Below are 72,089 nucleotides of genomic sequence, written 5' to 3' on the forward strand. Positions count from 1 at the left end.
TATGTCCATTATGGTATGTCTAATATCTGCTGTCTTGGTTGGACCAGGTCTCTCGTGAAAAATATAACTAACCTGGATAAATAAATGTTAAATAAAAATATACATGTCAAACAAACTTGCACATGTATTCATCTCATATAGCTTTTTGTCTGTTGTCTGCCACATGTACTAAAATTGACCATCTAAAAATAGGACTCTCAAGGGGGAGACACTCTAGACCCAAACTGTTACAGACCTATACCCATCCTGCCCTTCCTTTCTCAAATCTTCGAAAGCCAAGTTAATAAACAGATCACCGACCATTTCGAATCCCACCGTACCTTCTCCACTATGCAATCTGGTTTCCGAGCTGGTTATGGGTGCACCTCAGCCACGCTCAAGGTTCAAAACAATATCATAAGCGTCATCGATAAAAGACAGTACTGTGCAGCCGTCTTCATCGACCTGGCAGACTCAATAGCCTTGGCTTCTCAAATGACTGCCTCGCCTGGTTCACCAACTACTTCTCAAATAGAGTTCAGTGTGTCAAATTGGAGGGCCTGTTGTCCGGACCTCTAGCAGTCTCTATGGGGGTGCCACAGGGTTCAGTTCTCGGGCCGACTCTTTTCTCTATATACACTGCTCAAAAAAATAAAGGGAACACTTAAACAACACATCCTAGATCTGAATGAAATAAATAATCTTATTAAATACTTTTTTAATTACATAGTTGAATGTGCTGACAACAAAATCACACAGAAATAATCAATGGAAATCCAATTTATCAACCCATGGAGGACTGGATTTGGAGTCACACTCAAAACTAAAGTGGAAAACCACACTACAGGCTGATCCAACTTTGATGTAATGTCCTTAAAACAAGTCAAAATGAGGCTCAGTAGTGTGTGTGGCCTCCACGTGCCTGTATGACCTCCCTACAACGCCTGGGCATGCTCCTGATGAGGTGGCGGATGGTCTCCTGAGGGATCTCCTCCCAGACCTGGACTAAAGCATCCGCCAACTCCTGGACAGTCTGTGGTGCAACGTGGCGTTGGTGGATGGAGCGAGACATGATGTCCCAGATGTGCTCAATTGGATTCAGGTCTGGGGAACGGGCGGGCCAGTCCATAGCATCAATGCCTTCCTCTTGCAGGAACTGCTGACACACTCCAGCCACATGAGGTCTAGCATTGTCTTGCATTAGGAGGAACCCAGGGCCAACCGCACCAGCATATGGTCTCACAAGGGGTCTGAGGATCTCATCTCGGTACCTAATGGCAGTCAGGCTACCACTAGCGAGCACATGGAGGGCTGTGCGGCCCCCCAAAGAAATACCACCCCACACCATGACTGACCCACCGCCAAACCGGTCATGCTGGAGGATGTTGCAGGCAGCAAAACGTTCTCCACGGCGTCTCCAGACTCTGTCACGTCTGTCACGTGCTCAGTGTGAACCTGCTTTCATCTGTGAAGGGCACAGGGCGCCAGTGGCGAATTTGCCAATCTTGGTGTTCTCTGGCAAATGCCAAACGTCCTGCACGGTGTTGGGCTGTAAGCACAACCCCCACCTTTGGACGTCGGGCCCTCATACCACCCTCATGGAGTCTGTTTCTGACCGTTTGAGCAGACACATGCACATTTGTGGCCTGCTGGAGGTAATTTTGCAGGGCTCTGGCAGTGCTCCTCCTGCTCCTCCTTGCACAAATGCGGAGGTAGCGGTCCTGCTGCTGGGTTGTTGCCCTCCTACGGTCTCCTCCACGTCTCCTGATGTACTGGCCTGTCTCCTGGTAGCGCCTCCATGCTCTGGACACTACGCTGACAGACACAGCAAACCTTCTTGCCACAGCTCACATTGATGTGCCATCCTGAATGACTTGCACTACCTGAGCCACTTGTGTGGGTTGTAGACTCCGTCTCATGCTACCACTAGAGTGAAAGCACCGCCAGCATTCAAAAGTGACCAAAACATCAGCCAGGAAGCATAGGGACTGAGAAGTGGTCTGTGGTCTCCACCTGCAGAACCACTCCTTTATTGGGCGTGTCTTGCTTATTGCCTATAATTTCCACCTGTTGTCTATTCCATTTGCACAACAGCATGTGAAATGTATTGTCAATCAGTGTTGCTTCCTAAGTGGACAGTTTGATTTCACAGAAGTGTGATTGACTTGGAGTTACATTGTGTTGTTTAAGTGTTCCCTTTATTTTTTTGAGCAGTATATATATCAATGATGTCGCTCTTGCTGCTGGTGATTCTCTGATCCACCTCTACGCAGACGACACCCTTCTGTATATATCTGGCCCTTATTTGGACACTGTGCTAACAAGCATCCAAACGAGCTTCAACACCATACAATACTCCTTCCGTGGCCTCCAACTGCTTTTAAAAGTGTATGCTCTTCAACTGATTGTTTCCCTCACCCTCCCGCCCGGTGTCTGGTTAGACTGTGAACTCTCCTTCCAGCCTTCTTCACTCATGCCGCTAAACATACCCTCGTAAAACTGACTATCCTACTGATCCTCGACTTCGGCGATGTCATTTACAAAATAGCCCCCAACACTCTACTCAGCAACCTGGATGTAGTCTATCACAGTGCCATCCGTTTTATCACCAAAGCCCCATATACTACCCACCACTGGAACCTGTATGCTCTCGTTGGCTGGCCCTCACTACATATCAGTCGCCAAACCCACTGGCTCCAGGTCATCTATAAGTCTTTGCTAGGTAAAGCCCCGCCTTATCTCAGCTCACTGGTCACCATAGCAACACCCACCTGTAGCACGCGCTCCAGTTGGTATATTGCACTGGTCATCCCCAAAGCCAACACTTCCTTTGGCTGCCTTTCCTTCCAGTTCTCTGTTGCCAATGACTGGAACGAATTGCAATAATCTCTGAAGCTGGTCTTATATCTCCCTCTCTAACTTTAAGCATCAGCTGTCTGAGCAGCTGTTGTTTTTGTCACACTGCTTTGCTTAATCTTGGCCAGGTCGCAGTTGTAAATGAGAACTTGTTCACAACTGGCCTACCTTGTTAAATAAAGGTGAAATAAATAAATAAATAAAAAATGTTCTGCAAGTACACAAACTTCTGCCAGGCTAACCAACAACGCCAATGCAGACACAACAGCACATCTTGCTCAATTCTATAGCAGTGGAGGCTATAGAATGTCATTACCATGAGCACCTCCTCCCCAATTAAGGTGCCATCAACCTCCTGTGTTCTATAGCTAGAGGACTCCTGATGTCTCCAGGAGTGATAAGTATATATATATAAAAAATCTGTTGTCTAGTACTGTCTTTTTGCTAGCTAAGGCCATCTACTTTATGTGCTGCCTGTGTTCCCAGAAGCTTACTTGGTGTGTGAACTGCTGACTGCTCATAACTTGTAGATGTTTGTTGACACATCAACCAGGATTAAGGGGCAGGGCAATTCTTTGTCATCAGTGTCTGTACTGGAGGGGGAGTGGTTTCACCTCTCCTAGGCAATCAGCAATTACTTCCGGGAGGTGTGCTCTTCACCTCTGCAAGGCAATTATCAATTAGTATTAGCGCTTCAGTCTCTCCCCACTCTCTCACTTCAGTATCTTACCTTGTTATTTTCAGATGATCTAATTTAGCTCTTTTGTAGCTTTGGCAACTGTGTGTGTTTTTTCTATACCTGTTTTCTCCCTCCCTGTAGGTGTTAGAGACACTCCCACCCCTTGGATGCAGCAACCCTTCTAATTTAGTGTACCCTACGCACACAACCCATATGGAATTGCTGGTCTGCCGATTTCATCTCAGCCTACGCTGCCCTTCAGTCTGGTCGTCGCTGCTCATTTCTTCTAAGTGGAGATTTTGTATTTTCTCCCTCATTCGCCTGTCCATCTTCATCTCCTCATTTGTATTCCATGCTGTCACTGTCATTTTTCCACTCAAGCTTAACATTGTTGTCATCTATCACCCACCAGGTTCCCTTAAAGAGATCCTCAATGAGCTTGACACCTTGATAAGATCATTTCCTGATGATGGCTCACCGCTCTTCATTATTCGACTTAAACTTCCCGACGTCTGTCTTTGATTAATTTCTTTCCAACTCTTTTGACCTCACCCTTTCCCAATCCTCTTCCACTCACAAGGAAGGCAATACGCTTGACCTCATCTTTACTAGAGGCTGTTCGCCTACTAATCAAACTGTAACCCCCCCCTCCCTCCAGCTCTCTGATCACTACTTTGTTTATTTTTCTGTCTTCCTCTCCTCCAACCCTAGCTACTCCTCTAACCCTAGCTAAATCTTCTCCAGCCTGTCTCCTGATTCTGCCTCTTCGACCCTACTCTCCTCTTTCAACAATTTATGTTTTGCACTGTCCCCTTTCCTCCCGGCTGGGTCAGCCCTCCCCTCCTGCTCTGCGGCTGAGTGACTCATTGAGCTTACAGAACAGGGCTGCGTGCAGCTGAGCGAAAATGTCGGAAAACTAAACCTATCATCCTTTCACTCCCTCCTCTACCATCCTGTGTATCCGCTGCTAAAGCCACTTTTTATAACTATCAAGCTTCTGTTTCTAACCCTAGGAAACTATTTTCCACCTCCTCCGTCCTTAATACTCCTCCCTCTTGTGGACAACTTTGTCAACCACTTTGAAAAGAAGGTTGACGACATCCGCTCCTCATTCGCTCAGCCCATTGAGTCCACTGGTCCCACTCACACAGAACTACCCTACATTTGACCTCTTTCTCCCCTCTCGCTCCAGATTAAATCCTGCAACTAGTGAGGTCCAGCCGCCCGATAACCTGTCCACTTGATCCAATCCCTTTCTCAGCCAACAGCAAGTGGGAGCCAGCTAGCTGGCTACTGTAGCTATATCACATCTCTTCCATTGAGCTCTCTTCTAGAACAAAAACAATGCGCCCATGTTCATTAGCTTCTTCTCTTCTATGGTATAAGAAGGTGCTCAAAAGCAACTGGGTACTCACGAGCGCCAAACTGTGTTCATATTAATGACTACACTACAGTGAGAATCCTCAAGAGTGCCACCCTGTCAGTACACGTCAATTAACTGAGAACTCACTAGCGCGCCTATGACAGGAAACATTTTTAACACGTCAGCTAGGTAATCAGCTCACTAGCGCCCCTTTGACAGGAATAGTCACCTGACAATTACTAGACAGTAGGAACGGAATGACCTCAGCGAGACTGCTATTATCTTTGACTGCAAAACAAACAAACAAAAAATCTCTCTCTCTCTCTCTCTCTCTATATATATATATATATATATATATATATATATTATGTTTAGTTGTAGTTTTTTTCTTCTAAACTTTGACCAAAAATCAAATGGGCTTTTCAAGCTTTTTTTTCTAATGGGGTTTTCAAGCTTCTGAATTTGGCGGGTAGATGCTGCCAGTAGTTGCTGATGTTTCAAATAGGCCTAGCTTGTGCATCACTATCACTAGCTATCACTAGCTAACAGGGAAGAAATCTGAGGACAAGCGTGGAGCGTGACTGGGCCAAAATAGAGCAACTTTTGAAATTGCTGGAGCCATTCGCAAACCACGCTAGAAACTTTAAACTGACAGCCAGTCGCTGTCTGATGTGGTGCCATGCCTTCTCAACCTTGAGGCACACTTGCAGTCAACTTCTGCTGCAAAACAGTTGGCACAAGTCCTCCTGACATCACTGCGTGAGTGCGTCATATGCATACTCTAGCAGCCAACTTCGATCCACTTTTTAATCTGATGATTATCTCTAGTGCCGTCCCCAGGGGTTTGAAGGCGGCCCATGTGCTTCCTCTCCACAAAGGTGGTGACCCCTGTGACCTAAAGAATTATCGCCCTATCTCAAAATTGTCTTCCCTATCAAACATTTTAGAACCATTAATCAACTGTCAGCTTAGATCCTTCCTCACTACAAGATGTGTTCACCAGTCTTGTTTCAGGCAGGGTCATAGCACCATATCTGCTGCAAACTTGGTGTTAACTGATGCGGCAAAGGGCATGGATAGGAGGAAGCACTGTGCTGCCCTCTTTATTGACATATCAAAGGCTTTCGATACTGTTGATCGGTCTTTATTAATTCAAAGATTGTCTGCAATCGGTATGGATCAGTTGTCATGTAATTATTTCTAATATTACTTGACAGACAGGACACAATGTGTTTTTTCTGATGGTGTTAAGTCAGGTTTCCTTGATATTACAAAAGGTGTCCCACATGGATCAATTTTAGGTCCTGTACTTTTTACTGTCTATATAAACAATGTTGGTCTATCTGTAAAAAAATGTATCATACACCTGTATGCAGATGACACTTGTGTACACCATAGAAGGTTGGTAGCACCTTAATTGTGGAGGATGGGTTCGTGGTAATGGCTGGAGCAGAATGGGTGGAATGGTATCAAATACATCAAACCCATGGTTTCCATGTGTTTGAAGCCATTCATTTGCTCCCTTCCAGCCATTATTATGAGCCGTCCTCCCCTCAACAGCCTCTATGGTGTACACTATTGACCCAATGGTTGACCAGGCTATTTCAAAGCTTCAATCTGCCTTCATTGCTTTGCAGAAAGCCTTTGTTGAACTGAAATTGTTACTTAATGCAGGTAAAACCAAGTATATGTTATTCTCCAAATCATGTAATAATGTATCTGATTTATGCATACACTACATGACCAAAAAATGTGGACACCTTCTCGTTGAACGTGTCATTCCAAAATCATGGGCATTAATATGGAGTTGGTCCCCCCTTTGCTGATATAACAGCATCCACTATTCTGGGAAGTATTTCCACTAGATGTGGGAATATTGCTGTGGGGACTTGCTTCCATTCAGCCACAAGAGCATTTGTGAGGTTGGGCACTGATGTTGGGTGATTAGGCCTGGCTAGCAGTCGGTGTTCCAATTCATCCCAAAAGGTGTTTGATTGGGTGGAGGTCAGGGCTCTGTGCATGCCGGTCAAGTTATTCCACACCGATCTCGCCAAACCATTTCTGTAGAGACCTCTCTTTGTTCACGGGGGCATTGTCACACTGAAACAGGAAAGGGTCTTCCTCAAACTGTTGCCACAAAGTTGGAAGCACAGAATCGTCAAGAATGTCATTGTATGCTGTAGCGTTGACTTCCCTTCAATGGAACTAAGGGGCCTAGCCTGAGTCATAAAAACAGCCCCAGGCCATTATTCCTCCTCCTCCAAACTCCTCCAAACAACTCTATGCATTCGGGCAGGTAGTGTTCACCTGGTAGCCGCCAAACCCAGATTCGTCTGTCAGACTGCCAGATGGTGAAGCGTGATTCATCACTCCAGAGAACGCATTTCCACTGCTCCAGAGTCCAATGGCGGCGAGCTTTACACCACTCCAACCGACGCTTGGCATTGCAAATGGTGATCTTAGGCTTGTGTGCGGCTAAGTTTTTGTGCTGACTTTGCTTCCAGAGGCAGTTTGGAAGTCGGTAGTGAGTATTGCAACTGAGGACAGACGCTGAACATTTCAGCACTTGGTGGTCCCATTCTGTGAGCTTGTGGCTGAGCCGTTGTTCCTAGACGTTTCCATTAAACAATAACAGCACTTACAGTTGACGGGGCCAGCTCTAGCAGGGCAGAAATGTGGCCACATACTTTTGTATATACAGTTGAAGTCGGAAGTTTACACACACCTTAGCCAAATACATTTAAACTCAGTTTTTCACAATTCCTGACATTTAATCCTAGTAAATATTCCCTGTCTTAGGTCAGTTAGGATCACCACTTTATTTTAAGAATGTGAAATGTCACAATAATAGTAGAGAGAATGATTTATTTCAGCTTTTATTTCTTTCATCACATTCCCAGTGGTCAGAAGTTTACATACACTCAATTAGTATTTGGTAGCATTACCTTTAAATTGTTTAACTTGGGTCAAACGTTTCAGGTAGCCTTCCACAAGCTTCCCACAATAAGTTGGGTGAATTTGGGCTCCTTCCTCCTGACAGAGCTGGTGTAACTGAGTCTGGTTTGTAGGCCTCCTTGCTTGCACACAGTTTTCAGTTCTGCCCACAAATTTTGTATGGGATTGAGGTCAGGGCTTTGTGATGGCCACTCCAATACCTTGACTTTGTGTCCTTAAGCCATTTTGCCACAACTTTGGAAGCATGTTTGGGGTCCTTGTCCATTTGGAAGACCCATTTGCGACCAAGCTTTAACATTCCTGACTGATGTCTTGAGATGTTGCTTCAATATATCCACATAATTTTCCTTCCCTCCTGATGCCATCTCTTTTGTGAAGTGCACCAGTCCCTCCTGCAGCAAAGCACCCCCACAACATGATGCTGCCACCCCCGTGCTTCGCTGTTGGGATGGCTTGCAAGCCTCCACCCTTTTTCCTCCAAACATAACGATGGTCATTATGGCCAAACAGTTCTATTTTTGTTTCATCAGACCAGAGGACATTTCTCCAAAAAGTACGATCTTTGTCCCAATGTGCAGTTGACAAACGTAGTCTGGCTTTTTTATGGTGGTTTTGGAGCAGTGGCTTCTTCCTTGCTGAGCGGCCTTTCAGGTTATGTTGATATAGGACTCATTTTACTGTGGATTCCTTTTGATTTTCCCACAATGTCAAGCAAAGAGGCATTGAGTTTGACGGTAGGCCTTGAAATACATCCACAGGTACACCTCCAATTGACTCAAATTATGTCAATTAGCCTATCAGAAGCTTCTATAGCCATGACATAATTTTCTGGAATTTTCCAAGCTTGTCAACGTAGTATATGTAAACTTCTGACCCACTGGAATTGTGATACAGTGAATTATAAGTTAAATAATCTGTCTGTAAACAATTCTTAGAAAAATTACTTGTGTCATGCACAAAGTAGATGTCCTAACCGACTTGCTAAAACTATAGTTTGTTAACAAGACATTTGTGGAGTGATTGAAAACGAGTTTTAATGACTCCAACCTAGGTGTATGTAAACTTCCGACTCCAACTGTATAGTGTGTGTACATTGGATGGTGCCCTCATTGATCATGTCCCCGCTTAAAAGTATCTGGCTATCTGGATTGACTGAAAAGAATGATTGAGGATCTTTTTACTGAAGAATGTGTTTGTTTTCTATGATTGGGTTTTGCTTTTCGTATATTGATGTGAATATTGATGTGTGCTCGTGTGTAATGGTGTGTGGACAGGGCTCATCTGTGAAATAGACCTCGGTCTCAGCATGACTCCCTGTCAAAATAAGGGTGAAAAAGGGGAAGATATTTTCTCTCAACCGAATGTTCTTTCCACAGGGTACAACAATCAAACTCCCTAAGGGACAATACCTGCAATAAGCAAATACATTTTCTAAGGTTTGCCTGATGTTGGGCCTTAATAGCTTCATGACGATAACAGCATTGTGTTAGGATATTTTCATAATCTCATGTTGAGTTGGGTTAATAAACCGGGAATTCGTTAACTCGTTCCTCTGTCTGGACAATTGTTCATTTATGAACTAGCCAGGTCATTACAATGGTGTCAGAAGTAAAAACGTGGATAAAAGTTAGCTAGCTAGCTAGCTGACTACCGTGGCTAGCTAATGCTTTGTGGAGAACAGGGGTCGAAAATGCTTTGAGGGAATCCGAAAGGGAAGGTGGAGGATGATTATGGCCAAGGAAGTGCGTGTATGTCTGAGGAGATCACCAGGGCCAATTGTGTGCTACCCTATGGGACTCCCGATTGCAGCCAGTTGTGATACAACCCGGGATCAAACTAGGGTCTGTAGTGACGCCTCTAGCACTGCGATGCAGTGCCTTAGACCGCTGCGCCACTCGGGAGCAATCTACTGTGCCTTATGTATCTGTTTTCTGTCTGTCCATCCGTTCGTCTTTTAATCTACTATATTCAGTCCCTCAACACATATTATTTTTTACTCTACTGTATTTGTTTCAAGGTCAAGAAGGACCTGTGCCTGTGGCCTGACCAGCATGCGACAGCCAGATGCTGAGCCCCATGTCTGGAAGCTCTTCCAGTGCTCCACATGCTTTGTCTTTCTGTCTCCAGACAGAGTATTTTCAGAATCGCACACCAAGCAACAGAACAACAGATGAGAGCGTCTGCTAAATGACTCAAATGTAAATAAGAAACAGATAAGATTAGCATTCCTGCAACATTATTCTGTTGAAATGTAATTTGATCTCTGAAAATGTAAGCTAATTGATTACTCACTTGATATGTACATGCATATTGTACTCTCGACATAACTCACCCTATATAACAACTGTTGTACACTACATGGCTCGTCGAACATCTCATTCCAAAATCATGGGCATTAATATGGAGTACAGTACAGTTACACTGATTTGAAGGGGTGTCCACATACTTTTGGCCATGCGGTGTACCTTATTCCTACTTATATATTGTCTGTACTGTCTATACACACCACATATGCATATCCCAGACTCTGATATTGCTCCTTCTGATATTTCTTAATCTCTTGTTTCTTCTTCTCTTTTTTTAATCTTTTTTTTCTTGGGATTACTTGTGTATTTTTAGACATTATACTGCACTGCTGGAGCTAGAAACAAAAGCCTTTCGCTGCACCTGCTTTAACATCTGCTAATCTCTGCACGCGACAAATACACTTTGAGTTGATTTGATTTGTACAAGGTTAATCAATGCATTATGAGTTACAGGCCTTCAACAGAGGAATTTATCCATAAATATCAGCGTGATTACAGGAGCGTGACTAGACATTAACGACACGGCCAGCATGAGCATAAATCCTTCACTAACAGGGTCTGGTGGTGGCAAGGACACAGGAAGACGCACCGCACCGTACCACTTCTCCTTCACTGCCAAGTTGGTAAATTGGAAGACGCTCAGAGCTGTTTCACATTGTCAGGAAAGAGACTATCGACTTAGTGGAGAAGGATGATGATGAGGTGATGAATATGATGGTGATGGTGGTAATGACGATGATGAAGCACTGCACTACTTCTCCTTGACTGCCATTTTGATAAATGGGAAGATGCTAGGAGCTGCCTTACTTATATGCTGTTTATACACACCACGTATTTCTATTCTGACACATGCTCACTCTAATATATCTACTCTGGGTTGTTGATTAGACCCATTCTGTCATTTCTTCAGTTAATCTTTTTATTATTTGTGTATTTGTATTCTATTGTGAGACATTATACTGCACTGTTGGAGCTAGTAACATAAGCATTTCGCTGCACCTGCTGTAACACCTTCAAATCTGTGTACGTGACCAATAAACGTTGATTTGATTATTTTTACGTCGCCAGGGAAGATCGTTTGGTGAAGGATATTGATGTGGTGGTGATGATGGTAGTGGTGATGGTGGTGGTGGTGATGATGGTGGTGATGGTTATGAAGAAGAACAAGACGAACAAGAAGATATTATTAAAGCAATAAGACATGAGAGGAGGAGCGTCTGTAACGTGGCAAAGCTGTGCTGTACAAAAGTCTGAGTACCATCGACCAGCATGGATGTGTCTAATGAAAACTATAGTACATTTTGCAGCCTGTGAAAAGGTGTTCGCTATACGTTTGAACTCGGTCATATAACTAGTTAGTGTGCTAACATGTGATAACATGTAAAAGCAACACGTGATAACATGAATCTATCTACACATGTGAAATAAATGTGACAACATGGGGATGCAACATTTGAATGTGATATCATGAAACTACACCTGACAACTTTTGAACGTTTTTCACATGTATAACTGCAAATTCGATTGTCATGTGAATGTTTTTCACATGTGAAAATGCAATTCCACATGTGAGAGTTAGATTTTCCCATGTGAAAATTTTTTTACATGTGAAAGTGGAAATTACATTTTTACATGTGAAAATGCAATTCGACATGCGAGTTATGTTTTCACATGTGAAAGTTTTTCACGTGTAAAACTGCAAATTTCAAATGTGAATCTAAAATTCACGTGAGGTGAAAACATGTTATTATCCTTCATGTGAAAGGTGGTGTTAAGATGTGAACTCTAAATGTAATACAGGTGAACATATGGTTTGAACAACTGACCTCACGTGTCTCTTGTTTTCATGTGAAAATTTCAGCTCAACATGAAAACTGCACATTTCACATGTGTTTTTTTGTAAGGGAAGTAGTAAAATGGCATGGGGGGGTTAAAGGTAAGTGTTTACCCACCATAAAATAAGCTACCAGGGGCTTCGACTTGTTTGCGTGATAGATCTCAGAAATGACTCACCTATCAGGGAATGGGTGAGTTATAACAACACACAAGGGGGAGGCTACAATGCTTTTTCTCTTTGCTTGATAGCTTTTTTATTGCGTCAAAATGTTACACTCTAGTCGCCTTCACGACAGATAAGCGCAACCCGTTGGCGCTACTAAAGGGAGGCCAGCCAAGTAAGCGCGCTCAGTCTATGCATTCTAATCTGAATGTGGTGGAGATATGAGAAGAGAAGTGCCATTGGATTGCATTCGTCTGTGCCATAGCTTTTGTAGAGAGACAGGCCAACTAAATTCACCTTATAATAATAGTCGTATTATAAGGCTTCGAACAGTTTTATTTTACGCAAGTTTGGATTAATCTGGATTGATCGGATATTAGTGACTATTATTGTTGATTGTTATCCTTTTATCATTATTATTTCTATTTGCATTATACATTATTTTCAACTCCAAATTGCCACACCATAATTGTCTACTACAGTTTCCAAGCGGAATGAGCCTGTTTTGCACCTCCTGAGGATACAAGGCTTGAGTCTGGATTCATGTTCGGAAAAATGAAGTTTAAGTTTTTTTTACGGTGGGCTCTATACGACCACCTCTATCCTACAACTCCGTCGGCAGTTGATATTTCCAATTGAAAACGTGATGCTGTAGCCTATTGTAGTTAATTGACGGTAGAAATATTATAATTGTATCTCCATGTGAGACATTCTCGAATGTGGATCACTGAAAACGATGTATACCGAGGTGGCTAATTTAAACTTCAGCTCTAACGGAAGCATCGACGATCCACTGAGCTCACTGGATCAAGAATGGAACGAGCCCCCAGCGAAAAGACTGTCTCGGACGGGACACCATGTGATGTCCGTCTTCCTTGGATCTATTATGGTTTTTGGTTTCATCAATAACCTGGTGGTATTGATCCTATTTATTAAGTTCAAAACTCTGCGGACTCCGGTGAACATGCTTTTGCTGAACATCAGCGTGAGTGACATGCTGGTGTGCCTCTGTGGCACCACGCTCAGCTTCGCCTCCAGTCTACACGCGCGCTGGTTGTACGGGAAGCACGGGTGCATGTGGTACGGCTTCGCCAACTCTTGTTTCGGTGAGTTTAGTAAACTGTTACGTAACAAAATATTCACCAAAGTAACTATATGTGTTTCTCACAATTACACCATCAAAGCCTCGATGCCTCACCAATGCGTTTAAAGAAATCATTGTGCCAAATAGTAGATTCATTTTATCAACCTGCTAATAATCAGAATCAGCTGCGCTAGGACGTTTAACTCTCCAGGAACCGGGTTGGAGAGTCCAGAACTAGGGACTGTCTGTCTATAGGTCATTTTATCAGATAATGTTGCCGATGAAAGGTGTAGTGTGGGGTACATAGATTACATTATTGGAGCGAAGTGATGGACTTCCACTTTCAGATCTCCCACGTGCCACCATGACTGGGTTAGCCCACTATTGTTCCTGATGTCACACACAGCAGAATTGTTTTATGGATAGTGTGTTGTCAGCAGTTACATCTGTGCCCCACAGACAGTTTAATTGTGACTCATCTGACGTGTGAAATCATTGCTTCTGTACTCTCACTGCCAAGCAGAACAGAAAGAGAGGGAGAGAAATATAGAGACCCATTCTGTCAGCGTGATGATGTTAGTTATCTCACTGTACTTTAGAGATATCTTCAATGAATCTGTCTAGACCCAGATATTGGACGCGTTAGGTCTGTTTTGCTATGCAGTGTGTGTGAAATTGTTTAGTGGAATGGAAGTGGATTCAGGGGGCGGCTATAGGCTACAGATGTAGGATCTTAATTTGATCACCCTTTTGTAGCAGGACATTTTCTTAAAATTCAGGTTTTAAAAATGCTTCTAAAGTTTGTCATTTCCACTATACATTTTGAGACTTGATTTGCCCCTACAAAAAAAGTATATTATTTATAATCCAAATCAAATGCATTGTATAGGTTGTGTACACATATTTTGCAGACGTTAGGGTGCAGTGAAATGTTTATGTTTCTAGCTCTGACAGTGCAGTAATACCTAACAATACATACAGTTGAAGTCGGAAGTTTACATACACCTTAGCCAAATACATTTAAACCCAGTTTTTCACAATTCCTGACATTTAACCCTAGTAAAAATCCCCTGTTTTAGGTCAGTTAGGATCCCCACTTTATTTTAAGAATGTGAAATGCCAGAATAATAGTAGAGCAAATGATTTATTTCAGCTTTTATTTCTTTCATCACATTCCCAGTGGGTCAGAAGTTTACATGCACTCAATTAGTATTTGGTAGCATTGCCTTTAAATTGTTTAACTTGGGTCAAACGTTTCAGGTAGCCTTCCACAAGCTTCCCACAATAAGTTGGGTGAATTTTGGCCCATTCCTCCTGACAGAGCTGGTGTAACTGAGTCAGGTTTGTAGGCCTCCTTGCACTCACACGCTTTTTCAGTTCTGCCCAGAAATGTTCTATAGGATTGAGGTCAGGGCTTTGTGATGGCCACTCCAATACCTTGACTTTGTGTCCTTAAGCCATTTTGCCACAACTTTGAAGTATGCTTGGGGTCATCGTCCATTTGGAAGACCCATTTGCGACCAAGCTTCAACTTCCTGACTGATGTCTTGAGATGTTGCTTCAATATATCCACGTAATTTTCCCTCCCTCATGATGCCATCTATTTTGTGAAGTGCACCAGTCCCTCCTGCAGCAAAGCACCCCTGCAACATGATGCTTCCACCCCCGTGCTTCACGGTTGGGATGGTGTTCTTCGGCTTGCAAGCCTCCCCCCTTTTCCTCCAAACATAACAATGGTCATTATGGCCAAACAGTTCTATTTTTGTTTCATCAGACCAGAGGACATTTCTCCAAAAAGCACGATCTTTGTCCCAATGTGCAGTTGCAAAATGTAGTCTGGCTTTTTTATGGCGGTTTTGGAGCAGTGGCTTCTTCCTTGCTGAGCGACCTTTCAGGTTATGTCGATATAGGACTCGTTTTACTGTGGATATAGATACTTTTGCACCCGTTTCCTCCAGTATCTTCACAAGGTCCTTTGCCGTTGTTCTGGGATTGATTTTCACTTTTCGCACCAAAGTACGTTCATCTCTAGAAGACAGAATGTGTCTCCTCCCTGAGCGGTATGACGGCAGCATGGTTCCATGCTGTTTATACTTGCGTACTATGGTTTGTACAGATGAACGTGGTACCTTCAGGCGTTTGGAAATTGCTCCCAAGGATGAACCAAACTTGTGGAGGTCTACAATTGTTTTTCTGAGGTCTTGGCTGATTTCTTTTGATTTTCCCATGATGTCAAGCAAAGAGGCACTGCGTTTGAAGGAAGGCCTTGAAATACATCCACAGGTACACCTCCAATTGACTCAAATTATGTCAATTAGCCTATCCGAAGCTTCCAAAGCCATGACATGATTTTCTGGAATTTTCCAAGCTGTTTAAAGGCACAGTCAACTAGTGTATGTAAACTTCTGACCCACTGGAATTGTGATACAGTGAATTATAAGTGAAATAATCTGTCTGTAAACAATTGTGGGAAAAATTACTTGTCATGCACAAAGTAGATGTCCTAACCAACTTGACAAAACTATAGTTTGTTAACAAGAAATTTTATGGAGTGGTTGAAAAATGTGTTTTAACGACTTCAACCTAAGTGTATGTAAACTTCCAACTTCAACTGTACATAATCCACAAAAAATCGAAATAAAGAAATTAAGAAAGAACTATCAGAACGAGCAATGTCCATGTCCGGAACATAAATATATATATGTATATAATGGTGTGTATGGACAGTATATGAGTAGAAAAGGTGTGTACAGCAGTAGTTATATGATGAGCCTTGACTAGAATACAGTATATACATATGAAGTGGGGCTCACTGTAAATCAAATGGAGATGAAAGATCAGCAGGAGGAATGGGGATTCACACACTTTCAAAAGGTGGGCTTTGAATATCGTTATTATCATTCAATATAATTGAATATCAAAAAGGACAAATGCATAAGGTTGCCCTGTTGCTTCAAATGCCATTCTGTTACTTCTCCTAATTGCCCCAAGAGGTTTTTCCACCAAAGCTTTCCACAAAAGGTGCACTCATGAGTGGGAATTGAGGAGTGCAGGCCAGGATTTTAATATCATTATCATTTAATTATCATTGAATAACAAAACAGGAGAATGCATAACCATGTCCTGTTCCTTAAAATGCCAATCTGTTATATCTTCTAACGACCCTAAGATTATATTATTCCACCACTGTTCTACAACCTGCTATATTGCCCTTTACCACAAAAACGTTGAACAAATTGTCTCAGCAATAAGTCTGCCAAGGCCTCTTTGCAGCTGTAGTCAAGAGTACAACACTGAGGCGACATGTGTGCCCATGCACACGAGGCTAATTCAGGAGACAGTTTGTAGTTTTTATCCCCTCTTATATCAGGAACTGGTGGCGAAAAGTTTGATTAAACGATTCAGAGACTAAAACCAATAAATCATAATTTTAAAAAGAGCTAATCGATATACAATCCCAAACTCAGCGGCTCTTCTTGCACGCTATATTTCCCTATGTCGGAGCATTGCGAACTGTAGGTTGTGATTTTTGACCTGTTTACTTGTACATTGAACAATACAGCAACTTTTCAGCATGTTTTGTTATTTCTGTACAACATAACATCTACTACGAATTTGGCTCTTTTACAACTGGGGGGGGGGGGGCGATGGATGTGGTCAAGGAGAACTCCTTCAATATCTTCAATATCTACTCGGAGTATCTCTGCCTTCTAGAATACCTCTCCTCCTCTGTTTATGGTTGGTAAGAAGGTCAGTCTGTTCATGGGATAGCAGAGCACTGAGCCCAGCACCAACTATGCCATAGCCCTGCCTGGCTGTTGGCTTGCTAGGCTACCCTCTGCAGTTGTTAGATAGAGAAGAAGTCTTCTGTGCCTTTGTGTCAACATGATAGTGTTGCACCAATTCTTTTCAGTAATATCAACTGTTGGAGTAATTGTGTCTTATTTTCTGAGCTGATTATTTAGCAAGCAGCTAATGAGCACACCATTTCAAACAATGTGTTAACTGTTTATGACAACCGTTTATTACAGATCTACAAACTAGAAATGAACAGTTTATAAAATACTTCTAAACCCTTATAAATAACCCCTGGTGGGAAGGGTGGGCAACAACACATCCACCACCCTGACCCTCAACCTGGGGGCCCCTCGGGGGTGCATGCTTAGTCCCCTCCTGTACTCCCTGTTCACCCATGACTGCGTGGCCACACACAACTCCAACACCATTATTAAGTTTGCAGTCAACATGATAGTGGTAGACCTGATCACCGACGACAATGAGCCAGCCTATTTGGAGGAGGTCAGAGAGCTGGCAGTGTGGTGCCAGGACTACAACCTCTCCCTCAACGTCAGCAAGACAAAGCAGCTGATTGTGGACTACAGGACTACAGAAATGGAGGGGAGAGCACACCCAATTCACATCAACGGGGCTGAAGTGGAGTGGGTCGAGTGCTTCAAGTTCCTTGGTGTCCACATCACAAAGGACCTATCGTGGTCCAAACACACCAGCACAGTTGTGAAGACGGTACGACAATGCCTCTTCCCTCTCAGGATGCTGAAAAGATTTAGCATGGGTCTTCAGATCCTCAAAAAGTTCTACAGCTGCACCATTGAGAGCATATTGACTGGCTGAATCACCGCTTGCTATGGCAACTGCTTGGCATCCGACCGTAAGGCGCTACAGAGTGTACATCACTGGGGCAGATCTCCCTGCCATCCAGGATCTCTATACCAGGCTGTGTCAAAGACTCCAGCCACCCATGTCATAGACTGGTTTCTCTGCTACCGCAAGGCAAGCGGTACCGGAGCGCCAAGTCTGGGACCAAAAGGCTCCTGAACAGCTTCTACTCCCAAGCCATATGACTACTGAACAGTTAATCAAATGGCTACCCAGACTATCTGCATTGATCCCCTTTTGATCAGTCTATAATTTTAATGGTAGGTTTATTTGAACAGTGAGAGACAGAATAACAACAAAAAAATCCAGAAAAACGCATGTCAAAAATGTTCTTGTAGTTGGCCACCAGGTTTGCACACATCTCAGGAGGGATTTTGTCCCACTCCTCTTTGCAGATCTTCTCCAAGTCATTAAGGTTTCGAGGCTGACGTTTGGCAACTCGAACCTTCAGCTCCCTCCACAGATTTTCTATGGGATTAAGGTCTGGAGACTGGCTAGGCCACTCCAGGTCCTTAATGTGCTTCTTTTTGAGCCACTCCTTTGTTGCCTTGAACGTGTGTTTTGGGTCATTGTCATGCTGGAATACCCATCCATGACCCATTTTAAATGCCCTGGCTGAGGGAAGGAGGTTCTCACCCAAGATTTGACGGTACATGGCCCCGTCCATCATCCCTTTGAAGTTGTCCTGTCCCCTTAGCAGAAAAACACCCCCAAAGCATAATGTTTCCACCTCCATGTTTGACGGTGGGGATGGTGTTCTTGGGGTCATAGGCAGCATTCCTCCTCCTCCAAACACGGCGAGTTGAGATGATGCCAAAGAGCTCCATTTTGGTCACATCTGACCACAACACTTTCACCCAGTTATCCTCTGAATCATTCAGATGTTCATTGGCAAACTTCAGACGGGCATGTATATGTGCTTTCTTGAGCAAGGGGACCTTGAGGGCGCTGCAGGATTTCAGTCCTTCACGGCGTAGTGTGTTACCAATTGTTTTCTTGGTGACTATGGTCCCAGCTGCCTTGAGATCATTGACAAGATCCTCCCGTGTAGTTCGGGGCTGATTCCTCACCGTTCTCATGATCATTGCAACTCCACGAGGTGAGATCTTGCATGGAGCCCCATGCCGAGGGAGATTGACAGTTCTTTTGTGTTTCTTCCATTTGCGAATAATCGCACCAACTGTTGTCACCTTCTCACCAAGCTGCTTGGCGATGGTCTTGTAGCCATTCCAGCCTTGTGTAGGTCTACAATCTTGTCCCTGACATCCTTGGAGAGCTCTTTGGTCTTGGCCATGGTGGAGAGTTTGGAATCTGATTGATTGATTGCTTCTGTGGACAGGTGTCTTTTATACAGGTAACAAACTGAGATTAGGAGCACTCCCTTTAAGAGCGTGCTCCTAATCTCAGCTCGTTACCTGTATAAAACACACCTGGGAGCCAGAAATCTTTCTGATTGAGAGGGGGTCAAATACTTATTTCCCTCATTAAAATGCAAATCAATTTATAATGTTTTTGACATGCATTTTTCTGGATTTTGTTGTTGTTATTCTGTCTCTCACTGTTCAAATAAACCTACCATTAAAATTATAGACTGATCATTTCTTTGTCATTGGGCAAACGTACAAAATCAGCAGGGGATCAAATACTTTTTTCCCTCACTGTATGCTCCCCCCCCCCCCCCACACACACACACACACACACACACACACACACACACACACACATATTGATGCCTCACACATAAGCACACTTTTACACTCTTTACATATGCTGCTGCTACTCTGTTTATTATCTATCCTGATTGCCTAGTCACTTTTACCCCAACCTACATGTACATAGCACCTCAATTACCTCATACCCCTGCACATTGACTCAGTTTTTTTATTATTTTTATTTCACCGTTATTTAACCAGGTAGGCCAGTTGAGAACAAGTTCTCATTTACAACTGTGACCTGGTCAAGATAAAGCAAAGCAGTTACATATGGAATAAACAAACGTACAGTCAATAACACAATAGAAAAAATCTTTATACAGTGCGTGCAAATGAGGTAAGATTAGGGAGGTAAGGCAATAAATAGGCCGTAGTGGCGAAGTAATTACAATTTAGCAATTCAACACTGGAGTGATAGATGTGCAGAAGATGAATGTGCAAGTAGAGATACTGGGGTGCAAAGGAGCAAAAAAACAATATGGGGATGAGATAGTTGGATGGGCTATTTACAGATGGGCTATGTACAGGTGCAATAATCTGTGAATTGCTCTGACCAGGAGATATGAGTCTCCAGCTTCAGGGATTTTTGCAATTCGTTCCAGTCATTGGAAGCAGAGAACTGGAAGAAAAGGCGGCCGAAGGAGGAATTGGCTTTGGGGGTGACTAGTGAAATATACCTGCTGGAGCGCGTGCTACGGGTGGCTGCTGCTATGGTGACCAGTGAGCTGAGATAAGGCAGGGCTTTACCTAGCAAAGACTTATAGATGACCTGGAGCCAGTGGGTTTGGCGACGAATATGAAGCGAGGGCCAGCCAACGAGAGCATACAGGTCGCAGTGGTGAGTAGTATATGGGGCTTTGGTGACTGCACCCAATTTTCTGAGTAGAGTGTTTGAGGCTATTTTGTAAATGACATTGCCGAAGTCATCGCCAAAGTCAAGGATCAGTACCAGTACTCCTTGTAAATAGCCTCATTATTGTTATTTTATTGTGTTACTATTTCCTTTTCTTTGGTGCAAATGTATTACTTTTTAACCCTGCATTGTTGGGAAAGGGCTTGTAAGTAAGCATTTGACGGTAAAGTCTACACCCGTAGAAAAAAAGGGTTCCAAAAAGGTTATTTGGCTGTCCCCATAGGAGAACCCTTTCTGGTTCCAGGTAGAACTCTTTTGGGTTCCATGTAGAACCCTCTGTGGAAAGTGTTTGTCACGACTTCTACTGAAGTTGATGCCCCTCCTTGTTCGGGTGGTGTTCGGCGGTCGACGTCACCGGCCTTCTAGCCACCATTGATCAGTTTCCATTGGTTTTGTCTGGTCTCTTTACACACCTGTTTCATATCCCAGTAATTACATGTTGTGTATTTAACCCTCTGATTCCCCTCATTTCTCTGTCGGTGATTGTTTGTTTGTTATGTACGTGTTGTTTCTGTATCGGTGTGCGACGGGTTATTGTTTTACCCGGATTCTTTTCTACGTTGGTTTTGGAAATAAATATTCCATTTTTAAACCACTCTGTTTTCTCCTGCGCCTGACTTCCCTGCCACCTACATACACGGACTATGACAGTGTTCTACATAGGGCTGGGCGATAAATCAATATCAATAATTATCTAGGTAATTACTTCCCTCAATGACAATATAAAAACGTTGAGATTAATTTTCGATAATGTCGATGTAGAATAATTAGGTACAGCAGTCCATTTCACCACTGTGATGCAGCAAGAAAGTGCGGAGAAGTGACAATATGCACGTGGAGAGGTATACGCCCACTAAAAACCACTTAGCACCTCGAGTGATGGAGTAGCCACTGTTAACCACGAAAATGAGTGATGTAGGCAAAAACAGTGGCAGTGATAGCCATGGAGAAGGAGCGGCTTCCAACGAAGAAATTATTGATTAAAAAAGGGTTAAACTGTTTCAGCTATTTGGAAGTGGTTTGGCTTTTTCAAGTCCGACAAAGAGCAGAGCAATGTTCGGTGCAAATTGACAGGTGGCTACCAAGTCTGGTAATACGACAAACCTTTTTCACCATCTGAAGCAAAATCACTCTTTGGAACATGCAGAAAATTTGACTTTGCGCCACGGTATTGATAAACACCCCTCAAGCACCACCAAATCTAGGGATGTTTGCCCGAAACAGTCAACACTGACAGCGTTTATACCTACGAGCAAACATCGGAAAGACACAAAGACATCACAAATGCTATTATGCATTGCATTGCTAAGGACATGCTACCAATTAGCACAATCGAAAGGGAAGGTTTCAAGAGGCTTATCAATTTAATTGACGCCAGGTACGTGCTACTTGGCCGCAAACATTTCTCACACCACACTGCCTAAACTCTATGCCGAGTTTAGGGAAAAAGTTGAGGAACAGCTCAAGACAGATTTTATTGGTGGAAAAGAAGAGAGACCTGGCAGTTGCTCAAAAAGAACCAAACCTACCCCAGCACAAGTTGGTGACAGAGTCGCCTACCAGGTGGGGATCACGTCAAAAGATGGTGCAAAGAGTACTGGAGCAGTAGAAAGCCATTTCACAGGTCTTGTCCAGTGACAAGAAGACCCGGCACTTAGCTCCCACCTACACAGATATACCGTAATTTCCGGACTATAAGCCGCAACTTTTTTCCCAGGCTTTGAACGTCGCTTAAACAATGACGCGGCTAATATATGGATTTTTCCCGCTTTCAAATGTTTTTTTCCAAAAAAACATTCTGTGACGTGCTCAGTTTTTTTGGCGGCATGAAGCTTTCATTAGACCAATGAAATTGCCGAACGGGTTAAGGTCAAACAACTATTTTTGTTTACTGTTTAGATTAAATCGAGCGCTCTCAAACTTCCCATCATTCTGATTACGGTAGTCATTTTGTCACCCTGATTCCTGGGGGTACAAGAAAGTATTTGCAGCCACTCGACATCAGTGTAAATCGTGCATTTAAGGTGGCGCTCCGTGTTCAGCGGGAGGCTTGGATGACAAGTGGGGAGAAATCCTTCACTAAAACGGGCCGCATGCGAAGAGCAACTTATGGTCAAGTCTGCCAGTGGGTCCTGACAGAGTGGAGCATTGTCAAAAAATCCACTATCATCAACGGGTTTCGAAAGGCTGGACTGCTGCATGTTGAAGAGGGCTCAGCGGGGGATTTGCCTCCGGATGAAAGTGACGAGAGCGACAATGAAAACGATCCAATATCGGATGAAGCAATTCTGAGGCTATTCAACTCCCACACCGAAGGAGATGGTTTCAGTGCACAGGAGGAGGAAGATGGTGACCAATGACTTTCTTGGTAGGCTACTGTTTACTGCAAATTTTTTATTTTTTGTTACAAGCCGTGTTTCGTTAAAGCCTATTTATTTTTGTTACAAGCCGTGTTTCGTTAGAGCCTATTTATTTTTGTTACAAGCCGTGCTTCGTTAAAGCCTGTGTAAAGTTCATTTGTTTCAATGTACCGGTAGGCACCTGCGGCTTATAGACATGTGCGGCTTATTTATGTTCAAAATAATATATTTTTTTAAATTCAGTGGGTGCGGCTTATATTCAGGTGCACTTAATAGTCCGGAAATTACGGTAGATGTTCTTGAGTCCATCAACCAGGCATTGACCCCACTCCTAGAATTCACAGATGCTCTGTCTGGCGAGTCTTATGTCAGTGTGTTTTACCTGAAGCCAGTACTACACCTGTTCAATACAATGTGTGCCTATGTGTGAGTGTGTGTGTGTATGGCATCAATATGCATGTGTGTGTGTGTTTTGTGTGTGTGAGCATATGTAGGGGGGGGGGGGGGGGTGTGTGTGTGTGTGTGGTGTGTGTGTGTGTGTGTGTGTTGGAATGTCAGTGCAGCATGTGTGCATAGAGCCAGTGCAAGAAAAAGGGGATCAATGCAGATAGTCTGGGTAGCCATTGATGAACTGTTCAGTAGTCTTATGGCTTGGGAGTAGAAGCTGTTCAGGAGCCTTTTGGTCCCAGACTTGGCACTCCGGTACCGCTTGCCTTGCGGTAGCAGAGAAACCAGTCTATGACATGGGTGGCTGGAGTCTTTGACACAGCCTGGTATAGAAACAGAGCTCACCCAAACCATCAAAACGATAGTCATGGACTATCTGAATGAGAAATATGATGACTTCCTGGACTTATCCTTGTTGGTCGACCCTCGGTTTAAAACACATTACATCAAAGAGAAGGTGGGCCACATAAAAGCAAGAGCTGTCTCAGAGATGGTCAATGAGGGACATGAAAACCCAAGCCCAGCACAGGGAGACGTTGCTGCTGCTTCATCACAACTGCCAGCTAAAAAGAGAAAGTCACTGGGCAGTTTTTTCAAAAAGCCATGCTCCACCACCACAGGTCTTACTGAAATCCAGCTGGTAGAAAAGGAACTCAGCTGCTACCTTCAGTCTCCTGATGCTGACAGTGAAACTAAATCCACTGGACTGGTGGAAGATCCACCCCCAAAAAACTTTTCCGAAGTCATCCACCTGGCAAAGCGCTACCTGTGGATTCCTGCGACCAGCTCCCCCTCAGAGCGGGTTTTTAGCACAGGTGGCAACATAGTGACCTGCCATAGGGCAGCTTTAAAACCAAATAAAATGGGATTTTGATTTGAATATGAGTATTTGAGAAGGGTTACACTACTGCAATTTGGATTATACCAATGCTTCCCTCTATTGGAGCATAGTAGTGCTGATGTCAAATTGTAGACAGACTTGTCTTTCTTGCTTGTAACTTGTAAGACAACACCTACTTCAACTCTGATGTGCCATTAGGCTAACAGTTATAATGCATATTGACTTGCACTATTTGTTTTTTCATTTTTTATTTCTTGCTCATGACTTGTAAAGGTTTACAAGTTCAAATGTTATTTGTGAGTTCTACTTCTGACAAATAAATAAGAAACATTAAAAGCCTTGGGTTTGTTCAGGAATTCTTGAGTCTGAAGCAGATATGACCCTTTTTAAACATTATTTGATTAATATCGTGATAATTATCGTTATCGAATGAAGAAAAAAATATATATCGTGATAATGTATTTGCCATATCGCCCAGCCCTAGTTCTACATGGAATTCAAAAGGGTTCTACCTGGAACCAAAAAGGGTTCTTCAAAGGGCTCTCATATGGGGACAGGCGAATAAACCTTTTAGGTTCTAGATAGCACCTTTTTTTCCTACAGTTGTTTTATTTGGGCACATGTGACAAATAAAATGTGATTTTGATTTGAATGAGTATTTGAGAAGGGTTACGCTACTGCAATTTGGATTATACCAAATGCTTCCCTCTATTGGAGCATAGTAGTGTTCATGTCAAATTGATTTGTTCATTTAATAGGGTGCAGTACATGGTGTTCCAGAATCCAGGATCTCCAAACCACATTCATTTCACACCCTGTCCTTTTAGTGGACAAAATGTACCCAATATAGGTGTGAGTTTTCCAGAACAGCGGCCCATTCCACAATGACACAGTGAAGGGGACAGACATTTTTCTCACCTACAAGTCCATATACTCCTCCCCTGGCAAAAAAACTGCCATCCAGCCCCCTCTCCACTGGCTGTCACTATTGGACCACCAAGGTGACCTCAACCTCCGAGATGGAATCTGCAGGATGGCGTGTGAACTGTGAATGGCATTGAAATACCAAGACATTTCTCCCTCTGTGAGTCACCCCACACCGAGCACAAAGTCAGCCCCACCCACTCTCTCCATCCATTCCCTGATTCTCAATAGTGCTCAGGGCTTAGCTTAACTCATCCGCAGGTTGTGGGTGGTGGGATACCATAGAAATAAACTTACTAGAACCGGCATCTCCGTTGAAGTCAATGTACCATGATGGTACATAGTTAGTTAGAAGATCAATATAGATGTAGGAACTTTACTTTGAGCAAAGTGGACGCACCTTGCATTTTCATATAATATCATGTTCAATAATTTAGACTTTTTGTGGCTACTACTGTTGAATAATTAACAGATGTCCTGGGCCTCTGAAGCATCTTGGGTAGTTAAATTAAGAGAGGTTTCCATGCAAAGTCATTATGCCCTTGGCAGATAGCGACGTAATGGGTTACAGCTGTTGAGTGGGGTCCTCGTTCCAAACCTGGCCTCCCGACCATCCGCTACCCAGCAGTACCTAAAATGGAGGTCTGAAGCAAAAACAGTTCCCGAACATCTACTCTTCTCCAAAAATAGACTACAACCGCAAACTTGTAGGTCTATTCTCCAAAAAAACAGCCTCCAAACAGAAGAAGGGATCCACAAACATCTGCACAACCATAGACATTTCTCTTTATCTGGAATGTGGCTTTCTTTTTCTCCTGTGCTCAAGCGTGGCAGGGCCCAAATCTCTGTTCAGAGAGTAATCTGGAGGGGCGCTGATAGACATTATTAAAAAAGAGCTTTGAAGATTAGAACATGCTGTGAGGAGAGGACAATCTTCTGGAGTGTAGGAAGAACTCTCACAGAAATGAACTAACATGGGATGGAGATGGTGGGAGATTGGGATTGAGATTACACAAATCATTATGGTTCAAAGCACGGCGTAATAACTGCTTTAGATTTAAACCCAAAGTGACTGTATGTACGTAGAATGACATACAAGTGTAGAACGATGTACGTGCGTAGAAGGAAGTATGTACACTACAAAATTACTCTCTGGATCAACCCCAACATTTTTTACAAGTAAATGAGTTAGGTTCTCTCAATTGAAAAAAGTACATTTGTTAAAACCAGATATATGATTCAATGCCAACCGTTATATTTGATTAATAAAAAACCTAGATTTCAAGTTGCAACCTATTTCTTTCAACACTCAACTTACTTTTCCCCTTTGGTTAAACCTAATAAATAACATAACTACTAATATACCACAAGATTTTACCAAGTTGATTTTTCACTTTGGAATTAACTAATAAGATTTTCTGCAATTGGGTTTCAAACAATTAAATATATTTCCCGGTAGTCAAGATACTGTATTAAGTTGGTTCCATAACTCAAAACACTTTCTTTAAATAATACTTTTTTTAACCAAATTGTGACCCTTTCTTTAGTATCACAGTACGTACACAGATATCATTTAAGATTTAGTGCTGGCAGTAAACATATAATCATAAAAAAACAAAATACACACGGGTGGCCAAAAATAACCAATCGAAAGCCACGTCCCACAATAGGCCACACACCCAACTCTTCTGATAGGCTGCCGCTACTACATTGCACCCACCGCTATGCAATGCAAATGTCCATGAAGTATTGAAAGCAATTTAGAAGCTTTCCTTCAATAAAAAAATAACATAAACTGTCAAATTTGGCTAGAGCTGGCCGTCTGGCCAAACTGAGCAATCGGGGGGAGAAGGGCCTTGGTCAGGTAGGGGACCAGGAACCAGATGGTCACTCTGACAGAGATCTAGAATTCCTCTGTGGAGATGGGAGAACCTGAAGGACAACTTTGTCTGCAGCACTCCACCAATCAGGCCTTTATGGTAGAGTGACCAGCCAGAAGCCACTCCTCAGTAAAAGGCACATGACAGCCCGTTTGGATTTTTCCAAAAGCCACCTAAAGACTCTCAGACCATGAGAAACAATATTCTCTGAGCTGATGAAACCAAGATTGAACTCTTTGGCCTGAATGCCAAGTGTCACGTCTGGAAACCTGGCACCATCCCTACGGTGACGCATTGTGGTGGAAGCATCGTGCTGTGGTGATGTTCTTCAGCGGCAGGGACTGGGAGACTAGTCAGGATCGAGGGAAAGATGAACGAAGCAAAGTACAGAGAGATCCTTGATGAAAACCTGCTCCAGAGCGCTCCGGACCTCAGACTGGGGCGAAGGTTCACCTTCCAACAGGACAATGACCCTAAGCACACAGCCAAGACATCACAGGAGTGGCATCGGGACAAGTCTCAGAATGTCCTTGAGTGGCCCAGCAAGAGTTTGAACCCGATCTAACATCTTTGGAAAGACCTGAAAATAGCCGTGCAGCAAAGCTCCCCATCCAACCTGACAGAGCTTGAGAGGATCTGCAGAGAAGAATGGGAGAAACTCCCCAAATACAGGTGTGCCAAGCTTGTAGCATCATACCCAAGAAGACTTGAGGCTGTAATCACTGCCAAAGGTGCTTCAACAAAGTACTGAGTAAAGGGTCTAAATACTTATGTAAATGTGATATTTCAGTTTTTTTATTTTATAAATTAGCAACAAAACAAATGACCTGTTTTTGCTTTGTCATTATGGGGTATTGTGTGCAGATTGATGAGAGAAAAAAACAATGTGATCAATTTTAGAAGAAGGCTGTAACGTAACAAAATGTGGAAGAAGTCAAGGGGTCTGAAGGCACTGTATGTCCTTTGTGACTCCATACATCTAATTGAATTATAAATTAAGAATGTATGTAATGCCCACTGATATATGTATCACATATATTCAGTCTGTGTGAGTTACTGGATGCTCTCATACATACTATAGTTTGGTAAGTTATCGGTATTGGTTCAATATTTCTTGTTGATCTATTTATAGAAAATAATAATGTTGAGATATTTACATTCTGATACATGTGAGAAAATGTAATTACTCTGTAAGGGCGACTCGGAGGTTGATGAGATACCAAATAAAAAAATGAAAGGGCAAATGAAATTATGAAAACCTTGGGAAATTCATAATGTATAATTTGGCAGGGGGGTTTCTCAAGAGGGAAAATGTTGCTATATATACACAATCAGGGACTCTTATGAGATTTCTAGATGGAATTCAATATGGAATATTGGCATATGAGAAACCTGGGCATGATAAATGGACCATGGTCTGAGTCTGACTGTCTTTCTAGTCTCTTGGCGGAGGGAAGAGGGTTAAATGACATGGATGAACTCGGCCGCTTCCTCATCTGCACTGACAGGTCGGCTCCCCTAGGGGTCAACCAGAGGGAAGAGCCAATCACTGGCCTTGCTGCTGTTGCGTCTTTTCCGCCCTCTGGTCCTCGAAGGAGGGAGTGTGATTGTGCCTTGCACTGATTGAGTCAAAGAAATGTAACTGGGGAGCGGAGCCGAGTAGATTGAATATCCAACCTGTAATGACAGGCATGCAGCATGTGCCCACTGTTGCGAACTACAGAGCTTAGCCAGGCTGTTTCTGAATTACACACCGCTTTCTCACCCCTCGATAAATTTGTGGACTTATGTTGAAAGATTACAAGTCGGGGCTCAGAGGTCCTTATTAAAGCAACAGCCTCAGCAGCTTCCTACAGCAACATTTTCAGTTGCAGCAGCATTTTATATAATAATAATACATTGTATGTGTGACTTTCAAGATACCTAGGGACACTTACAGAGTAAAACATAAAATAGCCAAAAGAAACACGACAATACTAAAAGCAAAGTGCGTTACAACAAAGGCGCATGGCACCCCAACAGCAATAACAACGTCAAGCACATGAAGGCAGTTCAAATCGAGAGGCTACTTGAACGACCTCTGTAACCCGATAGGTAGAAAAAAATAAAAAGAGCTAGACGGTTTAAAACGCTATAGGCTGCTAGTCTGAAAATGTTGTTTTTGAAGATTCGGATGGAGTCCGGATCGGGGAGTTCAGGGGTGAGAGAGTTCCATAGAGTGAAGGCGCAATCCCCCATGAAGCGTAGTCTGGTGAGGGGGGGTGACCCGTAAGCCTGAGTCAGAGGATGGAAGGCTGCGGTTGGGGGTGTACATGTGTAGCATGTCAGAGAGACAGGAAGGAGCCAAGCCATGCAAGGATTTGTAAGGTGCGAATTTTGAGCTTCAGAAAGTTTGAGTTTCTCCAACGATTTTCTTTATTTCAAACAGCTGATGCGTGATGGTGGGGGGAGGTCAGAGGTAGGTTTGGATTGAACATAGATTTGTGTGTCATCAGCGTAACAGTGGAATTGGAGACCATGTTGGGGGATGATTTGGCCAAGGGGTATATGTAGATAATGAATACTGTCGATATAAACACCTGGCTTCCCAGTTACCGCTCCAAAAACAAATTATAGAACCTAGATAAACTGTATGGTTAATCTTCCACAATATACAAGCAAAATGTATATTTCTATTCAATGACTTCAACTTTAAGACCTATACATTGACATAACATTACCATTATAATATTCAATTGTCCAACACAATTATCCATTTCTCAAAATGTATGGCCATATTCCACACCATAGAATTCTAATTAAATATTTTTTCTATTACCTAGAATTATAATTAACAATTTTTTTTTCTGTTACCTAGAATTATGATTGACAATTATTTCTATTAACATAATATATTACATGAATATGAATTGTTGGGCCTGGGGGTTATGTGTGAAGAGCCTGAAGACAGAGAGAGTTGATTAAGATGGGTGGGCATGCTACTGCATGTAGAGAGGAGTCAGTTTGGGCTGATTACTGTCCTCTTGGCAGGACAGGGTAACCGTGACAGGGGGTTTGTTACTCATCTCTCTCTGTGTGTGTGTGTGTGTGTGTGTGTGTGTGTGTGTGTGTGTGTGTGTGTGTGTGTGTGTGTGTGTGTGTGTGTGTGTGTGTGTGTGTGTGTCTTCATTATACAGGGGGCTGGAGGACCACAGGGGGTTCCTGTTTGGGCTCTGTAAAGAGTTGTCATTAGCATAGACAGGTTATGTAACTGATGGAGAAAGCAAACGTTCACAGCCGGGAGAGCATCGTGTGACATTTTCCATTGTGTGATCCACTGTAGGAAAAGCACTGGCACATCCGAGTTGCCTTTTTACAGGTGTCTGGAAATAATTTGATTATATCTCAGAAGAAAAGAAAGATCCACACACTGCTATGACCAGTACCACTTCAGTTTATCCATTGTGTGATTCACTGGAATCGGTTCTGGGTAGGATGGAATACAGAATACCACTAGCTGTTGTGACAGATAATGGACCTACGTTATTGGTGGCAGTGATAGGAGTATCAGTAAGGATTTAGAGGGATTTTGACACTTCAGTTGCTCAACTTTGGGTTTTGATTAAGCCATATGTACATGTTTTGGTACCCTTCTCCAGATCTGTGCCTTAACACAATCCTGTCTCAGAACTCTACGGACAATTCCTTCGACCTCATGTCTTGGTTTCTGCTCTGACATGCACTGTCAACTGTAGGACCTTATAGACAGGTGTGTGCCTTTCCAAATCATGCCCAATCAATTGAATTTACCACAAGTGGACTCCAAGTTGTAGAAACATCTCAAGGATGATCAATGGAAACAGGATGTACCTGAGCTTAATTTTGAGTCTCATAGCAAAGGGTCTGAATACTTATGTAAATAAGGTAAGACATTTGCCAAATTGTCTAAAAACCTGTTTTCGCTTTGTCATTGTGGGGTATTGTGTGTAGATTGAGGGAAAAACATAATTTAATCCATTTTAGAATAAGGCTGTAACATAACAAAATGTGGAAAAGGGGAAGGTGTCTTAATACTTTCCAAATGCACTGTAGGTTTAAACTTTAGAACTATAAAGGAAGTTATTATCATGTAAGTGTTTTATAAGTATTTATATTAGTATTTATTTACTCTTTACAAGTATTTATATTTGTAGAAGACTTTGCAGGTTTGAGACATGTAACATCAATCAAATGTATTTATAAAGCCCTTTTTACATCACCTGATGTCACAAAGTGCTGTACAGAAACCCAGCCTAATACCCCAAACAGCAAGCAATGCAGATGTTGAAGCACGGTGGCTAGGAAAAACTCCCTAGAAAGGCCGGAACCTAGGAAGAAACCTAGAGAGGAACCAGGCTCTGAGGGGTGGCCAGACCTCTTCTGGCTGTGCCGGGTGGAGATTATAACAGAACATGGCCAAGATGTTCAAGCGTTCATAGATGACCAGCAGGGTCAGATAATAATAATCACAGTAGTTGTAGAGGGTGCAACAGGTCAGCACCTCAGGAGTAAATGTCAGTTGGCTTTTCATAGCTGAGCATTCAGAGTTAGAGACAGCAGGTGCGGTAGAGAGAAAGTCCAAAACAGGAGGTCCAGGACAAGGTAGCACGTCCAGTGAACAGGTCAGGGTTCCATAGCCGCAGGCAGAACAGTTGAAACTGGCGCAGCAGCATGACCACGTGTACTGGGGACAGCAAGGAGTCATCAGGCCAGGTAGTCCTGAGGCATGGTCCTAGGGCTCAGGTCCTCCGAGAGAAAGAGAGAGAGAGAGAGAGAGAAAAGAGAGTGAATTAGAGGGAGCATACTTAAATTCACACAGGACACCGGATAAGACAGGAGAAATACTCCAGATATAACAGCGTGACCCTAGCCCCCCGACACAAACTATTGCAACATAAATACTGGTGGTTGAGATCGTTTGCAAATGCACATACAGTACAAGCATCACATGATATTGCCCTTGAAGTGATAAGATATGTTTGGGGTTTTTAAGTGGCTAAATTAAAGTATTACCCGGTAAAACTTGCTATCTAGAACCCAAAATGGTTCTTCGGCTCTCCCCATAGGATAACCCTTTTTGATTCCAGGTAGAACCCTTTTGGGTTCCATGTAAAACCCTTTCCACAGAGAGTTCTACACAGAACCCAAAAGAGTTCTGCCTGGAACCAAAAAGGGTTCCTGTTGGAATCTTTTTTTCTAAGAGTGTAGAAATCCAGTATAGAGGACCATATGCATATGATTACTGGACTTATCACTCCTAGCTGATAACATAATACACTGCACAACTTCTCACAGATCCCACTGGACTTAGACTACTGAAGGCAGTTAGCTTTCAAAATGTAACTAAAACATACAGTACTGTTTTCATAATTGCAGAAGCTGCAATATTCTTCTTCATTGCTGTAATGCACACTGGGATGTGTTCATGGGGCTGCTTAAAATAGCCGTATAAAATAGGGAATTTCGTATGTTCCCCCTTCAAAGGTGATCGTTTACTTGGGTGTTAAGGCTCAGTTTAGAAAAGCCAAACAGAACGCATGCAGTTAGTCTGTTTTAAAGGGTAGCCTGCCAGTGCACCATAATCTGTCTCAGTGACTGTCTCGCAATAATCCATGTAATGGGTAATCACGGTATACCACCATCCCTCTTGTTCTCTCTCGGTCTGTCTCTCATTCTCTCTCCACCTCCCTCTCTTTCTCTATCCATCTCTCAGGAATTGTGTCGCTAATCTCGCTGGCCTTCCTCTCCTATGACCGCTACAGCACCTTAACCGTGTACAACAAGCGGGCCCCCGACTACCGCAAGCCTCTGCTGGCCGTGGCGGGCTCCTGGCTCTACTCCCTGTTCTGGACAGTGCCCCCCCTGCTGGGCTGGAGTAGTTACGGCCTGGAGGGGGCCGGGACCAGCTGCTCAGTCACCTGGACATCCCAGACTCCCCAATCTCACTCCTACATCATCTGCCTGTTCATCTTCTGTCTGGGGCTGCCTGTGCTGGTCATGGTCTACTGCTATGGGAGGCTGCTCTACGCTGTCAAACAGGTGGGCTGTCTCACCTGTCCACATGTGTTCAAATGAAAAATGGCTGGAAATCAATCAAACACACCATGCAATGTTTAGCCTACACATATTCTGTTTATTCGCGACTCTTCACGCAAACTTCTTATTCTGAAAGCTGTAATCATCTACCTGTGAAGAAGTGATCTGTAGAAGTGGTAGGTGTTAACAGTACTTACAACCAACATGGATGGTTGGATTTGCCAGTGCACGTGTGCGATTTCATCAATAAAACATCATTAGAAGTGAGGCTTGAACAGAAGGGATAGGAACCAGAGGAGAGTCAAGTTTACTCATGCAAGCCCCAGATCAGCATGTTGGGTCAGGGTCTGAACCTGCTGATAAACCACTGATAATCAGAATGACTTGCAGCATTAAAACTGTCAGTTATTGGGTAGAATGCTGAAGCGCTGTCTAGTGATATCTCACCCTCCTAGTCAGCGTTATCTGGTGTCTCCACCCTCCCGTGTTTAAGTAAAAATGTGTTTGACATACATTAAGATAGTGAACCCAGCTACCCCCGCAAAGTCAATGTATTACTGATTACTAGCACTGTCACCACCGAATTATAGAGGACTAAGCACCGCGAGTAAGTAGCCTTGCACAAGCGAGCCAAAACAGCTCTCCTGTTTCTGTAGCATGAGGCAGCTTGATGTACATCTCCCTGACAGGACGCTAGTCTATCGCAGGGCCTTGCCTCCAATCGATCTCCTTCATGCTGAGTGCCAAGCAGAGACACACCGAGTACCATTTTTACTGTCTTTGGAATGACTCAGCCGGGGATCAAACTCTCAACCTTCCAATCTCAGGGCAGAAACTCTAACCAATAGAACACTGAGTTGGTAGCAGCTACCATCCATTGTTAGGCTGCCATTCAAGTGTCTAATTGCACATACTACCACAGTGGTGATCCTGCAGTTTAACTGCCAAATCACACTTGCATGTTCACAGTCATGTATTTATAGAACAGCTAATGGGCTATCTGCCCACAATATGAATAACATAATGCTGCATCTATACATGTATATATAGAGACGTAATATGCACTCAGTACTACTCCTTCATATGGACTTCCTGTAGAAAGATGCCCTGTCTTCAGTGGTCTGTAGACTGAGATGCATGGAAAGGAAGTTGGTGGTTACAGATTGGTAGGGTTGAGAGAAGAGTGTGCACAAAGAGAGAAACTGAACACTACTTTTACATGATTAAGACTGTGTTCATTGGACAGATGGAGTATCCTTTTTTTTTTTTTAAACACTTGCTTCCATTTCCTCCACTGCAATTAAGACTGATATCCAATTAAGAAAACATCTTGTGACTAGATAATTAGGCAGTTGCCTAGTGCCTGTTTTTTTCTCAGCTGGGATGAATCTTAAGGCTACATGTGTTTCAGAATACTCAGATCAGACAGGTCTGGCCTGGTAATGAGATTGGAAGTGTTTTCCACTTGCGTGACTAAAGCGTAGCCCCGTTAGAATACTTTTTAAAAAGCGCTCTGCCTTCCTGGAAGTTCAAACAATAACTGACGTGATAGGATAGGTAAAGGTAGTGAACTGGAAACCCTGCTTCACTCATCCAGTCAGGTCATTTAATAGCCTATTTTAAAGACAATTAGGGAAGGAAGGGAAAGTCTTTATTAAAATAATTGAAATAGTGATTAGCCTATTACAAGGAAGGATTGTTTTTTAAGTATTGGTGATAAGTATGACACCGATTAGCCTATGTCAAGGAGGCTTTTATATAAAATTCAAATGTAAACATTGATTAGCCTAAGCAGTGAAGGAAGGAAATTACACTTCTCCAAGTATTGGAACAAGACCTTGTATGTCCTTCTACATCCTATGTGATTGGCCTCTCAGGACATACATTCATATACATTTGTGCACAACTTTACGTATGATAATTTCCTCTCAGGTGGGGCGGATCCGTAAGTCAGCGGCGCGGCGGAGAGAGTTCCACATCCTGTTCATGGTGATCACTACAGTGGTGTGTTACCTGCTCTGCTGGATGCCGTACGGCGTGATCGCTATGATGGCCACCTTTGGACACCCGGGCCTTATCACCCCCATCTTGACTGTGGTGCCCTCCATCATGGCTAAGAGTAGCACCGTCATCAACCCCCTCATCTATATACTCATGAACAAACAGGTGAGCAGAACCTAAACCAAAAGTGTCCTCTACTCACCTCCTCTCCTTCGTTACGTTGATGTGAAAGACGTGACCAGATGAAAGCCAATGAGGAGCTTCCACCATTATTTCGTCCACTGGTCAAGTATGTTTCAATCAAAGGGAGGAGACGAGCAGGTAATATGTTTTTAAGCAATTGAGATACAGCCCTTGCCTCTTGAATTGTGGGATATGTAGTTAAACAGCTAGTTACACAAGGGTGAACTCACAAGGCAAGTACGATATCTTTATTCACAACAGTTTAAGTATAAAACAATGGAAAAGAAATACAAATTTTAGACAAACTAACAAATTATGTTCAGTTCAAACTGATTCTGGCTATAGAAAATTCTGTAAAAACAGGATTTTTGTTTAAAGATCCCAAAAGGTGTCAATATTAGTGTTTACCCTCAGCAGTAGATCAGCCAACACTTGACATTTCTATTGCTGGGTTTTTGTGCATTCCATTCACAATGTACACAAACAAGTGAATCATCGTTAAGGACATTTTGTCCATTTATATTTCCAAGCTGAGGCCTCTGCTTTGCTTTTGTAGCGGTTAACTCTTAGACGACGTAGTGCTAACTAACAGTTAACTTCACACAGGGAACATTTTGCACAGTATCAAGTCTATATCACCATTACCAAAAGCCTTAGACCAGGAGCGCAGCGGTCTAAGGCCCTGCATCTCAGTGCATGAGGCGTCACTACAGTCCCTGGTTCAAATCCAGGCTGTATCACATCCGGCTGTGATTGGGAGTCCCATAGGGCGGCGCACACCAGGTTTGGCCGGGGTAGGCCGTCATTGTAAATAAGAATTTGTTCTTGACTGACTTGCCTAGTTAAAAGGTTAAAACATTTATTTAAAAACAATGTGCCTCAAACTATTCCTAGCTGCATTCATTGCATTACACTTGACCAGACTTCTATAGGCAAACAAACCACATTTACATTCTATTTACACAGTGTGGCTGTAGAATCATGTCAAGGCCAGGAAAAGTAACTGGTCAGTTTTACCATCTGGTATCGCGGTACAGTCATTTTAAATAGTGTACGTACGTCGAGGACATGAGAACACGGATAAGAAAGTTTGAGTTCCTTACTCACATACACGAGAGATCAGTGGTTAGGTTAAGACTGGTCCATACAAAAAAAAAGAGAAAAGTGGTTGTTTTTCCTCATAGACCTACATACACTACTATGCCTGAATTGATCAAATAAGGTCTGCAATATTTTAAACCAAAAGGAACACATGCTTTTTGAACTGCATAAATTCAAACCGACCCTCTCAAGTAAACCCTTTACACTGCACGTTTTCAATTCTCTATTTCAATGCACCTCGTTGAATCAGCAATACATGCCTTTGACCGATGTTCAATATTTTAATCTATAGATCACTTTTCCACATTCATACACAGACCTCTCCCATGTACAACAGTATGTCACAAGAACGATACCTTAAAAAGATGACCCATCTCTCCAGTAGGAATACATCCCTGAAGGACTACTTCATTACACAATACAACATGATATTTCACATGCCCTAAACCCCCCCCCCCCCTCCCCCCCCTCCTCCTTACAACAATGACAACTATTGCTATCCTAACCAGCAGGAACAGGCTGGTTTTTCATTTTCCCAGGCTCAGTGAAAACAAAATACATTTCTCTGCAGGCGTCACTTCAGAGTTCGGCCTTTAAACTATTTCACTTCTTTTAATGTTTAAAAACGGCTTGTGAATCAACTATCAGTTAAACACCCTGACAGTCTCTGGTCTCCGAACCGGATGGCCAGAGCAGCTTCAGTTGTTGACACTATCCAGTTCTCGAGCACGCTAGCTTAGCCTCTACAGCCTAAGATTGATTAGTATTGGCACCACTCTCCTCCTCTTCACTTTCATCCCGATTTGCGAGAGAGCAGTCCAGGTCAAAGGTTAAAACGCCAGATCGTGGCCCACAGACGACAGTGCTGACTCAACTTAGCTTCTTCAGTCGCTTGATTAGTATCGGCACGCTCAGTCTCTTGATGGCCATAGGAGGTCAAAGGTCAGGGCCCACAGTTGACCGCGCTGAACCCCGAGAGCGTGACCTTGCCCTTGGTTTTGAGGTCGTGTTGGGAGGCGCTGTTCATCCTCTGGACCAGTAGCTTCTCAAAGAGCAGGGGATGGTATGCCCCAAGGGTGCAGGCAGCGTCGTAGTGGTGCTCGTGGTAGTGGCACAGGTCTGTCTGACGCAGAGAGGGGATGTACTCATAGACATGGACCTCCTCGCACAGCGACATCATCAGGACGATGCCTGGAATTAAAACAGGGCATATATTAATTCATTACAGCAATCTATGGGTCAAAACATTTTAGGGCCAGTTTCCCCAGACAGACTAAAAATAATTTACCACGGAAATTCTCTGGAATCCGACCTTTAGTTTACATCTCTTTTTTTATGTTAGGAAATGTAATGTCTGAAGAAATGGGTTTACACTCTGGTGTTGAAAAACGGGGAGTGACTCACTCTGTGTCTGCACACACACACACACACACACACACTCTTTGTCCCTCCCTTGCAGTTCTACAGGTGTTTCCTGATCCTGTTCCACTGCAAACGGCCCAGTTCTGAGAACGGCGTCTCCTCTATGCCTTCCAAGACCACCGTCATCCAGCTCAACCGCCGGGGCCACAGTAACAACGTAGCTGTCACACCCCAGCTCTCCACCGGCGCCAACCACCATCCCCACACGGTGGAGTGTAGCACTAACAACCGTGAAGTCACCACCCCCGTCTCCGAACAGACCAGCCCAGACACCAACCAAGAGATCACCTCCTGTGGACAGCCGCGTACCCCCCTCACTACCCCCCAAAGCCCCTCTCAACCCACCCCCCCTTTCCCCCACGTGACAAATGCTATCCAGTGATCCACTGTGTTATATGATAGCGTCACCACCGAGAACTCTACAGAGGATACGGTGTTATCCCTGGCATTTGTCATGTGGTGTCGCCCAAAAACAAACTGTCTACACAGTGATCTCTCATGTGGCGTCACGCAACAACTCTCCATAGTGATTTGTCATCATGAGAACGCCTTAGACAACCCATAAAATGATCCATCATGAGGCATTGTGTCAACAGAGAACTCTTCTATACAGTCAGTGACCTAATCCACAACGTTACCCAGACAGAGAAACATCAATATCTAACAAAGGGATCTATTCCACATCATCACCCCAGAAACTAAAACTGTGATCTATTATCTTATAGAACAGGGTGTCCCAAATGGCAGCCTGCGTGTGGATTTATTTGGCCCAGCAAGTTCATAGCAAAAGACATAATAATAATAATAATAATAATAATAATAATAAATTGGAATTTTCATTGTTGGACATAAGACTAAAAACACCATGAAATCAGCTCCAATTGATTTTAAGTTTTGAAATGATTATGCTTTAGATAATGTTATCCGTTTTGACTTGCTGTCAATTGGCAGTAATTATGGTTCTGGCCCCCTGCCCATCCGCTCAAAAACTAAAAATACGTCGGCCCGCGGCTGAATCTAGTTGATGATCCATGTTATAGGTGTGTCAACCGCCCCAACCCATCTAGATGGTCAGCTGTTACGTTGTTACTCAGTAAAGGTGTAGATATCTTCCTGTCAAGTCTTGCCGTGAGAACGCAACAGTGTGGTGCTGTTTACTTCAAAATAAAATCTGGGATTTTTCCTCAACTTCTGTTTTCATATTGTCACACGTGTTACGGTCGATAGACCCCAGAGTTGTGTTAAGACTGCAGCGGCTTTACACTGTTGTCATTACTGTTACAGTACCAAAAAGGCTGTTGTCACAACTGTTACAGTATGCGGTCATAACTGTGGCCATTTCCAATGAAGTGCAATAATAGACGGTTCATCTTCATTTGTTCTAAAGCATCTATGAAGCCTATGTGAATGATGTTGGTGAAGCGGAATGCTTTGTACCGCATCTGTGAGATCAAATCACCTTGGGCCTCATTTCTTTACTCGGTTTTTACATTACACTTCATATCATCCGTTCTTGAAACAATACGAAGGATAATCAATGTTTATACACATAACTAAGGGAGTAAAAATCACACACAACCACGTTCATTTCTAGATCGCACTAAGTTGCTAAATAAAATTTCTCACGCCTACTTCATGGGTATTAAAATCACTATATAGCTGTGGATTAACTATTTAAGATCATATCTGTGCGTAAGAACATTTTCTAGATGATGCACCTGGGTGAACTATGTAAAACTGGCTATTATTACACTGAACCGTTATTAAATGTATGACAATGTGAAGGGACTTCCCATTTCACTGCAGGGTGGGTAGGGTAATAAACCAGAAACAGCTGGAGAATTGTAACAGAAAGTGTGCATGTTTGCAACACTTGAAGCCATCATCCCATTGGGCAAAAGACATATCAATGTTCACTTGTCAGTTTGAAATGTTTAGTTATGACGATGTGGAAACAATGCTGATCCAACCAATATTTGCATGTTGGGATGACAGCCCGGCGTTGTATGAAAGCCACAACCTGTTAAAAGTGACCATCTTTCTGTGCCTGTAGTGTTGAGTCATGCAGTATCTGGCTTTGCATGTTAACATGTGCCTCAGTCTACAAGTCTAAATTATGTACATCGGTACCTACCAGATCCCAGCAGGCAGTCGTCAGCCTCGCACCCCACTGGGCTGCCACACAGTGGCTGCTTGTAGCCATCATACGGCACTTACTTGTCTTTATCCACATGACAAACTGAACAGCACTGCCTCTCACTGCCTAATAAACTGTAACCCAAAAACAGTTAAATAAATGGACTGCAACCCAAATAAAATCCTTCTGTGATTTATGGTCTGCCTCACTGAGTACTGCTGCTGGCAGTGTGTGTGTGTGTGTGTGTGTGTGTGTGTGTGTGTGTGTGTGTGGTGGTGGCACAATAACGTGCTGAGGGTGACACGACCCCCTCAAGCCCTCCTGCTGGGATTCCAGGAATTGCCATGGTGGCCTATGTTGTAACACCCCCCCCCCCATCCTCATGTAAATTGAGAACAAAACAAGAGGGGAAAAGAAAAACACACAGGAATGAATCACCATTCCGCTGTTCTTTCTGGACTCTCCTATGTACATTCGGTCCGTGTGGACATATTTTATGCAGGTTTAGAATGGTATAGATACCTAAGTATAAACATATGATGTAACTGTGAACTCGCTTTGAAAAAGCGATTCAAAGTGAAAACAGGTTGCTTCGCTTTGACAATAGCCAATTTTTTTGCCTTGCCATAATCTTACCCCTAGTATTCACATCATTTCTCATGTCTCACCGCTCCGCTCTTCCCAGAGTTCCAAAACAGCAATATGGGACACAATACGGGAAAGGGGGATACCTAGTCAGTTGTACGAATGCATTCAGTTAACTGAAATGTGTCTTCCGCATTTAACCCAACCTCTGAATCAGAGAGGTGCGGGAGGCTGCCTTAAATCAACATCCACGTCGTCGGAGCCCGGGGAACAGCGGGGTAAACTGCCTTGCTCAGGGGCAGAATGACAGACTTTTACCTCGTCAGCTCGGGGATTTGCTCCAGCAACCTTTCGGCTACTGGCCCAACGCTCCTACCCACCAGGCTACCTTGAAAATGAGTATTTGCTTAATGACGTTAGAAAATCGATAATCTATTTGATGGAACGCCAATCGTTAACGAGCACCTGTGCCCTCTTGACTGTAACCTTGGAAATAGATGTTGGGGTTGAACACACGTAATAACAATGAAGCTCTGTTAGATTTTTACCTTGGAGCAGTCGCAGATCTCACTAAAGCAAAGAAACATGCATCCTTCTGGTTGCCATTAAGCAAGCTTGTTTCATTGAACCAAGGATACCACCATATGTGTTCTGAACTAGGCCTGCGGTATGTGCTGCATCTCAACAGTTAATAAAGTTTTGTGAATTCGATGCACGTTGGCTGAAGGGTGTTCCCGTCATAGGGAACAGGGTACCATTTCAGACACAGCGGTCAAACAGATAAACGGATTGGGTGGGTGCCCAGGTGGATGATCAGAGGCGCATGCCCACCTATGAACCCAGAGGATGGGGGGTTAGGCTGGATGTTCTCCTGGGTGTTCCCCTGGATCACGTCCCACAGCTGCCAGATGAACTTGGGGTGGAGGACGTAGAATGGTTGTGTGGGGTGGAGCCGCCGGCGTTCTTCGTACGGGGTGAACAGGTCATAGTCTGGGTTCCTGTACCACTGAAGAGAAGAGGAGACTGCAGTCAGCACCAAGCATCTCTCTTTACGTTATCTGAAATAGAACGCTGCTACTCTCTACAATCACGACAGCATCTCCCGAGGGTCAGACTCACTCCTGTAGCTCAGCAGGGTCAGCATGCTACGCAGCAGTCTACCTGCTACTGTATTTCTAGAGCACCTAAAATCAGTACTTGTATTATGGTTTTATTTGACTACGGGAAAGAACGCATGTTAAAACGCTAATGATATTGCACCAATACTGTGATGCAGATTTGCTTGAATCCATCACCACCATACTGACTGACTCACATCACCACAGGAATCCCCACGCCCCGAGCTAAAATGTTGCATGAATACATGTTCCTTTCATACGCCACAGCTTACACAAGAGTCCGTTAAATCCATGATTCAGTGAACAAAGTCAGGCATGGATATTTCCCTTGAAATGATGACGAGAGACTTTCATAGCACAACATTTTAAAGTCAAGGTTTGTTACACCAATACTCATTCCCTCATTCCCATAGCAGGTATTGATGAATGACTACAGCAGAAATGCTTTAATTAACTCTCTATTCTGGAAGTTAATCTTATTATGCATCCCACATGGCACCCTATTCCCTACAGTACAAGGGCACTAAAATAGGCAATATGGTGCCAGAATTTGACAGAGGTAATCTGCTCAATAAACGTGGGGATGCTTTGACCGCAGTGTGAAAATATCAGCCTTTGATCTGACACCCAGTAACGTTAAGCTGCTAGGTGACAGACACCGTGCTGGTAACTCTTTGGTTCTTCAAACAGTCAGGATAACATGGGGCAAAATTGAGTAAATTATGCCCTTTAAGAATTAGATACAGAACAGTGAAATGTATTCTAGGTCTGGAGCAAATTTCTTGGTAAAGTCTCAATGAATGTGTTCAACCACCCATACAAAAATTGGGTGCATGTAGTACAGTAGGCGATACAAAAACACACATGCACTGCTGCGAGCGCACAAACATGCACGCACGTGCACACAAACAAAAACATACAAACAATGGCTTTCACTTTCAAAGTGGATGCCATTAGAATAACAGCCCTTGATCATTGGCCTTATGCGTGTGTGTGTCCAATCTGTACTTTAACTATTGCCATGCCATTGTGTGTGGCAGACAGCAGAGGTAATGTAAAACACGCTATAACATTGTTCTCCATATACGGTGCCTTCGGAAAGACCTCTTGACTTTTTACACATTTTGCTACGTTACAGCCTTATTCTGAAATTGATAAAATAAAACATTTCTCAGCAATCTACACACAATACCCCATAATGACAAGGTGAAAACTGTTTTTTTGAAATTCTAGCAAATATATTAAAGCTTAAAAACAGAAATATCTTATTTACATAAGTATTCAGACCCTTGCTATGAGACTAGACATTGAGCTCAGGTGCATCCTGATTCCATTGATCATCCTTGAGATGCTTCTACAACTTGATTTGAGTCCACCTACAGTAAATTCAATTGATTGGACATGATTTGGAAAGGCACACATCTGTCTATATAAGTTCCACAGTTGACAGTGAATGTCAGAGCAAAAACCAAGCCATGAGGTCAAAGTAATTGTCCTTAGAGCTCCGAGACAGGATTGGGTTGAGGCACAGATCTGGGGAAAGGTACCAAAACATTTCTGCAGCATTGAAGGTCCCCAAGAACACAGTGGCCTACATCATTCTTAAATGTAAGAAGTTTGGAACCACCAAAGCTTCCTAGAGTTGGCCAAAAGGCCCCTACAGACTATCAATCAGACCATGAGAAACAAGATTCTCTGGTCTGATGAAACCAAGATTGAACTCTTTAACCTGAATGCCAAGCCTCATGTCTGGAGAAAACCTGGCACCATCCCTACAGTGAAGCATGGTGGTGGCAGCATCATGCTGAGGGGATGTTTTTCAGGGGCAGGGAGACTAGTCAGGATCGAGACAAATGAGCAGAGCAAAGTACAGAGATCCTTAATGAAAACCTGCTCCAGAGCGCTCAGGACCTCAGACTGGGGCGAAGGTTCAACTTCCAGCAGGACAACGACCCTAAGCACACAGCCAAGACAACGCAGGAGTGGCTTTGGGACAGGTCTCTGAATGTCCTTGAGTGGCCCAGCCAGAAACCGGACTTGAACCCGATCGATTATCTCTGAAGAGACCTGAAAATAGCTGTGCAGCAACGCTCCCCATCCAACCTGACAGAGCTTGAGAGGATCTGCAGAGAAGAATGGCAGAAACTCCCCAAATACAGGTGTGCCAAGCTTGTAGTTTCATACCCAAGAATACTCTATGCTGTAATCGCTGACAAAGGATCTTCAGTAAAGTACTGAGTAAAGGGTCTGAATACTTATGTAAATGTGATAGTTTTTTTATTGGTAATACATTTGCAAAAATGTCTAAAAACCTCTTTTTGCTTTGTCATTATGGAGTATTGTGTGTAGATTAATGAGGGGAAAAAACAATTTAATCAATTTTAGAATAAGGCTGTAATGTAACAAAATGTGGAAAAAGTCAAGGGGTCTGAATACTTTCCGAAGGCAATGTATACAAGGGTACGTTCAGCAATGGAACATTCAGATAGAAATATTTCTATGTCGAACAAACATGCCTCTCTGACATGTAAAATAAGGAATTGCGTCCGCTCTATTAATGACATTTCTACTTGCAACGTTCAACAAAGTTTGCCTACTGAACTGTGTGACAGAGGAGGAAATTCTAACAAACTGACAAGGCCTAAATTTGTGTTTTCATAAGAAAATTAGAATTAGTGTTTGTTTTATTGTGATTGATTTAAGGACCATTCTTAGGCTAGTTACCATCTCTTTCAACTGACAAGACAAACAAATCACATCGCGCATACTCTGAGAATGGAAGATTGGAACCCTGCCGGTGTCTTAACAAAGAAGAATTCCCTTTCACACTTAAATTGCTGTTACATTTTCAACAATGTGTCAAACTACTTTAAAACAGAATGGAGCATCTCCAGAGGTTAGAGGCTGTTGATGAACACTAATAAACTAGACAACCATTTCTCCACCTCACCAGGACTGAGTAAGTCTAAAGTCAGTGGAAAACTTCAGAAGATCTGTCCGTATCGTTCAGCTTTTCCTCATTAACCACCCAGTTGGTCATCATGTTTCCTGGCATCTGAAGATTCACACGTGAACCACATTAAAATCAGAAGACAGCACTGTCACCATTGAGCGTGTTCACACAGTTGGTTAACTGACTGTTAGTTGCACCGGAGAAAAGCCTCTGCAAAAATGTTAACACGACCGCTACCGCTAACAGGATCTCAGGAAGGGGCCTGTGTAAGCCACACACCAGATACCTGAATCTAAAACGCAGACACTTTCTGAATTATTCAGTGAAAACCCTAAGATGGTTTGTATAAAATATGAGGCACTTTATTGTCCATTTAGAATGGAAATGACGTTCTCTCACAAGACACACCATTGCTGGAAGCAGCGCTCCTGGAACAACTGTAGGGTGTTAAGTGCTTTGCTTATTAAGAAGTCATTAATGACACACAACACACTACAGCACGTGACTGACAGTGAGAGAGCAGAGAGACCTACCCTGAGCAGGTCCACAGAGTACGGTGCAGGATCCCATGCCACCAGCGTCATACCCTTATACAAAGAGCTGGTGTTGAAGCGATGTCTGGGCCGGGCCAGGATCTGCAGGGAGACAAATTACTGATCGCTGTACTGATAGCTCTCCAGCCCCCCCCAGGCTAAATGTAATCTTACCTGGAACTGGAGTATTGGACACACAAATATGCGGCAAGCAATACGAGTACATCTCACCTACAGTCCACATGTACAGATCCCATACGCCAAGTTGTCTTCTCCCAATGATAGGTGTATCATGAATGATTGACTAGATAAGGGCGGTAGTGCTGGGATAGCCTGTCTTAGTGATCTGTCTAGCGGTTTCACTCAGCTCTAGATCAACTCAAATCATATTCAAAAAGGCAGAGTGTCAGTGACGCCACTGTCAATCAATAGGGGGTGCTGAGTACCAAAGGAAAGTCACAGGAGGAGAAGTGGGGGACGTACCTGAGAGTTAATGAGGCGGATGGTGGTCTTGTTGCCCACGTCATTCTCATAGCCCTCTGTAGGAGCAGCGTTGAAGCGAAGCACAGCCTCATGGGAATCTGAGTACAGGGTATGGACGTTAGCGGCATGCATCACCCCAACAGTACCATTACAATGGCATGGTTTATCTACATAAGTAATGTGGTTGGTGAATGTCTCCCTCGAGCCCAGTGGTATTTAAACTTTTTCAGTGGGGACCACATTTCTTCAGCCAGAATTTCTGGGGACTCCATTTTTTTTCCCCCCAAGAATTTCACAACCTTAAAATTTGTACATTTAGATTTTTACATAAACAAATAACCTTAAATGTAATTGAATTTTCATGTCTTATAAAAATGAAAAGAAATACAACTGTATTTTTATAATTATCTTCTCAAAAACGTTTGTATATTGTCTCATTCAATAGTCTGTACTCTTAATTTTTTTATAAATGATATATAAACACAGTACCAGTCAAAAGTTTGGTCACACCTACTCATTCAAGGGTTTTCCTTTATTTTGACTATTTTCTACATTGTAGAATAACTATGAAATAACATATGGAATCATGTAGTAACCAAAATAGTGTTAAACAAATCAAAATAGCTGCCCTTTGCCTTGATGACAGCTATGCACACTCTTAGCAACTGTACCGGCAGACAGCGTGTTTGGTGTCGTGTGGGCGAGCAGTTTGCTGACGTCAACGTTGTGAACAGAGTGCCCCATGGTGGAGGTGGGGATATGGTATGGACAACGAACACAATTGCATTTTATCAATGGCAATTTGAACGCACAGAAATACCGTGATGAGATCCTGAGGCCCGTTGTCGTGCCACTCATCCTCCGCCATCACCTCATGTTTCAGCATGATAATGCATGGTCCCATGTTGCAAGGATCTGTACACAATTCCTGGAAGCTGAAAACATCCCAGTTCTTCCATGGCCTGCATACTCAGACATGTGACTCATTGAGCATGTTTGGGATGCTCTGGACCAACGTGTACAACAGTGTGTTCCAGCCAATATCCAGAATCTTCGCACATCCATTGAAGACGTGTGGGACAACATTCCACAGGCCAGTCAACAGCCCCGATCAACACTATGAGAAGGAGATGTGTCGCGCTGCAAAAGGCAAATGGTGGTCACACCAGATACTAACTGGGTTTTCTGATCCACGCCCCTACCTTTTTTTTTAAAGGCATCTGTGACCAACAGATGCATATCTGTACTCCCAGTCATGTGAAATCCATAGGATTAGGGCCTAATGAATTCATTTCAATTGACCGATTTCCTTATGTGTACTGTAACTGAGTAAAATCTTTGAAATTGTTGCTTGTTTTTTTCTCTCCAGTGTATATGTAGTCTAGGCTCTGGTAAACTATAATATTATGCTAATCATGACGCTTATGAGTCACTAACCAAACTCCAACACTAGAGAGCAGCAAACCCTTTTCTTTGGAGGTCTGATTTTATGGGCTGAAGTGTCATTTATAAAAGGTGCCTGCATTACTGTCACGGCTCTTCCTCCTCATTTCAAGGACACGCAGGCTACTCATCACATCAAATGAACAGATCCATGGGGACTGACACGCCAGTCTGATGCCATCAACACAAAAGGCTACTGAATGAATACAAAGTAGAGTGGTCTAAACTTTCCTATAGGCGTGAGGAACTTCCCAGCTTCAGAGCTCTTAAAGGATAGAGGCCAGTTCAATTCTAAGGGTAAATCAAACCTACCAAAGCAATACACTTATGCAGTGATGAAGACTAGTCTGACAATCAGCCAATTAGCTGTAAGAATTTGTACAATCAGTCTGATTAGTAGTACTAACTTGTACTTAGTTAGGATTTTGGAGCTTGCGTGTAATATTGCATTGTCTGTCTGTCCAGACATGTTCTTCATTTCATGTAAATATTTTTTAGAGAAGTAGTTAAAGGGCAACAGCCGAGCCTCAGTTCCTGATAAGCTCTGTGGAACTAGGGTCAGGAGAGATGTGGAAGTCAACATCGAGGTTGAGGCAAGGACAACAGTTGAAGAGAGAAGACACCTCTGGGGGGGGGGGGGCCAGAGGGGCCCAATCCAACAACACTCCAACTGAAGCCTTCACACTCACACACCTCCCCGCCACGACACTACCAAGAACAGACTTAGTTCCTGCCCAGCAACAGAGAATCTGTTTTTCTTAGACATACAAGGAGATGCCTCTGCCCAGTTGGAAGGTATACATTTGTGATTGTGTGACTTGTATGTTGTGTTATGCAGCTGCAACATCCTGCTGGGTGTAATAAATCTAGTTTGAGCTTTACTTCCATCTGGATTTATACCAGAACTTGGCAGATGTGTCTTTATTTACATTGGAGCTAACAGTTACAAATCCTGCCGATGTTCAGAAAAATGTGTATCACCTGTCCTACGGCACTCACCAATTTCTCTCCCTAGGGAAGAGTTGAGGATAGCCCCGGCCGAGGTGACCACCGCACACGACTTGAACTTTGACCCCTGGCCCCAAAGCTGCTCCAGAGGTCGTGGGGGCACTAGCCTGTCCCAGCCCAGCCCAGAGAAGGGTTGCTCTGTCCCGTCCAGTGTCCTCAACCTGGCCTGCTCCTTCAGTTCACAGAGTACCTCCCTCCTGCTCTGCCTACCCCGGCGCAGCCCGCTGTAGGCCACGTGGTGCCTGTTGAGATGCAGGTAGTCCCTCATGGACTTCTGCAGGTGTGGAGCCAGCATCCCCGCTGAGGCAATGCCCCTCCGCAGCCACTGGACCACTGCCTTGGACTGGGATAAGTAGTATTCATCTCTGCCCCCTCTCTTCTTCCTCCTCCTCCTCCTTCTTCTCAGTCTCTCCCTCCTAATCTTCTCTTCCCTTTCCTGATCCGCCCCCTCCTGGTCGCTCACCTCATTCCAGACCACCTCACCATTCTGGCTCAGCTCCAGGGCCTCCTGTTTTCCCTGTCGGCTGTGGCTGGGGTCCTGGTTGGCGGGGGAAGAGACGGACACCTCGAGAGGAGAAGCCCTGATGCCCGATGGACTGCCCTGGATGGAAGCCAGACGGCGGGTCTCGGTGTGGGTGAGCGAGGAGGGCGAGCGGAGCTCCACATCCCGGGGGTCCAGGAAGTGGGAGAGCAGGGCCAGGAAGATGAGGAGCCAGGCCAGCATCGCCACCAGAACCAGCTGCCTCCACTGCTTCATGGTTGGGGTCATGGTGGAGGACCTGGGAGTCATGGTGGGTGCAGCTGGGGTCCGGTCCCGTCAGCGACCTCTAGAGGCCGACCTGGAAGTGCTCAGGATGAGGCCTAAAGAGATGTATAAGTTTATTAACTTTATTAGTATAGCACATTTTCACACAATGAAGTGGATGATCAACAACAGTAGAACAGCCCCATGTCATACAACACAACCGTAAGTGTAAGCACTATAATAGGGCCCGGGCAGGGTTTCTACTAAGTTAACATATGGAATTGTTTTAAGGTCATACTAAGAAACATTTAGAATCCCTGTAAGTAGCCCAAATATATATTTGTTGAAACATTGAATTTGGCCTTAACGCTATTAGCCCATGGACATGCATTGAATAACATTCATACATGGCAAAACAGATGCGGAAGGCCGACATTAGTGGATGCGGTGGATTGAGATGCATCCCATGCAACAAAAAAAAACCCTGCAGATATCTCTAGCTTAAAACAGAGATTTTGATAGGGATTTCTGTATTATGGTAATTTGATTTTCCGCAGGGTCGCGGACAGAGAGATATAAGAAACACTACAAAGACCAGGATGGACACATCCCCCTTGTTGAAAATGCTTCCTTCCTGCCCTTCTTTCTCCGCTTTGAAGTTCTAAACGGAACTGGACTGTCTTTTAGTTTCGAGACATGAAAGCCTTCCTCTCTCTCGGACGTATCCTGCCCGTGTCAGAACTTTCTATTTAAAATAGAAGGTGCTGATTCCTGCTTTACCAAACAATAGGGAAAATTTAGAATAATAATCCAATCCGTCCTTCCATCTATCCTCGTATTCACCCTTTGATCCTGTTGAGGTTGACTGTAGTTGACAGCATTGTGGCCCTGAGTTGGTTAGGTTAGGTCATGTCTGTTTATATTCTCTATGGGCAGGGCCAGAGGAGGGGTTGGGGAGCTGTGCCTCTCCCACGTACCACAGTAAAAACAGAGTAGACAGACTAAGATTTTTATACGGTGTGAAAAACAATCATCCACAGTGGGCCCTGTTTGTGAAGTGAAACCTGATGTAACGTGATGTGCATCGTTTTTAGGATATTTCTGAGCAAAACGTAAATTGGTGTGCTCACTCAGGGAAAACATTTTGTCCACAGAACATATTGGAATGTGTTCTTCTCCATTCACCACTGTGCCACGTTCTTTCGCAGGAGCAGCCATTTCTTACCACCCTATCCATTAGTTAGCCCAATGGGGGGAACATAATGGATGACCAAATGAACAAGAACAGTAGCAGTCCTTATAATAGCAGGTAAACATAAACACAGGCTGTGGCATGCAGGAGCAGAATGCTCATTGTAGCTCTCACACCAGCACTCGCTAATTGTTGACGGTTCTCCAATTTGTAGTGGAATTAGCCCCTGGAGTCTTTTTTTAGACTAAATGGAGAGCCTTGATGTTTTCGAACAGCAGTGGTAGAGACTGGAGCCATCACAGCTGAGCATTAAGCTGAGACTGAGCCATCACAGCTGAGCATTAAGCTAAGACAGAGACTGGAGCCATCACAGCTGAGCATTAAGCTAAGACAGAGACTGGAGCCATCACAGCTGAGCATTAAGCTAAGACAGAGACTGGAGCCATCACAGCTGAGCATTAAGCTAAGACAGAGACTGGAGCCATCACAGCTGAGCATTAAGCTAAGACAGAGACTGGAGCCATCACAGCTGAGCATTAAGCTAAGACAGAGACTGGAGCCATCACAGCTGAGCATTAAGCTAAGACAGAGACTGGAGCCATCACAGCTGAGCATTAAGCTAAGACAGAGACTGGAGCCATCACAGCTGAGCATTAAGCTAAGACAGAGACTGGAGCCATCACAGCTGAGCATTAAGCTAAGACAGAGACTGGAGCCATCACAGCTGAGCATTAAGCTAAGACAGAGACTGAGCCATCACAGCTGAGCATTAAGCTAAGACAGAGACTGAGCCATCACAGCTGAGCATTAAGCTAAGACAGAGACTGGAGCCATCACAGCTGAGCATTAAGCTTAGACAGAGACTGGAGCCATCACAGCTGAGCATTAAGCTAAGACAGAGACTGGAGCCATCACAGCTGAGCATTAAGCTAAGACAGACAGAAACAGAGATGAAAAAAGAGAGATACAGGTCTAAGTTAAGAGTAGATGTGGGGTCAAACATGCAGACTAGGTTTTCCCAGATTATGAGATTAATTATGAAATTAGGAGGTATGAAGAGTCAGAGGGATGATTCCCCCTCACAGCAAGAGCTTGCACAGGGCAGGGAACCACCAAGCCCCAGCCTCTCTCTCAGGACTTCACCCACACAAAGTACATCTTCAAAAGGGTCTTTCCATCTCCTCCAGTGAGCCAGTGCAGTGGAGGCTAGCGTGAATGACACGGAAGGTTCAACTGAAATAATAACCTCTATCTGCATCGGGACTCTGACTCAATGCCTGCCTGCAGAGACACTGTCCTTGGGGCACAGAAAGAAAAGGGAAACTACTGAATGGGGAGAAATAAAGGTGATGAACTGAAATTCCATTGGGTAACCCACTGGCAGTATTCTGAAGAGAGAAGTCTCTTTGTTCCATTCAATTGTGCTTAAACTAGGCTACTAAAGCTAGCCCTCCATTTCAAAAGCAGGATTTGAGTGGAATTAGTATGGCATGGAAGAAAAGAGAAATAATACAAATAAAAAATAAAAAAAATTGGGCTTCCCAAACCTTGTTTTTAGCAAAAAACACCATGAATGAACTCTGCACTGACATCCACAGTCACTGACTATATATTCGCCACTACAAAGCCTTGTGGAAAGCTGGCTGGTCTAAACTGATCCTTGCACCACTAAACCCCCCCTAATAAGGACACAGGGGTCAGAGGTCACACATCTGTCTCCAATCAGAAAGAGACAATCTTGCCCCAGGAGGAACACAATTGGCCCTCTGTTTCTCTCCAACCAGACACTCACAAATTGAACTGGGCGAGCACGAGCGTCATTTGCCTGCCTGAACGCAGTGCTGTAGCAACAACCTGAACGCAGTGCTGTAGCAACAACCTGAACGCAGTGCTGTAGCAACAACCTGAACACAGTGCTGTAGCAACAATAATACAACGCTCCATCAAGCACACATTAGCTAAGTCAACACATAAGAACACACCCAAAACCTCTGCCCACCCCACAGATACACCCACACCCTCTCCCCACAGATACACCCACACCCTCTCCCCACAGATACACCCACACCCTCTCCCCACAGATACACCCACACCCTCTCCCCACAGATACACCCACACCCTCTCCCCACAGATACACCCACACCCTCTCCCCACAGATACACCCAAAACCTCTCCCCACAGACACACCCAGAACCTCTCCACATAAAAACAATCCATCTAGATTTTGACGGTAATGTCAAGGTGTAGGCGAAAACAGAAACAGCATGGCTGAGATAGACAAGGGAAGCCAAACAACAGCTGTGGATGTTTCCTCTGTGCCTCAGATAACTGAGATGATTCATAAAACCACATCTGAGAGAGGGGGAGATAGAAAGATGAAAAACAGAGATAGGGCCTGGTTCCTGCCTTATAGCCAATCACAGACATAGCAGGTATTATGTTCTACAGTAGAAAAGATAGACATCTTCAGCTGCAGCCTGGTTGGGAACTGAACTGACCGCTGGCCCTCTTCACACACCAGCTGGTCTCACAATGGGCCACAGCCGGGGTTTGGCACATGGCCCCTGGTCTCTCCGGCAGTGCCCACGCACACACACACAGTCATGCAAACACACAGGCAAGCGCACACACACACAAACTCACACACACTCTCTCAAACACACACACACACACATACATACATATCTCTCCGTGGAGAGATGATATCCCGCCTGTCCTGTTTCTGCTGACAAAATGCCTTCCTCCATCTTCAATGACACGCCTCGCTAAGCTCCATCTATTCTGTTATCCTCTTCTCTCATGTGCTGCTGGCCTGTTTAGAAAGCACTCCTGCATTGCCATGGCACATAATGCATACTGTATATGCATAAATATAAACTGGTTGGTTCGAGCCCTGAATGGTGATTGGCTGACAGCCGTGGTATACCAAACCGTATACCATAGGTATGACAAAACATTTATTTTTACTGCTCTACTTTCATTGGTAACCATTTTTTTATAGAAATAAGGCACCTTGGGTGTTTGTGATATATGGCCAATATACCACGGCTAAGGGCTGTATCCAGGCACTCCGTGTTGCGTCGTGCCTAAGAACAACCCTTAACCGTGGTATATTCGCCATACACCCCCCCCCGGGCCTTATTGCTTAAATCTACCTCTTGATGTGGTGCATGACAAAAGCTCTTGATGTGGGAGGAAGGTAAAAGTAGCTTTGGCTCCTGGCTAAAGCACCATTGAGGGAGGTTCTCTAATAACCATGGAAGAGGGGAATTTACAGTACACGTTATACCACCAGGCTTATCTACTCTACTACCCCTCATCTCACGTCACATGTAGAAGATGCATAATTACTCAACGCCCACATGGCTGCAGGAGAAAGACGTCAAGCGGTTATTTTCAAGCAAATGTAGTGGCGTTTTGTGTTGGCTTGCGATTCACTTATTTGTCAGTGTTTCTCCCTCGATAATATTACGACTGGGGAGACAGCAAACACATGCTCTTCACTGTATCATGATAATAAATTGTACTTAGTTACAAAGTACCCAGAAACCTTCATGTGACTATGGGGGGGGGGGGGGGGGCTACTGTAACAGTACTGTATGCTACCCAGAAATATTACATTGCAGTTTTCATTTGTCAGAAATCCTCTCCACTTCCTGATTTGCGCAGATATCACGCAATGCATGGATTGAAAAAGTACATGATAACATCTGTGGTCAGGAAGGAGACAGCAAAGTTCCGTGTTTGTTTGATGGGAGCTCTAGATTAAAGAAAAGTGAGTCACACATATATGGGCTCCTAGGGGATGTGTGGTGATCAGGTCTACCTCCTGTAACCCAGTTTTCATGCGATCTTATCCCACAATGTATGTCAGACTCAGTTCCAGTGTTCGGTGGTAATGGCAACTTATTAACATTCACAAACATCCTGAGGGCCTCGTCAGTCTCCCTGTGGATTCAAATGAAAAGTCCGGGATCGACTGTGGTAATATAAACGATACAGGAGTGAATGAAGAGGTCTTTCTTCTTACCTTTTTGGAGGCAAGTTAGCTAGCCTATCCCCAAAAGAGGAAGTGTGAGAGAGGCATAATGTCTCTTCTTGTGTGGACCAGTTTTATCTAGCCTACAAACTCACCAAGCAGTTTCGTTTCCAGTTTTGTATTAAAGAGAGGAGCAAGACACCAGAACTCTACTCAAATGGCTTTAGGGAGAGAAACCCTGTTTTGTGTAGCCTAAGCCTCGTGACTGAGTCTGTGTGACTGAATGAAATCTCATAACAACTACTGTAGTGGGCCCATCTTACGCAGGCTGGCACCAGAGGTGACTCACACAGCAGGGGCCAGGGGGGTCAAAGCTAAAAAAAAAATTATGAAAATCAAATATAGGGGCTATTACATGGTAACAGAATGACGCTGAACCATTGAGTCGCCAAGTTAAACAACCCATGCAACACAATGCACTACCTTCAATTGGTCACATTGGTGCGAGCCGCACATTCGACATGTTAGATTGATACACGGCTGCTAAGCAGTGGGTATTATATTTATTGTGTTCTAAAGTTTTATTGAATTTGCACTTACTCAGGTGGTAAATTAGCCCCAAATAAAATGTGCCTATGATATTAGTGCACATAAAGATGCAGGGAAATTCATCTCTATTGAACAAAAAAAACGAAAAAGAAAATTCTGGAGCCCTATTTTAACAGTCAAAAATAACAATAGCCTAATTGTTAACCCAAAATGCATGACAATCACTGGATTAGGCTGCTCATTCAAATCACAACATTAAAATATGAAGAAATACCATCTTAGTATTCTCTTACACTTTTTAATAAAGCACCAAATTACTTTAGAAGAGAGATATATATATATATATATATATATATATATATATATATATATATATATGACGCAGAAATTGTTTTTGGGGTGAGACCAAATCATGGACTGAAAATCCTAGTGGCTCCAGTGCCACCGGGGGAAAATGTCTGTCTGGAGTCATGTGTAATCAGTTACTTCCCAAACTACACTCTTTTCTTCACTGTCCATGATTGGTTTAGATTTGGACTGACCAAATTTCAACGTCCAGTGTCGGTCAGGGTTCAGTGAGTGAAGGGGCTGGTTACAGTAAATGGAAAGAGAGGGGGCTCATAGATAAGTGTCAGTAAGAGCTGGGAGAGGTGACATTAACTGGAGAGAGAGAGAGAAGAGAGACAGGGAAAAAGAGAGGGAGGGGTTGTCCAGACTGTTTTCACACTCTTGGTTTGACCATCACGTGACAGAAAGAAAACATTTATGAGCTGAACAAGACAGTAGCAGGTGACCCAACTGTGGTTTGTGACTACTATGAATTCCCATTGTAGACAATTCAGTTTCAGGTCATTCTGAGTTGTCGTCATTGTCCTTCACTGATTTACTAACAGAACGACGTGTTTGAATCACCTAATAAATCAAACCAAATTTATATCAGTAAAACACTACAGCTAATTGATAGGTATACCTTTACTTGTTAATTCTGTGAGCTTTCATTCTCCTCCGTCCTCATCAGGGAGAGAAATTATAAAATATCTTAAAGAATGTGGGGTTTTGGTAAGAGAATGACAAGACACTAGACAATATTTCTTAAACTTACAGAAGACTAATAATTTCTGCCAAACTAAATTATGAATGTTGATATTAGTTGGCAGGGGCCTTTACTTCAACATTATTGTGTTTTGATTCATTCCTAATAGCTTATAAGACTTTCTGCTAGATGTTTTCTAAAACCCCTTGTCCATCTGTTTGACTAGAAATCAAAGCCTTTGCTTATTCCTAATTTTTTGGAAGGAGATTGGTTTAAAAATGTAGATGCGCCTTAATTTCTCAAAATATAGACTATGAGTTTCATTTGACACCAAATTTGATGTGCTCATGGGGCATTTTACATGGAAATGCCCTATACTGTCTGGAACAAACCATGGAGCTTTCAAAAAGCCCCAGAAATAAATTCATGCTGTATCTTGCAGCATAACGCAGGAAGCTTGTCTTCCAACACATTTCTGTGAAGGTGTTTATTTAACATTCTAAACTGGATGGTTCGAGCCCCGAATGCTGATTGGCTGAATGCTGCATCTTGCATAAGAACAGCCCTTAGCCGTGGTATATTGCCATTCATTGGCTATACACAACACCTCCTCTGGCCTTATTAGGTAACACACCACATGGCGAGACAAGGTGTTCTTTACTGACATGTCATTTTCTCGCCAAATCCCCAAACTTGCGTAGATCTGAGAGAATAGGAAAATAATAAGCAATTTGGTGACAATTTCACCCATTATTAGAGAGCAAAGAGGAGCTATTACCTTATTGACAGCTGTACCTATCCAGGGTTAGGCAGTAGGGGCTATGGGTTGATTTAGGATTGGGTGTTTTAACAAAGGGCTGCAATTGACACACACACACACACACACACAGGAGGTATACCCCATTCCCAACACCAGGTGTTCACAGGTGTCCAGTAATTAAGATGTCAGGACTGTGAAAGGGGGCTGAACAGACAGGTCTGGGGCCAGTCTGTAGTCAGCTGGTATCTGGGGCTACTGACCCAGTGTGTCAGGCCAGGTGTCCTGGAACTGGTGGTGTTGAGGTAGCCTGGAGAAGGACTATCAGACAGGGCGGCAAGGCTCTGTCACCCTGCCTCTCACCTGTCTGTCTCTCTGAGCACACACCAGACCATGACACTCCTCAATCGTAAACCCAAATCATTCCACAACCGTAATTTGTGGTCATATGGACACTGAATTCATTAAAATGGACGAGTCCATCTGCATATTTTAGTTTATCATGTCCGAAACGTTAAAAAAAAGTCAAATTATAAAAAGATGAGTCAATATAGTCCGATGTGTTTATGATTCGTTGTGCTGTAAGATGTAGCCAAGTTGACTTTTGAGAACCAAAATGTATTCAAATAAAAGCCTTCACATGGCAGCTCGTGCTGACCCTCTCAACACTCATCAATAGGTGAGCAGTGGGATCAGTTCACTGCAGGAATTACGACTGTGTACTGTTCCAAAGTATTGAGAAATATTCCAATTAGACATTAAGAATATAATATCACTGGCGTTTTCAGTTCGATGGGAACCCATATTTTTGTTGTAGGTGAACTAGGCACACATTATGTTTTCAACATGTTATGTAGGCAACTTTGTAGTTCACGTTATATTTCGGATGGAAGCCAGTGGCAATGTTTTAACCATTCTGCATGCCCCCTTTTCTATGGCACAGTTTGAAACCCATTGCGATCTCTATATAAGCGTCCCTCTCATCACAACCCTCTGTTTGAAATATCCATGGTATCGTTGATTGCTCTGTCTGATACAAAGATGGTAAAATGCCTTACCTGAGCTAGTCAAACGCTCTTAATTCCGGCGAACATCGACATTTCTTCAGGTTTAGACCCGGAATGCATGCTTTCGCGCCATCTTCAAAGAAAGAGACAAGTTGCAATCGAACGCTATTCAGTGCTACTCGACAATACACACTATAAGATGTGTAATGTGGCGTTGTGGTTCTTTCAATTGAGGTATGAAAGAACCGTCCTTCCTCGATAATTGTTTTTTTTTGGGGGGGGGGGGGGAGAGAAGGGTGGGCGGGGCATAAGTGAATGTACTGTGTGCCAGGCGGAGCAGTTTACTTGGCATGATGTGGAATTGAACTGCTAATTAAGGAATGATGTGGAATTGAACTGCTACTTAAGGCATGATGTGGAATTGAACTGCTAATTAAGGCATGATGTGGAATTGAACTGCTACTTAAGGCATGATGTGGAATTGAACTGCTACTTAAGGCATGATGTGGAATTGAACTTCTACTTAAGGCATGATGTGGAATTGAACTGCTACTAGGCATGATGTGGAATTGAACTGCTAATTAAGGCATGATGTGGAATTGAACTGTTAATTAAGGCATGTGGAATTGAACTGTTAATTATGGCATGATGTGGAATTGAACTGCTAATTATGGCATGATGTGGAATTGAACAGATAATTAAGGCATGATGTGGAATTGAACTGCTAATTATGGCATGATGTGGAATTGAACTGCTAATTATGGCATGATGTGGAATTGAACTGCTAATTATGGCATGATGTGGAATTGAACTGCTAATTAAGGCATGATGTGGAATTGAACTGCTAATTAAGGCATGATGTGGAATTGAACTGCTAATTAAGGCATGATGTGGAATTGAACTGATAATTAAGGCATGGTGTGGAATTGAACGGTTAATTAAGGCATGATGTGGAATTGAACTGCTAATTAAGGCATGATGTGGAATTGAACTGCTAATTAAGGCATGATGTGGAATTGAACTTAATTATGGCATGATGTGGAATTGAACTGCTAATTAAGGCATGATGTGGAATTGAACTGCTAATTAAGGCATGATGTGGAATTGAACTTAATTATGGCATGATGTGGAATTGAACTGCTAATTAAGGCATGATGTGGAATTGAACTGCTAATTAAGGCATGATGTGGAATTGAACTGATAATTAAGGCATGATGTGGAATTGAACGGTTAATTAAGGCATGATGTGGAATTGAACTGCTAATTAAGGCATGATGTGGAATTGAACTGCTACTTAAGGCATGATGTGGAATTGAACTGCTACTTAAGGCATGATGTGGAATTGAACTTCTACTTAAGGCATGATGTGGAATTGAACTGCTACTTAAGGCATGATGTGGAATTGAACTGCTACTTAAGGCATGATGTGGAATTGAACTTCTACTTAAGGCATGATGTGGAATTGAACTGCTAATTAAGGCATGATGTGGAATTTAACTGCTAATTAAGGCATGATGTGGAATTGAACTGTTAATTAAGGCATGATGTGGAATTGAACTGCTAATTATGGCATGATGTGGAATTGAACTGCTAATTAAGGCATGATGTGGAATTGAACTGCTAATTAAGGCATGATGTGGAATTGAACTTCTACTTAAGGCATGATGTGGAATTGAACTGCTACTAGGCATGATATGGAATTGAACTGCTAATTAAGGCATGATGTGGAATTGAACTGTTAATTAAGGCATGTGGAATTGAACTGTTAATTAAGGCATGATGTGGAATTGAACTGTTAATTAAGGCATGTGGAATTGAACTGCTAATTAAGGCATGATGTGGAATTGAACTGTTAATTAAGGCATGTGGAATTGAACGGTTAATTAAGGCATGATGTGGAATTGAACTGATAATTAAGGCATGATGTGGAATTGAACTGCTAATTATGGCATGATGTGGAATTGAACTGCTAATTATGGCATGATGTGGAATGCTGAAGGCTGAGTGAATTGAACGGGGCATGATGTGGAATTGAACGGTTAATTAAGGCATGATGTGGAATTGCTGCAAGGCGGGGGCTGCTAATTAAGGCATGATGTGGAATTGAACTGCTAATTAAGGCATGATGTGGAATTGAACTGCTAATTAAGGCATGATGTGGAATTGCTGCAAGGCGGGGGCGCTTGGCAGATGTGGAAGCGCATGCGATGTGGAATTGCGGAAGGCGGGGGCTGCTAATTAAGGCATGATGTGGAATTGAACTGCTAATTATGGCATGATGTGGAATTGAACTGCTAATTAAGGCATGATGTGGAATTGAACTGCTAATTAAGGCATGATGTGGAATTGAACTGTTAATTAAGGCATGTGGAATTGAACTGTTAATTATGGCATGATGTGGAATTGAACTTAATTATGGCATGATGTGGAATTGAACTGCTAATTAAGGCATGATGTGGAATTGAACTGCTAATTAAGGCATGATGTGGAATTGAACTGCTAATTAAGGCATGATGTGGAATTGAACTGCTAATTAAGGCATGATGTGGAATTGAACTGCTAATTAAGGAAACAAAATATTGAAACAAAGTTGCTATTTTACTTCTGCGAAGACTATATTTACACCATGCCTAGTTTATCTAATCTTGCAGACAGATCAGAATCACAGTCTAAAGCTTCCACATCAAATATAGCCCTACCCAATACAGCCTGCCACCACAGAAGAGTAGACCAAGATATTTACTATTATTTGCTATCTGAGTCAGATAACATAATGTCATTTGTCTAGAGATTTGTATATGGATAGGGGCGATTCTTGATGCATTGCACACCATAACTGTCACGAGATCAGGCCCTTGGCAGGCAAATTCTCTACAGTGACACTAGTCATTTAAAGCATACATACTGAGTCTGTTGCTCTAACTGTCAGCTAATCTAATCATGTTCAATTGCCTTGCACAGCCTCAGCTCTCCATGGAAAAGCAACACAGAGTAGCGCAGACGTACAAAATGAGATACTAAAAAGAAACACCCCAGGATTTCTGCAATACTGCAGTGCATAAGTGTAGGCTACAAACAAATAAGAATTCCCCTGGGTTTATACTGCCCCTATTCGCGGTGCTTGCTGAAATCAAGAACAACTAGCCTACTAAAATTAAAACAAAATGTCTTATTAATTGCCTTATGCTGGCATTTGTAGTGCCAAAACCGTAAAAGCTACCGACTTTAAGACGTGCAAGCTGACTGTCTTCAGGTTGCTTGAAAAAATATTTTCATACTGTTATACTTTTCATACTACAACCATATAGGCGTTAATCCCAATGAATTTCAAGGACCGTAAACTTGAATTAATTTTAATTAAAAAAAAATTTAAAATAAAAATCAGGTATTCAACTGTTTAAGATACAAACACCAAACCAACTTTAAAACGTACAGACTGACTCAGCGTAGATCGCTTGTCAATAGAGATTTGATACTGTTTATTATTTTTCAACTGTAGCCATTTAAAATGCGCATTGAGGCTCCATAAGCTACAATGGGTCATTCCTGGATTCGCCTCTTGAATTGTTTAAACTACAAATACGGAACCAATGTTAAAATGTGCAGGCTGACTTTTGCTTGTCAAAAGATTGTTGAACATATTTATACTTTTGAACCAAAAGCATATCACATTTGCATACAAGATGCATGGGATTTAATGGTCGATTTTAGCATTTGCCACTGCACTTAACCATTTTAGCTACAAACACCAAACCAAATTTGAAATGTGCAGACTTTCTCATCTTAGATTTCTTCAATACAGTAGTTTGCTCCTATTTTTACTTTTAAAACCATAAAGCTTTCTGTACCCCCATTTATTTAAATGGTGTAATGCAGACTCAAACATTCTAAATTGAAATCACTGGTACATAACATTCAAAAATATAAGCGCAACATGCAACAACTTCAATGATTTTACTGAATTAAAGTTCATGTAAGGAAATTAGTCAATTGAAATAAATAAATTAAGCCATAATCTATGGATTTCACATGACTGGGAGGGGCTTTATTACAGACATAAATAATCCTCAATTTCATCAGCTGTCCTGGTGTCTTGTCTCAGATGATTCCACAGGCAAAGAAGCCATATGTGGAGGTCCTGGGCTGGCATGGTTACACGTGGTCTACGGTTGTGACGCCGGTTGGACAGACTGCCAAATTTTCTAAAACGATGTTGGAGGTGGCTTATGGTAGACAAATTAATATTAAATTCTCTGGCAACAGCTCTGATGGACATTCCTGCAGTCAGCATGCCAATTGCACACTCCCTCAAAACTTGAGACATCTGTGGCATTGTGTTGTGTGACAAAACTGCTCATTTTTGAGTGACCTTTTATTGTCCACAGCACAGCACAAATCAAATTTTATTAGTCAAATGCGCCAAATACAACAGGTGTACGACCTTACAGTGAAATGCTTACTTACGAGCCCCTAATCAACAATGCAGTTAAAAAAAAATAAGGCTAAGAATAAGAAAAAAAGTATCAACAGGGAGTACATGAGGAGACTGAGCACGTACCCCTGAAGGGCCCCTGTGTTGAGGATCATGGTGGCAGAGTGTTGTTATCCTACCCTTACCACCTGGGGGCAGCCTGTCAGGAAGTCCAGGATCCAGTTGCAGAGTGAGGTGTTTAGTCCCAGGGTCCTTAGCTTATTGATGATCTTTGAGGGCGCTATGGTGAGCTGTATTCAGTGAATAGCATTCTCACATAGGGATTCCTTTTGTCCAGGTGGGAAAGGGCAGTGTGGAGTGCAATAGAGATTGCATCATCTGTGGATCTGCTGGGGCAGTATGCAAATTTGAGTGGGTCTAGGGTTTCTGGGATAATGGTGTTGATGTGAGCCATGACCAGCCTTTCAAAGCACTTCATGGCTACAGATGTGACTGCTACGGGTTGGTAGTCATTTAGGCAGGTTACCTTAGTGTTCTTGGGCACATGCGTTCTGCATGTGGTATTACAAACTCAAACAGGGAGAGGTTGAAAATGTCAGTGAAGGCACTTGCCAGTTGGTCAGCGAATGCTCACAGTACACATCCTGGTAATCCATCCATCCCTGCAGCCTTGTGAATATTGACCTGTTTAAAGGTCTTACTCACATCGGCTGCGGAGAGCGTGATCACACAGTCTTCCAGAACAGCTGGTGCTCTCATGCATGTTTCAGTGTTATTTGCCTCGAAGTGAGCATAGAAGTAGTTTAGCTCATCTGGTAGGCTCGTGTCACTGGGCAGCTCTCAGCTGTGCTTCTCTTTGTAGTCTGTGATGGTTTGCAAGCCCTGCCTCATCCGACGAGCGTCAGAGCCGGTGTAGTACGATTCAATCTTAGTCCTGTATTGCCCGTTTGATGGTTCATCGGAGGGCATAGCGTGATTTCTTAGAAGCTTCCGGGTTAGAGTCCCGCTCCTTGAAAGCTGTAGCTCTAGCCTTTAGCTCAGTGTGGATGTTGCCTGTAATCCATGGCTTCTGGTTGGGGTATGTACGTACGGTCACTGTGGGGACGATGTCATCGATGCACTTATTGATGAAGCCAATGACTGATGTGGTGTACACCTCAATGCCAACGGAGGTCTGTGCTAGCAAAACAGTCCTGTAGCTTAGCATCTGCTTCATCTGACCACTTTTTTATTGATCTAGTCACTGGTGCTTCCTGCTTTAATTTTTGCTTGTAAGCAGGAATCAGGAGGATAGAATTATGGTCAGATTTGCCAAATGGAGGGCGAGGGAGCGCTTTGTATGCGTCTCTGTGTGTGGAGTAAAGGTGGTCCAGAGTTTTTTGTCCTCTGGTTGCACATTTAACATGCTGATAGAAATTTGGTCAAACGGATTTAAGTTTCCCTGCATTAAAGTCTCCGGCTACTAGGAGCACTGCCTCTGGGTGAGCGTTTTCTTGTTTGCTTATGGCGGAGTACAGCTCATTCAATGCTGTCTTAGTGCCAGCTTCTGACTGTGGTGGTATGTAAACAGCTACGAAAAATACAGATGACAACTCTCTAGGTATATAGTGTGGTCTACAGCTTATCATGAGATACTCTACCTCAGGCGAGCAATAGCTCGAGACTTCCTTAGATATCGTGCACCAGCTGTTATTTACAAAAATACATAGTCCGCCGCCCCTTGTCTTACCAGACGCCGCTTTTCTATCCTGCCAGTGCAGCGTATAACCAGTATGTTGATAGTGACGTCGTTCAGCCACGACTCCGTGAAGCATAAGATATTACAGTTTTGAATGTCCCGTTGGTAGTTTAATCTTCCGCGTAGGTCATCTATTTTATTGTCCAAAGATTGCACGTTTGCTAGTAGAATGGAAGGAAGTGGGGATTTATTCGATCCCCTACGAATTCTCAGAAGGCAGCCCCCTCTCCGGCCCCCTTTTTTTCCACCTCCTCTTCACTCAAATCACAGGGATCTGGGCCTGTTCCCGAGAAACCTGTATATCGTTCGCGTCGGGCTCGTCAGACTACAGGAAAAAAAGGATTCTGCCAGTCTGTGATGAGTAATCGCAGTCCTGATGTCCAGAAGTTATTTTCGGTCATAAGAGACGGTAGTGGCAACATTATATACAAAATATGTAACAAAATAAGTTACAAACAAAGCAAATAAACAAACAAATAAACACGATCGGTTGGGGGCACGTAAAATGTCTGCCGCCTTCTCCATTTCCATTTGTGTGCACCTGTGTAATGATCATGCTGTTTAATCAGCTTATTAATATGCCACACCTGTCAGGTGGATGGATTATCTTGGCAAAGAAGAAATGCTTACTAACAGGGATGTAAACAAAATTTGAGCAAAAATAGCTTTTTGTGCACATGGAACATTTCTTTTATTTCAGCTCATGAAACATGCGACCAACACTTTACATGTTGCGTTTATTAATTGGTTCAGTATACTTTTCTAGTTGCCTTTGCCAAAACACATTCTCCTATTGCCGGTAATCCGCAGCTGGATTCAAAGGCTGTTACAACCCTCCCAAAACAGCCTTCTATCAAGTGCTTAGCAGTGGGGCAGGCAGATGAAAACCAGTTTTAACCGGTAGACTGTCAGTCAGTCTCTAACTCAAATCCCTTCCTCTCTACCCAGCCCTGTGGGTCATTGGTTCATAAGAAGCTGCTGAGCCCTGTATGAAAATTAGACGATGGGAAGACTCTGTGGGATAGGGATGGTGTAATATGCTTTCTTCCCCATCAGTCAAAATACCAGCACTGACAACCTGCTATTTCCCTTGGTTTATGGTTCTGGATCAGCAGGTGTCATGTACAATTTTTTCTACTGCATGCTGTATGGTTGGATTCAGAAGAATATGATCTAATATCTGTACATGCCAGACTTCCTAACAATGTTTTGGGTTGACATAACTAGCTGTTGCTGTCTCGGGGGAGCTAGGGGACATTTCATGTGCTAATACAGTCCCCAGACAGAACCCCAATGCTTTCTTTAGTTCAAACCCCTATGTGCCAAATCAAATCTAATCCAAATGTATTTGTCACTTGCGCCGAATACAACAGATAACGTGAAATGCTTACTTACAAGGCCTTAACCAACAATGCAGTTCAAGAAATAGAGTTAAGAAAATATTTACTAAATAAACTAAAGTAAAAAGGAAAATAAAAAATAATAAAAAGTAACAATAAAATAACCGATATCGAGTCAATGCGCAGGGGTACAGGTTAGTCGAGGTAATTTCTACATGTAGGTAGGGGTAAAGTGACTATGCACAGATAATAAACAGTGAGTAGCAGCAGTGTAAAAACAAAGGGGGGGGGGGGGGGGGGGTCATTGTAAATAGTCCAGGTGGCCATTTGATTAATTGTTCAGCAGTCTTATGGCTTGGGGGTAGAAGCTGTTAAGGATTCATTTGGTCCTAGACTTGGCGCTCCGGTACCGCATGCTGTGCGGTAGCAGAGAAAACAGTCTATAACTTGGGTGACTGGAGTCTTTCACAATTTTTTGGGCCCTTTCACACGGGCCCAGTGCCAGCCAGAACTAGGTTGTTTCCACGACAACTTTGGTAATGAGTGGGTGTGTGTGTCCACTGGCCCAATGTGCTGATTTCCTTGCCTGGAATTTGAATGAGATAGCTGTACAGTAATCAGCAAATCTCTTACCCTCAAGGCTGGGTGCTAGGCGCTCTACTGCTCCTCTCCTCTGAAATAACACATTTGGTTTCATCCGCTAAGAAGCCGATACTAACCCTTATGGAGGAACCACATGAAGTGCACACTTTTTCATGTGATCTTATGTGAAGTTAATGTGATCACATGTGACAGCATGTAAAGCAACGTGATAACACGACACTACACGTGAAAACATGATCGCATGGGTAGTGTTCCAAAAATACGTTTTCTAATAATATAATAGATGCAATTTTACATATGGGCGGCCCCACACTGCCAGTGCAAGCACCATGCTCTACCAACTGAGCCATACAGGACCAAATTAAGTTGAATGTGAAATCATGGGATTTTCCACATGTGAAATCGTGTGGTTTTTCTGTAAGGACATTGTCCTTTTCAGAGACGTCATACTGTATATATGAATGGAATCTTAATTAGATATCATGTTTTTAATGCTAAACAGCGATACAACATTCGCTGGTAGCGCATGATTGTATTTCTGAGTGCGTGTGTGCATGATTGGCGGGGTCATTACAAATCCTGTATTAGATAAATGGCGTCATGTTTTTTCAAAGTTTGTTGTGTGCATGAAAGAAATAACGTCCAAACAACATTGAGTGTACTTGTTTAGCCCCAGCGGGAACATCAACATGCATTCCGTTTTAGAGATGCGTGTTCATGAAGCTATCATTGTTTGGAAAGACCAGATAGCATGCCTACTACAGTATATCCTCCTTCCGAACAAGCCTCATGAAAGCGGTAATAGCGGGATTGTTTCTGGCAGACTTAAAACGTGTCTCATAAATATGAGAGGAGTTGGAGAAGGATGCATTTATATTGAATGAAGCTTGAGGAGAATAACATGTAGGCCTACAGTTCCAAATGATATGGCCTGATATGGTGTCCCACTTCGACAGTGATCATTAAATAGCTATGGAGGTGGTATTCTGTTGTGCAACAATGATAGAAATGAAAGGCTTCAGATATTGGTATCAGTGTGATTAATTGTGTCATGGTGAATTACAATTTTCTAGCCTAGGCATCACATAGCAGCCACCTAATGCATCCGTAGGCTCAAATAAACAGAACGGCCACAGCATCGCCGTGAGGTAGGCCATTATGGTGGGTGTTGCAGCAGGCAGCTAAGGATATTGCCAAGGTGATTTCATTTTTTTTTATAAAGTGGGGAATAAATATGCACTTACGTTCTTCGAATAATATTTACAAAACTAAAACAAGACATTTCCTAAAGAAAATATGTGCGCTTGCAAGTCTTGAAGTATTTATGGTTGCAGTGATGTAAAGTACTTACAGTTGAAGTCGGAAGTTTACATACACTTAGGTTGGAGTCATTAAAACTTGTTTTTCCAACCACTCCACAAATTTCTTGTTAAACAAACTATAGTTTTGGCAAGTCGGTTAGGACATCTACTATGTGCATGACATAAGTTGTTAGGGACTCTTTTGGAAGAAGCTAGCTAGCTAACGAAGAACAACAAAGAATATCTAGTTAACAGAAGAAAAGAAAGAGAAAATCAGGACAGAAGAAAAAGGATATCAAAGTGAAACAGTTCTCTAAAGACATGAGGCAATAATACAAGAAACAACACTTCTGTAGCTTGTCAACTATGTGTCTGTCTATCCCTGTTCTCTCCTCTCTGCACAGGCCATACAAACGCTTCACACCGCGTGGCCGCTGCCACTCCAACCTGGTGGTCCCAGCGCGCACGACCCACGTGGAGTTCCAGGTCTCCGGCAGCCTCTGGAACTGCCGGTCTGCAGCCAACAAGGCTGAGTTCATCTCAGCCTATGCTACCCTCCAGTCCCTAGACTTCCTGGCGCTGACGGAAACATGGATTACCACAGATAACACTGCTACTCCTACTGCTCTCTCTTCGTCTGCCCACGTGTTCTCGCATACCCCTAGAGCATCGAGCCAGCGGGGTGGTGGCACTGGAATCCTCATCTCTCCCAAGTGGACATTCTCTCTTTCTCCCCTGACCCATCTGTCTATCTCCTCATTTGAATTCCATGCTGTCACAGTTACCAGCCCTTTCAAGCTTAACATCCTTATCATTTATCGCCCTCCAGGTTCCCTTGGAGAGTTCATCAATGAGCTTGACGCCTTGATAAGTTCCTTTCCTGAGGATGGCTCACCTCTCACAGTTCTGGGTGACTTTAACCTCCCCACGTCTACCTTTGACTCATTCCTCTCTGCCTCCTTCTTTCCACTCCTCTCCTCTTTTGACCTCACCCTCTCACCTTCCCCCCCTACTCACAAGGCAGGCAATACGCTTGACCTCATCTTTACTAGATGCTGTTCTTCCACTAATCTCATTGCAACTCCCCTCCAAATCTCCGACCACTACCTTGTATCCTTTTCCCTCTTGCTCTCATCCAGCACTTCTCACTCTGCCCCTACTCGGATGGTATTGCGCCGTCCCAACCTTCGCTCTCTCTCTCCTGCTACTCTCTCCTCTTCCATCCTATCATCTCTTCCCTCTGCTCAAACCTTCTCCAACCTATCTCCTGATTCTGCCTCCTCAACCCTCCTCTCCTCCCTTTCTGCATCCTTTGATTTTCTCTGTCCCCTATCCTCCAGGCCGGCTCGGTCCTCCCCTCCTGCTCCGTGGCTCGACGACTCACTACGAGCTCACAGAACAGGGCTCCGGGCAGCCGAGCGGAAATGGAGGAAAACTCGCCTCCCTGCGGACCTGGCATCCTTTCACTCACTCCTCTCTACATTCTCCTCTTCTGTCTCTGCTGCTAAAGCCACTTTCTACCACTAAATTCCAAGCATCTGCCTCTAACCCTAGGAAGCTCTTTGCTACCTTCTCCTCCCTCCTGAATCCTCCTCCCCCTCCCCCCCCCCCCCTCCTCCCTCTCTGCGGATGACTTCGTCAACCATTTTGAAAAGAAGGTTGACGATATCCGATCCTCGTTTGCTAAGTCAAACGACACCGCTGGTCCTGCTCACACTGCCCTACCCTGTGCTTTGACCTCTTTCTCCCCTCTCTCTCCAGATGAAATCTCGCGTCTTGTGACGGCCGGCCGCCCAACAACCTGTCCACTTGACCCTATCCCCTCCTCTCTTCTCCAGACCATTTCCGGAGACCTTCTCCCCTTCCTCACCTCGCTCATCAACTCATCCTTGACCGCTGGCTACGTCCCTTCCGTCTTCAAGAGAGCGAGAGTTGCACCCCTTCTGAAAAAACCTACACTCGATCCCTCCGATGTCAACAACTACAGACCAGTATCCCTTCTTTCTTTTCTCTCCAAAACTCTTGAACGTGCCATCCTTGGCCAGCTCTCCTGCTATCTCTCTCAGAATGACCTTCTTGATCCTAATCAGTCAGGTTTCAAGACTGGGCATTCAACTGAGACTGCTCTTCTCTGTGTCACGGAGGCTCTCCGCACTGCTAAAGCTAACTCTCTCTCCTCTGCTCTCATACTTCTAGACCTATCTGCTGCCTTTGATACTGTGAACCATCAGATCCTCCTCTCCACCCTCTCCGAGTTGGGCATCTCCGGCGCGGCCCACGCTTGGATTGCGTCCTACCTGACAGGTCGCTCCTACCAGGTGGCGTGGCGAGAATCTGTCTCCGCACCATGCGCTCTCACCACTGGTGTCCCCCAGGGCTCTGTTCTAGGCCCTCTCCTATTCTCGCTATACACCAAGTCACTTGGCTCTGTCATATCCTCACATGGTCTCTCCTATCATTGCTATGCAGACGACACACAATTAATCTTCTCCTTTCCCCCTTCTGATAACCAGGCGGCGAATCGCATCTCTGCATGTCTGTCAGACATATCAGTGTGGATGACGGATCACCAGCTCAAGCTGAACCTCGGCAAGACGGAGCTGCTCTTCCTCCCGGGGAAGGACTGCCCGTTCCATGATCTCGCCATCACGGTTGACAACTCCCTTGTGTCCTCCTCCCAGAGTGCTAAGAACCTTGGCGTGATCCTGGACAACACCCTGTCGTTCTCCACTAACATCAAGGCGGTGACCCGATCCTGTAGGTTCATGCTCTACAACATTCGCAGAGTACGACCCTGCCTCACACAGGAAGCGGCGCAGGTCCTAATCCAGGCACTTGTCATCTCCCGTCTGGATTACTGCAACTCGCTGTTGGCTGGGCTCCCTGCCTGTGCCATTAAACCCCTACAACTCATCCAGAACGCCGCAGCCCGTCTGGTGTTCAACCTTCCCAAGTTCTCTCACGTCACCCCGCTCCTCCGCTCTCTCCACTGGCTTCCAGTTGAAGCTCGCATCCGCTACAAGACCATGGTGATTGCCTACGGAGCTGTGAAGGGAACGGCACCTCTATACCTTCAGGCTCTGATCAGGCCCTACACCCAAACAAGGGCACTGCGTTCATCCACCACTGGCCTGCTGGCCCCCCTACCTCTGAGGAAGCACAGTTCCCGCTCAGCCCAGTCAAAACTGTTCGCTGCTCTGGCACCCCAATGGTGGAACAAGCTCCCTCACGACGCCAGGACAGCGGAGTCAATCACCACGTTCCGGAGACACCTGAAACCCCACCTCTTTAAGGAATACCTAGGATAGGATAAAGTAATCCTTCTAACCCCCCCCCCCCCTTAAAATATTTAGATGCACTATTGTAAAGTGGTTGTTCCACTGGATATCATAAGGTGAATGCACCATTTTGTAAGTCGCTCTGGATAAGAGCGTCTGCTAAATGACTTAAATGTAAATGTAAAATAAGTAATTTTTCCAACAATTGGTTACAGACAGATTATTTCACTGTATCACAATTCCAGCGGGTCAGACGTTTACATACATTAAGTTGACTGTGCCTTTAAACAGCTTGGAAAATTCCAGAAAATTATGTCATGGCTTCAGAAGCTTCTGATAGGCTAATTGACATAATTTGAGTCAATTGGAGGTGTACCTGTGGATGTATTTCAAGGCCTACCTTCAAACTCAGTGCCTCTTTGCTTGACATCAGTGGAAATCAAAAGAAATCATCCAAGACCTCCAAAAAAATGTGTAGACCTCCACAAGTCTGGTTCATCCTTTGGAGCAATTTCCAAACGCCTGAAGGTACCACGTTCATCTGTACAAACAATAGTACGCAAGTATAAACACCATGGGTCCACGCAGCCGTCATACCACTCAGGAAGGAGAAGCGTTCTGTCTCTTAGAGATGAACGTACTATGGTGCGAAAAGTGCAAATCAATCCCAGAACAACAGCAAAGGCCGTTGTGAAGATGCTGGAAGAAACAGGTACAAAAGTATCTATATCCACAGTAAAAGGAGTCCTATATCAACATCGGCTCAGCAAGGAGGAAGCCACTGCTCCAAAACTGCCATAAAAAAGCCAGACTACGGTTTGCAACTGCACATTGGGACAAAGATCGTACTTTTTGGAGAAATGTCCTCTGGTCTGATGAAACAAAAATAGAACTGTTTGGCCATAATGACCATCGTTATGTTTGGAGGAAAAAGGGGGAGTCTTGCAAGCCAAAGAACACCATTCCAACCGTGAGGCACAGGGGTGGCAGTATCATGTTGTGGGGGTGCTTTGCTGCAGGAGGGACTGGTGCACTTCACAAAATAGATGGCATCATGAGGGAAGGAAAATGATGTGGATATATTGAAGCAACATCTCAAGACATCAGTCAGGAAGTTAAAGCTTGGTCGCAAATGGGTTTTCCAAATGGACAATGACCCCAAGCATACTTCCAAAGTTGTGGCAAAATGGTTAAAGGACAACAAAGTCAAGGTATTGGAGTGGCCATCACAAAGCCCTGACCTCGATCCTATAGAAAATTTGTGGGCAGAACTGAGAAAGCGTGTGTGAACAAGGAGGCCTACAAACCTGACTCAGTTACACCAACTCTGTCAGGAGGAATGGGCCAAAATTCACCCAACTTATTGTGGGAAGCTTGTGGAAAGCTACCCGAAACGTTTGACCCAAGTTAAACAATTTAAAGGCAATGCTACCAAATACTAATTGATTGTATGCAAACTTCTGACCCACTGGGAATGTGATGAAAGAAATAAAAGCTGAAATAAATAATTCTCTCTACTATTATTCTGACATTTCACATTCTTAAAATAAAGTGGTGATCCTAACTGACCTAAGACAGGACATTTTTTCTAGGATTAAAGGTCAGGAATTGTGCAAAACTGAGTTTAAATGTATTTGGCTAAGGTGTATGTAAACTTCCAACTTAAACTGTAAGTAAAAAATACTTTAAAGTACTACTTAAGTAGTTTTTTTGGGTATCTGTACTTTACTTTTTATATTTTTGACAACTTTTCCTTTTACTCAACTACATTCCTAAAATAAATAATGTACTTTTTACTGAATACATTTTCCCTGACACCCAAAAGTACTCGTTACATTTTGAATGCTTAGCTGGACAAGAAAATTGTCGAATTTACGCAGTTATCCAGAGAAAATACCTAGTCATCCCTACTGCCTCTGATCTGGCAGACTCAATAAACACAAATCCTTAGGTTGTGAATTTTGTCTGAGTGTTGAACTGTGCCCCTCGCTATCCATAAATAAAAAGAAAAAAAAAGAAAATCGTGTTGTCTGGTTTGCTTAAAATAAGACATTTTTAATGATTTATACTTTTACTTTTGATACTTAAGTACATTTAAAACCAAATACTTTTTGACTTTCGGTTTTACTTGAGTCATTT

General features: G+C 43.4%; 2 protein-coding genes across 2 annotated transcripts; one reads left to right on the plus strand and one right to left on the minus strand.

Moving 5' to 3' along the window:
• Nucleotides 1–12,317: 12,317 nt before the first annotated feature.
• Nucleotides 12,318–40,069, plus strand: LOC106574444 (pinopsin). Its single transcript, XM_014150342.3, has 4 exons — nt 12,318–13,243; nt 32,707–33,032; nt 34,962–35,195; nt 37,774–40,069. Exons 1-4 carry the CDS (start codon nt 12,874–12,876, stop codon nt 38,116–38,118), a joined length of 1,275 nt encoding a protein of 424 aa, XP_014005817.1. The 5' UTR covers nt 12,318–12,873; the 3' UTR covers nt 38,119–40,069.
• On the minus strand, nt 35,447–57,524 carry LOC106574443 (beta-galactoside alpha-2,6-sialyltransferase 2). The gene is made up of 6 exons (XM_014150341.3): nt 57,310–57,524; nt 47,988–48,857; nt 45,546–45,643; nt 45,063–45,164; nt 41,290–41,464; nt 35,447–37,505 (listed from the first exon to the last, which is right to left on the minus strand). The coding sequence occupies exons 2-6, from the start codon at nt 48,784–48,786 to the stop codon at nt 37,258–37,260; spliced, it is 1,422 nt and encodes a 473-aa protein (XP_014005816.1). The 5' UTR covers nt 48,787–48,857; nt 57,310–57,524; the 3' UTR covers nt 35,447–37,257.
• Nucleotides 57,525–72,089: the final 14,565 nt, after the last annotated feature.

Source organism: Salmo salar, chromosome 16, assembly GCF_965601325.2.
Source record: "Salmo salar chromosome 16, fSalSal1, whole genome shotgun sequence".
NCBI lineage: Eukaryota > Metazoa > Chordata > Actinopteri > Salmoniformes > Salmonidae > Salmo > Salmo salar.

Coding starts and splice junctions, on each gene's coding strand:
- LOC106574443 (XM_014150341.3), bottom strand. CDS start 48,786: ATGACTCCCAGGTCCTCCACCATGACCCCAACCATGAAGCAGTGGAGG. Junction 45,644..47,987: donor TTCCCTAGGGAGAGAAATTG/GTGAGTGCCGTA, acceptor CCCTGTACTCAG/ATTCCCATGAGGCTGTGCTT. Junction 37,506..41,289: donor CCCATCCTCTGGGTTCATAG/GTGGGCATGCGC, acceptor TTTTAATTCCAG/GCATCGTCCTGATGATGTCG.
- LOC106574444 (XM_014150342.3), top strand. CDS start 12,874: ATGTATACCGAGGTGGCTAATTTAAACTTCAGCTCTAACGGAAGCATC. Junction 13,244..32,706: donor CTTCGCCAACTCTTGTTTCG/GTGAGTTTAGTA, acceptor TCCATCTCTCAG/GAATTGTGTCGCTAATCTCG. Junction 33,033..34,961: donor TGCTCTACGCTGTCAAACAG/GTGGGCTGTCTC, acceptor ATTTCCTCTCAG/GTGGGGCGGATCCGTAAGTC.